Source organism: Nicotiana tomentosiformis, chromosome 8, assembly GCF_000390325.3.
Source record: "Nicotiana tomentosiformis chromosome 8, ASM39032v3, whole genome shotgun sequence".
NCBI lineage: Eukaryota > Viridiplantae > Streptophyta > Magnoliopsida > Solanales > Solanaceae > Nicotiana > Nicotiana tomentosiformis.
The window spans coordinates 15,172,121-15,244,209 of NC_090819.1; the positions used below are offsets into that span (position 1 = coordinate 15,172,121).

General features: G+C 36.2%; 2 protein-coding genes and 1 long non-coding RNA gene across 5 annotated transcripts; 1 reads left to right on the forward strand and 2 right to left on the reverse strand.

The window, feature by feature from the left end:
- Positions 1-5,623: 5,623 nt before the first annotated feature.
- Positions 5,624-6,016, forward strand: LOC138897101 (uncharacterized). Its single transcript, XM_070183057.1, has one exon. It carries the CDS (start codon positions 5,624-5,626, stop codon positions 6,014-6,016), a length of 393 nt encoding a protein of 130 aa, XP_070039158.1.
- A 1,416-nt stretch (positions 6,017-7,432) lies between these two features.
- LOC104089607 (uncharacterized) lies at positions 7,433-8,680 on the reverse strand. Its single transcript, XR_684780.4, has 2 exons — positions 8,508-8,680; positions 7,433-7,762 (listed from the first exon to the last, which is right to left on the reverse strand). It is a non-coding gene; the product is annotated as an uncharacterized lncRNA (long non-coding RNA).
- Positions 8,681-42,243: 33,563 nt separating this feature from the next.
- LOC104102077 (protein NUCLEAR FUSION DEFECTIVE 6, mitochondrial-like) lies at positions 42,244-51,963 on the reverse strand. 3 transcript variants are annotated; one of them, XR_011410214.1, is made up of 4 exons: positions 51,746-51,963; positions 51,180-51,304; positions 43,570-43,989; positions 42,518-42,791 (listed from the first exon to the last, which is right to left on the reverse strand). XR_011410214.1 is itself a non-coding variant. In XM_009609688.4 (3 exons), exons 1-3 carry the CDS (start codon positions 51,895-51,897, stop codon positions 42,772-42,774), a joined length of 297 nt encoding a protein of 98 aa, XP_009607983.1. In that variant the 5' UTR covers positions 51,898-51,961; the 3' UTR covers positions 42,244-42,771. The 3 variants fall into 3 exon arrangements, 2 of the variants coding, with proteins under 2 accessions (XP_009607983.1, XP_070038214.1); XM_009609688.4 differs by lacking the exon at positions 43,570-43,989 and having other exon boundaries at positions 42,244-42,791; positions 51,746-51,961; XM_070182113.1 differs by lacking the exon at positions 42,518-42,791 and having other exon boundaries at positions 43,726-44,133.
- Between the last annotated feature and the right edge of the window lie 20,126 nt (positions 51,964-72,089).

Genomic DNA, 72,089 nt, shown 5'->3' on the forward strand with positions numbered 1-72,089 from the left:
TGCCGGTCTCCAGTGGGTTGGTTCAAACCGGGCAAGGCTAGGCTATTGGGTACAGACTTGGTTCAGGATGCCCTGTAAAATGTTAAGTTGATTCAGGATCGACTTCGTACATCCCAATCTAGACAGAAGAGTTATGCGGATCGGAAGGTTCGTGATGTTGCATTCATGGTTGATGAGCGGGTCCTGCTCCGGGTTTCGCCTATGAAGGGAGTGATGAGGTTCAGGAAGAAGGGCAACTTGAGCCCTAGGTATATTGGACCTTTTGAGATTCTTGAGAGAGTTGGAGAGGTGGCTTACAAACTTGCACTACCACCTAGTCTCTCTGCAATTCATCCGGTATTTCATGTTTCTATGCTTCGGTAATATCACAGCGATCCGTCTCATGTGTTAGACTTCAGTTCAGTTCGGTTGGACAAGGATCTATCTTATGTTGAGGAACCAGTGGCTATTTTAGATAAGCAGGTTAGAAAGCTGAGGTCAACGAACATTGCTTCAGTAAAGGTTCAGTGGAGGCAACTTGGGAGACCGAACATGATATGTGCAACTGTTATCCACACTTATTCACCAGCTCAGGTACTTTTTTGAACTCCGTTCGAGGACGAACGTTTGTTTTAGACGTGGAGAATGTGATGACCCAAAATGTCATCTTTAAATTTAATAATTAATTATGTGTTCTAAGATCTCGAAAAATACTATTTATCATTCCTTGAATTGCGTGCGCAGTCCGTAAAATTTTCCAGAAAGTTTTTATGTGAAAAATGGATTAAATGTAAATTAGAGCTTTAAAACTCAACTAAGATGACTTTGGTCAACATTTTGAGCAAACGGAATCGGATCAGTATTTTGACAGTTCCGGTAGGTCCGTATCGTGATTTGGGACTTGGGGGTATGCCCGGAGTCAAATTCCGAGGTCCCTAGCCCGAGAAATAGAATTTTGATATAAAATTAAAAGTTTAAGTTCAAATAGTGATCGGATGTCAAATTATGTGCAAACGACCCCGGAATAGAATTTTGATGATTCCAACAGCTCTGTATGGTTATTTTAGACTTAGGAGCATGATCGAAATTTTATTTGGAAATCCGTAGTGAAATTAGACTTGAAATGGATAAAATAGGAATTTAAGTTTGGAAGTTTGACCGGGGAGTTGACTTTTTGATATCGGGGTCGAAATCCAGCTCCAAAACTTTTCATAGCTCCGTTATATTATTTATGACTTGTGTGCAAAATTTGAGGTCAATCGGACTTGATTTGATAGGTTTCGACATCGAATGTAGAAGTTGGAAATTTTAAGTTTCATTAAGCTTGAATTGGAGCATGATTCGTGATTTTAGCATCGTTTTATGTGATTTAAGGTATCAAATAAGTTCGTATGATGTTTTAGGACTTGTTGGTATAATTGGTTGAGGTCCTGAGGGCCTCAGGTGAGTTTCGGATGGTTAACGGATTGAAAATTGGACTTAAAAAGCTGCTGCAACTTTTCTCTTCTTCTGGATATTCTGGGTTGTGATCGAGCCTAGATATTGAGCCCGGGGTCGACGGCCAGGGTCGAAGCCAGAGACGAGGCTCAGGATCAATGCCATGATCGAGGCTATGATTGAAGGCTCAGACTCGATGCCATGATCGAGGCCATGATCGAAGGATGAGGCTCGATGCCATAATCGAGGCCATGACCGAGGTCCAAGCTCGAGCCTGTGATCGAAGCCACGATCGAGGCCTAGGCTCGAGGGCCATGATCGAAGCCACAATCGAGGCCCAGTTCCGAAGGCTGCCTGGGTAGATCTATAATAGAGGGCATTCGTCCCATTCGCCATTTTTAACAAACTGGAGCTTGTACATAAATATTTGATAGATTTTCAAGGAAATACATTGGGGTAAGTGATTCTAACTCGGATTTGGTCTATATACACAAATATATCATTATTTTCACCATTTAATTAGTGTTTTGAGATTGAAATTTGGAAAAAATTTGAAATCTCATAGAAACGAATTTTCGACATTTCGGTATCGATTCGGAGTCGGATTTGAGTAAAACTGGTATGGTTGGACTCGTAATTGAATGGATTATCGGATTTTGTGTGTTTCGCCGGATTCCGAGACGCATGTTTTGAGTTAATTTCGAATGTTATTGAAAAATATAGTATTTTCTTATGAAATGGATTCCTTTAATTTTTGTTGACTATATCGAATTAATTATGACTAGATTCGAGTCGATCGGAGTCAGAAAATCGAGGAAAAGGCATATTACTTGATTAAATTGGAGCAAGTCGAAGTAAGTGACTTCTCTAACCTTGTGTGGGGAAAACTTCCCCTAGGATTGATATTAATTATAATGTGGTGAAAGTCATGTACGCGAGGTGACGAGTGTGTACACGGGTTAAATGTGAAGGATTGTGTTTTAAAATTGTGTAGATCACTGTTGTATATTAATTAAATTATTAAATCTTGTTATATTCTCCATCATTGATTTGATTTATATACTTTAAATTTGCTTGGCCTTTTTTCTGCTAATTATTTTACCTGTTTAGGTGGAACTTGATTTCTTTTATTCTGTGCATTATTTGAAAGTTGATTTTCTTTAAAATAAATATTATTAATATGAAGTATTTGACATTTTAAATTTGGTATTGAAACAACATATTAAAGATTTTGAAATATTATTTTGCTGAATTATTTATTCCTGAATATATTTTTTAAGATTTTTGTACTCATTGTGATGGAGCCGTGAGCTCTTTATTGTGAAAAATATTATTGATATTTTATTTTGGCATGAGCCGTGAGCTCTTTATTGTGAAAAATATTGTTGTTGAATTATTTTGGCAAGTTAAATTATTTGAGCACTTAAGGTGCAAATTGTGATATATTGTGATATTGATACGCATGTGGTGGTATAAGGTCTGGGTATTGAAATGCATGCGGTGAGATAAGGGTGGCTTGATACGCGTGGCTAGTAGGAGGAACTGCTAGAAGTCATGTGGTGTGATAAGGATGGCTAAAACGCGGGATGCTATTTCAGAAAAAGTATTTTCTTTAAAATAAATTGTGAAGGCTCCCGCGGTGAGATAAGGAAATGAGATATTGTGAATCTATTTATGATTTGGGACTACGAGGCGGTACCTCGGGAGTGCCCTTGTTGATATTGATTTATGACCGCAGTTGCCTTGATTTATTGTTGTGATTTTATTAAAATTGAAAGGAAATTTTATTTTGTTTCCACAAGATATTATTTGCCATTATTTTATGTAATTAAATGGTGAAATGCTACTTGATTCATTTCCATTGTCATTTTATTTTATTATATTGTGAAACATTTTACCATGCCATTTATTATTTTTCAGTAGGGCCTGACCTGACCTCGTCACTACTTTACCGAGGTTAGGCTTGGCACTTACTGGGTACCGCTGTGGTGTACTCATACTACGGTTATGCACATATTTTTGTGCATATCCAGCTACTCCTTACCAGCCCCGACTTTAGTGAGTTACCTGTGCACGGAGACTTCGAGGTATATCTGCCAGCGTCTGCAGACTCCGAAGTCCCCTTCTATCATTATTATGTTACTTCCTTATTTTTCTTTAGACCTTGATATATAGAGACATTGAGGATAAATTCTTAGAAGCTTGTGACTTATTTTTACCGGATTTTGGGAGTTGAAATTGTTTGAATTGTAGTTTATTTATTTCAGATATTTATTATTATTCCGCATTGATAGGTTTACCTAGTCTTAGAGACTAGGTGTCATCACGACATCCTACGGAGGGAATTTGGGGTTGTGACAAATATTATGGCATTTGTTTTTCTTCACTAACTATCTATATTCTCTTTGAAATTTTCTTTAGTTTAGTTATCAATTACTAGCACTACATTAGGAATTAAATTTTATTTTTTTTACTTTCAAAATTTTAAGTAGTTTATGACCCACTCTTCTACAAAAGAGTTGGCTAATTACGATTCTGAAATTGAAAGATCTCTTCGATTGCGCAGGAAAGGACAAGCATTATCTTCTCAAAGCATAACTTGTGACAGAATGGAGCACCAACTAGAAGATGATAACAATCCACTGGAGATTCCACCACCAGTTCATGTAGAGGAGCAGTTTGATGAAGTAGCGCCAAGGCCAGCAAACAGAATCCTTAGGGATTATGTTAGACCTGATCGCTTCAACTGTGAATCTAGTGTCAGGAAGCCCCCGTTGGCAGCCAACAACTTTGAAATCAAGACCGGCTTGATTCAAACAATTCAACAATCTTGTATCTTCACTGGTGATACAGGTGAAGATCCACATAGGTATTTAATTGATTTTCTAGAACTTGTGAAAACTGCTAAGTATAATGGAGTACCTGCTGAAGCTATCAAGTTAAGGCTCTTTTCTTTTTCTTTAAAAGGAGATGCCAAGACTTGGTTGTAAAGTTTGCCTCAAGGGTCCATTACGACATGGGACCAGATGATTCAGAAGTATTTAAATAAATATCTTTCCACTGCTAAAACCACAAAGTTAAGACAAGACATATCTAATTTCTTGCAGACTGACACTGAGTCAGTTTATCAATCTTGGAAAATATTAAAAGCAATGTTAAGAAAATTCCCACACCATGACATTTCTGAACATATGTAATTGTACATTTTCTATCACGGGTTAAATCTCTCTGCTAGAAATGTGATAGATGCACCTGTAGGAGGTTCTGTAATGGGAAAAACCACAGAGGAAGCATTGCAATTGTTGAATGAAATTTTTGAGAACGCTATCCAATGGCCATCCGAGTGTGTAATCATTAAAAAGGCTGCTACGGTAAATCAGGTTGATGTCTTGAATACACTAACGCGGCAGATTGTTTCTTTGGCACAAAAGTTTGAATCTTTTTAGGTGAATACACAACAATCAAACCAATTTGAGGCTTGTGACATCTGTGGAGGAACCCACCAGAACCATGAATGTCAAGCAACCAATCAAACGGATGAATAGGTTAATGTCATCGGTCAAGCCATATCCTTTTGGGGGTCCAATGGCACAAAAGCATCCAGTATTTCAGTGGAGTAACCCAAATGGTGCAGAAAACTCTCAAAGCTTCCAGAAACAACAGGTGCAAGGCCCGTCGGGATACCAGAATCAAAATCATGGGCAACCGAATTACAGACCTTATCAGCAAGCAGGACCATTTCAACAAGCAGGGTCATACCAGCAGAGGCCCCAACAAGCTCATCCAAGTCTTTATGACCTTTTGTACAAGTATATTAAGGTCACTGATAAAAAGATGGAAAGCCAAAATTCATCCCTAAAAAATCTGAAAATTCAATTAAGCCAATTGGCGGCTCTTGTGTCATAAAAGCATCACTTTATGTTCAGGTAAGGAACTTGATGAACCTTATGCAGACAGACAAGAAATGAACCAGACAGAACAACATGTAGACAAAGGTAAAAATATTGAAAAACCATCTGAACCATCAAAAGAGAAAGAAATAAAGAATAAGAAAGAAACAATTTCTAAAAAAATGACTGCCCCACCTGTGATAATTCCTTTTCCACAAAAAATGAAACAAGAAAAACTTGATGGTCAATTTGCAAAGTTTTTGAAAATCTTAAAATAGATTCATATTAATATTCCTTTCGCTTATGCTTTGTTGCAAATGCCTTCATATGCTAAATTTTTAAAAGAAATTTTGTCAAGCAAAAGAAAATTGGAAGAAGTTTCTGTGGTAATGCTTACAGAAAAATGCAGTGCTATACTTCAAAATAATCTGCCACAAAAACTTGGTGATGCTGGCAGTTTTACCATTCCATGCACTTTGGGAGGAGTATATTTTGAAAAAGCACTTTGTGATTCTGGAGCTTCAATAAATTTGATGCCATTTTCTATCTTTAGAGAATTGGATCTTGGTGAAACGAAGGACATAGGTGTTTTACTTCAGTTTGCAGATCAAAGCACTAAGAAACCTAAGGGAATAATTAAAAATGTGCTTGTAAGAGTATATAAGTTTGTGTTCCTTGTAGATTTCTTGCTACAGGAAGAGCAATCATAGATGTTGTGATTTTATTTTTTTAACGAAAATTATTTAGAAGGAGCAAATGAAAAGTTTTGATTGGCACGATGTGCATATTACTTGTGATTCAGAACCGAGGACGAGATCCTCACCTTTTTAATATAAACTGATATGTTTAAACCGGGCTACGAGCTGTGGTGGAAGTTATACGAGATCCTTGTGAGGAAAAATTCTTGTGTTTAAGTTCTCCCTTGTGAATTTTAATTTGTACTATAGTACTAATAGGGAGTCATGCCTGTTAGGCTTATTTGAAAATTCTATATGAAATTCTCTGTGCATACTTGCCAATTTTGTGTTGTTATTATTGAGTTTTAACCTACGAGGTAGATTTTCGCCCAGGTGACGTTAAATGTGACTCATTAATTCGGGTAAATAATTATGAGGTCGTCATGCCTCGTATCTCGTTATCAGTATTGTGAAGGTTTAAAATGAGATTTTTGTTAACATGAAGTTAATTGACGATTTTGTAATTGATTATGAACAACTATTAAGACAAGATTGACCTAGAAGGGTGCTCCGTTCATATGGGCCGAGGAGTGTGAGGAGACCTTCCAAAAGCTCAAGACATCTTTGACTACAACCCCAATGTTGGTATTACCTACAGGTTCAGGGTCTTATATTGTGTATTGTGATGCGTCGCGTTTTGACCTCGGCGCAGTGTTGATGCAAGACGGTAGGGTGATTGCCTACGCGTCCAGATAGTTAAAGGTGCATGAGAAGAATTATCTTGTACACAACCTTGAGTTAGCAGCTATTGTTCACGCCTTAAAGATTTGGCAGCATTATTTGTACGGTGTCCACTGCGAGGTCTACACCGATCACCGAAGTCTACAACATCTGTTTAAACAGAAGGATCTTAATTTGCGGCAGCGGAGATGGTTGGAATTGCTTAAGGATTATGATATTACCATTCTCTATCATCTTGGGAAGGCCAATGTAGTGCACTACAATATTATGCATTTACAGCTACAAAATATATTGTAGCTGAATATGAAAAATTCTGTAGCTAAACACTTTAGCCACAATATTTTTTTCCGTAGCAAGAAGTAGCGTAACTAAAAGTTAGCTACAAACTTTATATGGTTCGTGGCTAAGGACTAATATTTATTGCTACGAATTTTTTTGGTATTGTAGCAATATTAACAGAACTTTTTTGCCACAAAATATATACCTATAGCAAAAACTCTTATTCTTTTGCCACGACAAATAAACTCTGTAGCAGTCTCTATGTTGTAGCCACAAGGTGTTTTATCGTGGCAATTGTTCTTTTATTTAGCTACGAGTTCAAAAATTTATAGCTATAATTGAAGTATTTGCCACAAACTTTTTGGTATGTAACTAAGAATTCATTCTTTTTGCCATAAAATATATAGAATTAACATTTGCTACGGAAAGTGAAAAAATTAACCATCAATTATATAAATGTGTAGCCCCGAATTCTAAATTTCTATTGCTATAATTGAAGAATTTGCTTCAAAATAATTGGTCACAAGAATTTTATCCTGCGGCTAAAATTTCAAATATTTTAGATTCCAAAATAGATACATATAAGAATTGTTACAATGTAGCTAAGAACACGATACGCAAGTCTTCTACAACACCATCTTGCTTGAGACACAAAGTAGCATCGTCTTCTCCTTTCTCTCTTCCCTAAGTAGCACCGACTTAACTGCACCTTAGCTTTAGTCTTAACTTGTCATTGCTGCTCTAACTTCACAAATCTGCCTGTCAACGATAAAGTATTTTAACACATCAAAGCAAAAAATAACTGATCATATATGCAAGAGGTAGCCACTACATTGCTTCAAAAATTAATGAAGCAAAAGACATATTGCTTGCAAAGACTAAGAAGGCGGTACTGCAATTTAATTAACCTTAACCGAGTCGCATTAGTGCTTTCTAAGTTACAAATCACTTTGTAATTGGAGGCGAATCATGCTATCTGGCACTAGACTAAAATTTTAACTGAAATGGATTAATTATTTTTGGCCAAAAGATGTATTTTAGTCGGAGAAGGCAACATTTGACAATTGTATGAGTTCACTGAATATTTAACAGGTACAATTGAGTTTCAACTTCAATACAAAGATGCAAGTTCGATTAGTAAAAATATTAATAGAATATCAATAAGACAAGAAATATTTCTTGATAATTCTTTTACAAGAATTTTTAACAGATAACAAAATAGAAAAGTACAAAGCAACAAAAGAATTAAAAAAACCTGTAGACTTTTTAAACTTCTTAAAGGATCTTCATCCCAATTTTCTAATGTTGCTTTGCTGTTACAGTCCATGAACTATGGCTCCTCCCAAAATTACCACTTTAAAATCTTCAAATTTTCACTCACTATATATCAAAAATAGGGCAGAATATTAAATTGCTGAATAATTCGCAAAATTAAAACCAAAAATTCATGTCAAGTAGGTATGAGAAAACTCACAAACCGTAAAATATAGAGATACGAGCTTACCTCTTCTGCTCAAGAATAGAGAAGTTATGGGGTTCTCTCTCACTCTTCTTCTCTGTCGTTCTCGCATTTTTTAGTCTAACCATGGTTGAAGAAAGAATTGGGAAAGTGGGGATGGGATTGGCGGCCGAAGAGATCAGAATGTAGTTTAGGTTTTGGTGATTTTGCTTTGGGCCAATTGCAATTGCTGTTTGTCATTCTTTTACTTGTTGTTATATATTCTCCGTTTCAATTTATGTGAACATATTTCTTTTTTAATCCGTGCCAAAAAAATTTTATCTTTATGCATTAATTTATAGCCATACAAAATATATGTACCTCATTTTACACCACAAATTTAAAAGTCTTCTTAAATTCTGTGTCAATTCACATAAATTGAAATGAAGGGAGTACTTATGTAATATATAAAATTTGCTTTCTTTTATTTTTTAATTAATACATCTTAATTCAGTAAATGCAAAGAAATGTAAGTGCTAACAATTATAAGTAAGAACACTACCTACGAAAATACAAAAAGAATAAATATATAATTTATGTCAAGTAACAAAGAAAAATAACTATTTGCATAAAATAAAGATATTCTAACTTAAGTTTTTCTTTAAAGTTTCTTTCATCCTATATGATATTGTTAGTAGTTTGTTATATACTCCTATTTTTATTATATTAGATTCGTATTTTAGTGTTTAATTAGATTTATAAAAAAGATTATGCTTATTCAAATTGAATATAATTAGTGATCAATGTAAATAATTACAAGCACAAAGTTACTGTATAATTACATTTTTTAAAATTATATTAGAAAATCACAAGTACTACTTAGTTTGATATGAATTATTATATACTAATTAATTATTTATAAACTCATTTATCAAGCAATATTAAATTCTCAAATTTTTGAAAGACAAGATCCTCTTTCTGTATACGAATTATATTAAATTCTTAATTCTTTGATTCAGTAATATAAATAATTTATTGTACAATGTAGTTAGTACAAGATTATAGTTGTTTAAATTTGATATAATTTGTCATGCACATAATTGTGGGATATAATTCCATTTTTTTTAATTATAATTGAAACTTATACCGTCAGACTTCTTTGTAATAACATCCTTATACAACAACCACTCACTATAAAAGTCAAGTTTTTCTCATATCCGATTTTTATGTTATGTTATAATATGTATCCTCTATAACGATGTTTCACTATAGCAACAAAAAAAATATTGGAACAAAAGAGGTCGTTATAGAGAGGTTTGAGTGTACGTAAGACTTATTTAATAATAATTATAATATAATCAATTTTTCTATGGACTTGGATGTCAACCACATTATATGAAACTCTTAATTCTTAGTGTAACTATATATAGTAAAATTAAATACTTATATCCCCTATATTATGAAAATCCTAAGTTTACACTTCCTCTAAGGTATATCCATAACTAAATGTATATTAAAATATACTTATTAAAAAAATTAAATTTTTAAATAAAAAGTTCTACGTATTATTTTTATAAAATTTAATAGAGAAGATAAATATTATTGTTGAAAATTTTTATTCACGCGTTTGATTAAATATAAATTGCTTAATAAGATATGCAACTATTAGTGAAAACTTTCTTAAATTTTAAACATGCAAGTTATCTGTATTTTTAATTAAATATAAAATTCTTATTACATATGAATAACTCAATTTTATTTTAGTTTGTTTATTTATTGAACCGCTGAAAAATTATCTTAAGTTTGTTGTATGCTATTTTATTTGTGTATGATTTTCATTATATGAGAGGCTTACATATTTTTAGAAGAAAAAAAAAGAATAGTTTCATTATAGTTAAAGACTTTTGGACGATAAAACTATTTTGTCAAATATATAACAATTCTGGTTATCTAATTAAGTATTTTGGGTTCATTTCATGTTTAAGAGTTAAGAAAGATGCATATTTCATAAAATATTTATTATCCTTTTTAATCAACTGCATGAATAAATATTTTCAACAAAAATGTTTACCCTCTTTTTAAAATTTTATAAAAATAAGTATATGAATAATGCTATAATTGTAATTTATTATTTAACAGTTTTATTTTAATAACGTAGTTATACATTTACCTCATAGAGGTGTAAGTGTATGATTTTTAAAATATAGGGGAAGTAAGTTTAATTTTAAAATAAAATAAATGTATCTAAAAATTGATTGATATTGCAATGATTAAACCTAAAAATTAAAATGAATAATAAAGTTAGCGATAGAAGTTTCATTTATAGATCTTCTGCTATATGTTAGTACAAAAACTAGCAACAATTTTTCGTCGCAAACCTGTCGCTATTTTACTATACTTTTTTTAGTTTAATTTTTATTCTATTTAAATTATATTTTAAGATTGAAGATATTTTTCATTTTAATCTTTTTTATTTAGAAGTTAATTAATTCTTCAAGTTATATACATTGTTGTTTTTCCAAATTTCTATATGAAATTATTTTTAGACTAACTCTTGTCATGACTTTCATAGTCGAAGTAAAAGAATTCTTCTACAAATTGTTTTGCAGCTAATTTATTATAGTTAACATATTATTACTTTAATGATAACCTCAAATGTATGACAATATATATAGTTATGGTCAATTATGAAAGGTAATTGTCTACTATTCATTTTGTCATGACAAATAATTGGAACTATTAAGCTAACTATTTGTATCGTTTTTTTTTAACTTGAAGCAAAAACATCAATTAACTACAAGATTGTGTTTTAACTGATTTAATATGACTAAAATGTTATTATTGCTACACGAAGCTTAGAGTCGTTGCAAAAACTTATGAATAGCTATAAAATTTCACCACAACAATAAATATGTGGCTATATTATTTATGACAAATAATTATAGTTATTAAGCCGATTATTGGCACGATTTATTTAAAAATTGAAGCAAAATTGTTTGCTCAACTACAACATTTTAATTTAAATAATTTATTGTGACAAAAAAATTTATTTTGCTACAGTAAGTTTCAGCATATGACAAAAACTATTGATTAGCTATTAAAGTTTATCATTCTATATTATTTTGTCATGACAAATAAGCGTAGCTATTAAGACAACTATTGCCACAATATTTTATAACTTGAAGCAAAAATATTTATTTAGCTACAATAATTTGTTTCAAAAAATTTATTGTGGCTAAAAGTATACTATTGCTACAGTAACATTTAAACCATGGCAAAACTTATGATTAGCTATGAAATTTTACTATAGCAATAAGTTTGTAGCTGTTTAGGTAGTTATTGCCACGAAAATTAGTAATTATAGGAAAAATAATGAATTAGCTTTGTAAATTTAGTTTTGTGGCTAAGAAATTTTAAGAATTTATAGATAGCCGCGAAATTCTAATTTTTGTGACTATTGTTAAGTAATAGCTATGAAATTTAGATTTGTAGCTTAGCTTTCGTAGCTACAAATACATTTTGTTGTAGTGGTGGCTGATGCCTTGAGTCATAAGGCGGAGAGTTTGGGCAGCTTAGCATATTTACCGGTAGCAGAGAGGCCTTTAGCCTTAGATGGTCAGGCCTTGGCCAACCAGTTTGTTAGACTGGATATTTTCGAGTCTAAACGAGTTTTGGCTTGTGTGGTTTCTCAGTCTTCTCTGTATGATTGTATCAGGGAACGTTAGTATGATGACCCTCATCTACTTGTCCTTAAGGACACAGTTCAGCACGGCGATACCAAGGAAGTCGCTATTGGAGATGAAGATGTATTACGGATGCAGAGCAGGCTATGTGTGCCAAATGTAGATGGTTTGCGCGACTTGATTTTTCAGGAGGCTCACAGCCCGCGGTACTATATTCATTCGGGTGCTGTGAAGATGTATCAGGACTTGAGACATCACTATTGGTGGAGGAAGATGAAGAAAGACATAGTGAAATATGTAGCTCGGTGTCTAAATTACCAACAAATGAAATGTGAGCATCAGCGACCGGGTGGATTGCTTCAGAAGTTGCAAATTCCATAATGAAAATGGGAGCGGATCACTATGGATTTCGTTGTTAGACTCCCACGAACTCGGAGGAAATTCAATGCAGTTTGGGTGATTGTGGATAGATTGACCAAGTCAGCTCATTTTATTCCTCTGAATACTACTTACTCTTCAGAGAAGCTGGCTCAGGTATATATTCGCGAGATTGTCACACTTCACGGTGTACCGATATCTATCATCTCTGGCCGGGGTACACAGTTTACCTCACAATTTTGGAGGATTGTACATTGAGAGTTGGGTACTCGTGTGGAGTTGAGTACAACATTTCACTCTCAGACGGACGGACAGTCCGAATGCACTATTCAGATACTGGAGGATATGCTTCGTGCGTGTGTGATAGATTTTTTTAGGGGGGGGGGAGGGGTGCTAGGGATCAGTTCTTACCACTTGCGGAGTTTGCTTACAACAACAGTTGCCAGTCAAGCATTTAGATGGCTCCGTATAAGGCCTTGTATGGTAGGCGGTGCCGGTCTCCAGTGGGTTGGTTCGAACCGGGCGGGGCTAGACTATTGGGTACAGACTTGGTTCAGGATGCCTCGGAAAAGGTTAATTTGATTCAGGATTGACTTTGTACAACCCAATTTAGACAGAAGAGTTATGCGAATAATAGGGTTAGTGATGTTGCATTCATGGTTGGTGAGAGGGTATTGCTCCGGGTTTCGCATATGAAGGGTGTGATGAGATTCTAGAAGAAGGGCAAGTTGAGCCCTAGGTATATTGGGCCTTTTGAGATTCTTGAGAGAGTTGGAGAGGTGGCTTACAAACTTGCACTACCACCTAGTCTCTCTGCGGTTCATCTGGTATTCCATGTTTCCATACTTCGAAAATATCACAGCGATCCATCTCATGTGTTAGACTTCAGTTCGGTTCAGTTGGACAATGATCTATATTATGTTGAGGAACAAGTGGCTATTTTGGATTGGCAGGTTCAAAAGCTGAGGTCAAAGAACATTGCTCCCGTGAAGGTTCAGTGGAGGGGTCATCCGGTCGAAGAGGCGACTTGGGAGACCGAGCATGATATGCGCAACTGTTATCTACACTTATTCACTAGCTTAGGTACTTTTTCTAACTTCGTTCGAGGACGAACGTTTGTTTTAGAGGTGGAGAATGTGATGACCCAAAATATCATCTTTAAATTTAATAATTAATTCTGTGTTCTAAGACCTTGAAAAGCACTATTTATCATTACTCGACTTGCGTGCACAGTCCGTAAAATTTTTCGGAAAGTTTTTATGCGAAAAATGAATTAAAATGTGAATTAGAACTTTAAAACTCAACTGAATTGATTTTGGTCAACATTTTCAGCAAACAGACTCAGATCAGTATTTTGACAGTTCCGGTAGGTCCGTTTCATGATTTGGGACTTAGGCGTATGCCCGGAATAAAATTCCGAGGTCCCTAGCACGAGATATGAAATTTTGATAAAAAATTAAAAAATTAAAATTTAAATAGTGACCGGATGTCGAATAATGTGCAAATAACCCTAGAATATAATTTTGATGATTCCAACAGCTCCGTATGGTGATTTTGGACTTAGGAGCGTGATCGAAATTTTATTTGGAAGTCCGTAGTAGAATTGGACTTGAAATGCGAAAGTTAAATTTTTGAAAAGTTTGACCGGAGGGTTGACTTTTTGATATCGAGGTCGGAATCTGATTCTGTAAATTTTAATAGCTTCGTTATATCATTTATGACTTGTGTGCAAAATTTAAAGTCATTCCGGATTGATTTGATGTATTTTGGCACAAGATATAGAATTTGAAAGTTCAAAGTTCATAGATTTTTATTTGAGGTGTGACTCGTCGTTTTGATATTGTTTGATATGATTTGAGGCCTCTAGTAGGTCCGTGTTATGTTATGAAACTTGTTGGTATGTTCGGACGGGGTCCCGAGGGCCTCGGGTGAGTTTCGGATGCTTAACGGATCGAATTTGGATTTGGAGGAGGAGCTGAAGCAGCTGGGCTGCTGGTGTGATCGCACCTGCGCGTAAAGGGGCCGCAGGTGCGAGCTCGCGGATGCAAGGAATGATTCGTAGAAGCGAAAATGCATAGGCTGTCCAGGCACCGCGGGTGCGAAGACCGCAGGTGCGAAGAAATCACCACGGATGCGAAGACCGCGGGTGCGAAGAAATCACCACGGTTGCGGAGACTGCAGGTGCAAAGAAATCACTGCGGATGCGAAGACCACATGTGCGAAGAAATCACTGCGGATGCGAAAATCCTAGACAGAATGTTAAAAACAGAGAGGGTTCCGAGTTTTGCCATTTGGACCTTCAAGCACGGATTTTGGGGCGATTTTGAGAGAGAATTCAAGGAAAACTTGAGGTAAGTCACATGTGATCATTGTTAGTCAATTATATTGGATTATCATTGAATATTTCGAATAGATTACACGTTTTTGAGGTGAAATTAGAGGATTTGGGCCTAGGGATTTCAAAATGAGAATTTAAGATTTATTGGTCAAGTTGATGTCGGATTTTTGTAAAAATGGTATGGTTGGACTCGTAGTTGAATGGACGTTCATATATTGTAACTTTCGCCGTATTCCGAGAGGCTCCACGGGCCATTTTTGAGTTAATTTCGGATTTTTATTGAAAAATATAGTATTTTCTTACAAAATTAATTCTATAATTTTTTTGACTGTATCGACTTAATTATGACTAGATACGAGTCGGCCGGAATCGGAAAATCGAGGAAAAATATACTACTTGGTTAAATTGGAGCAAGTCGAGGTAAGTGACTTATCTAACCTTGTGTGGGGGAAATTTTCCCTAGAATTAATTTTAATGTGATTATTGAAATGTGTTGAAAGTCGTGTACACGAGGTGACGAGTGTGTACACGGGCTAAATGTGAAAGAATATATTTTTTTAAAATTGTGAATATCACTGTTGCATATTAATTAATTTATTAAATCTTTTTATATTCTCCATTATTGATTTGATTTGTATACTTTAAATTTGCTTGACCCTTTCCTGCTAATTATTTTACCTGTTTGGTTGAAACTTGATTTTTTTTTATTCTATGCATTATTTGAAATTGATTTTCTTTAAATCAAATATATTTAATAAAAAGTATTTGATATTTTAAATTTGGTATTGAAGCAACATATTAAAGATTTTGAAATATTATTTTGCTAAATTATTTATTCCTTAATATTTTTGCAAGTTTTTTGTACTCATTGTGATGGAGTCGTGGGCTCTTTATTATGGAAAAATATTATTGATGATTATGTTGGCATGAGCCGGAATCTCTTTATTGTGGAAAATATCATTTATTTATTTTGACAAATTATAATATTTGGGCACATGAGGTGCAAATTGTGATATATTGTGATATTGATACGCATGCTGTGGTATAAGGTCTAGGTATTGAAACGCATGCAGTGATATAAGGGTGGCTTGATACGTGTGGCTAGTAGGAGAAAGTACTAGAAGTCGTGCGGTGTGATAAGGATGGCTAAAACACGGGATGCTATTTCGGAGAAAATATTTTCTTTCAAATAAATTGTGAAGGCTCACGCGGTGAGATAAGGAAATGAGATATTGTGAATTTATTTATGATTTGGGATTACGAGGCGGTACCTCGGTAGTGCCCTTGTTGATATTGATTTATGACCATAGTTGCCTTCGATTAATTGTTGTGATTTTCATAAAGTTGAAAGAAATTCTGTTTTGATTTCACGAGATATTATTTGAAATTATTTATTGTCATTAAATATGACATACTATTTGATTCATTTCCATAGCTATTTTATCAAAGTGTTTAAACATTTTTTATGTCATTATCTATTCTCCAGTAGGGCCTGACCTGACCTCGTCACTACTCTATCGAGGTTAGGCTTGGCACTTACTGGGTACCGCTGTGGTGTACTCATACTACGCTTCTACATATTTTTTTTGTGCAGATCCAGGTACATCTTACCAGCCTAGACGTTAATGAGTTACCTACGCACGGAGACTTCGAGGTACATCTGCCAGCGTCCGCAGACTCCGGAGTCCCCTTTATCATTTTATGTTGCTTCCTTATTTTTCTTTAGACCTTGATACATAGAAACATTGAGAATAATTTTTTAGAATCTTGTGACTTATTTATACCGGGTTTTGGGAGTTGTAATTATTGAATTGTAGTTTATTTATTTCAAATATTTATGATTATTCCGCATTGATAGGCTTACCTAGTCTTAGAGACTAGGTGCCATCACGACCTTAGAATGATCTCGTTCTTTCTTTAAAAGTTGTTATAAGGAAAGTTTCTCTTTTGTTAAGTTTTTTTGTTCTCCTTGAAAGAAAAAAAAATTCTATAATATTATAATAAATGTTTTTTCTTAATGATTGTGTCACTGTAGGTTTTTAATTAGTAAAATATTATTTCTATTATTCACAAATATTAAGTTTTTTCTTCATTATCATATCAGTTCCATGCCTATAACTTTAATTTTGTGAAGGCAAAACTAGTGTCTCCAACTCGCAAGATCAAAGGAATTGAGAAAAGTTATTATCACAATAAGGTGCTCAATAATATTTCTATAACTTGCTCTAAATGTTCTTCGAGTCGAAATAATGGATGACACTGATTCTTGAAAGAAGAAATTAGGCTTTCTTTGATACACCTTTTAGCCTCTTTTAGCTTATTCTCTCCAAGAAAAAAAATATTTTTACCTCTTAGAACCTATCTTTGAGCCTTTATCCTATTTTTTAAAAAATACCATGGTTATAACTCAAAAACAAAAAAATAAAAAAAAATGTATATTACTATTATAGTTATTATTTTTTCCAGCCATGATAAGTAATGTTTGTTAGAGTCACGACCCAAAAATCCTAACCTGTCGTGATGGTGCCTATCTTAGTACTAGGCAAGCCGACAACATCAATAACTCACGATTTTCTTTAAATTTAAAAACATAACATTTAATACAATACCAAAAATCTAGCAATTTCCGATACAACACTCCCAAAACCTGGTGTCACTGAGTACATGAGCATCTAATATGAGTACAATTCTGGGGAAAATTATCTAAAATAGTCTAAGACCAAATACAGTAAACAAGGAGATAGAGAAGGAGAGACAAAGTCTATGGAACACGGCAGCTACATCAAAATATCCTGAAAATCAACTGCGCGAAATGATCAGCACCCGCTATGTTTAGGAACACCTGGATCTACACACGAAGTGCAGGGTGTAGTATGAGTACAACCAACTCAGAAAATAACAATAATAACTAAAGAACTGAAGATAATGACGAGATACATAGTCATAGTTCACTTTCAGTAGTTTCAGCAAAGAATAGACATGCTTTCAAATCCAAAATTTTAAGTCAAATCAATTTATACAGTTCAATTTCAAGTAATCCGGATATAAATTCTTTCAGAGATTTCACAACAATGACAGATAGCAACCAAGTGCAACAACAAATGCAAAGCAAGTACAGCCTCTTAGCCAACAGTCACTCAGCTAGTCGCAACAGCTCAACCACTCGGCTCTCAGCCCTCAACACTCACACTCAATGGGTACTCGCGCTCACTGGGGATGTGTACAGACTCCGGAGGGGCTCCTACAGTCCAAGCGCCATAATCTGCACGGACAAATCACGTGCTGCATGGACAATTCATGTGCTATAATATCCTGCACGGACAACTCACGTGACATAATATCCTTACCTCACCGACAGGCCCTCGGCCTTACTCAGTTCTCAACCTCTCAAGTCTTTCGGGCTTTCAGAAATCACACATATCAGCCCAAACAAAGATAACATAGTATATCAATAAATATCCAAAAAGACTAAGGTTTAATACGCAAGAAAAATTATGACTGAGTACAAAACAACAATTAGCAAATAATTCAACAAGTACGCGACCTCTACGGGTCTCAACAGTACTATAACATAGCCTAAGCATGATTTCTAACATGATTTATAGTCAAATTTCTTCAACACATAGAGATCATATAGATAAACATAAATTATTCAACTTTACAGTTTCCCAGGACGGATCAAGTCACAATCCCCTCGTTGCACGCCCACACGCCCGCCACCTAGCATGTGCGCTACCTCCAAAATAATCACATGATACCAAAATCCAGGGTTTCATGCCCCCAGGACCAGATTTATAACTGTTACTTACCTCAACCCGTATAATTATTTATTCTGCTATTCCCTTGCCACGAGAATTGGTCTCCGAAAGCCTCGTATCTAGCCACAATTAATTCAAATTAGTCAATACAAATTATTGTAATTAATTCCATAAGAAAATACTAATATTTTTCAATAAAATCTGAAATTAACTCAAAAATCACCCGTAGGTCTCACGTCTTGGAACCCAACAAAAGCAGAAAATGAACGCCCATCCAACCACGAGTCCAACCATATAAATTTCACCAAAATCCGACATCAACTCGACCCTCAAATCTTCAATTAAAGTCTATGAAGATTTCTACCATTTTCAACCCAATCCTTACCCATTTGAACTTAACAATCCTTCCACAACCTTATTGGTATGTATAAATAATACTCTTACACCCAAGAATCATACTATAAATCACTCATTTTATTCCAAACCCGAAATTGAAGAATTGAGGAAAGCAATTCTTACCTCTTTAAAGCCCTAGCAAGATCCTTGTGAAATCTTCAACCTTGAACAAGAATTGATGGATAAATGACTAAGTCTTCACTTTCTCTCCCTAAAATTCTCTCACCTCTCTCTAAAATATCAGATTTTGGCTCAAAAATGAGCTTCAAGGGCTATAAATCAAAGTTGCGTCGGGTCAAAAATTAGAAAGAATGGAAGTTCTGACACAGTTATGTGGTCGCATATGCGATCGCCTAACAGGTATGCGGTCCGCATACCGACCGCATAATTTGGCCTCCAAAGCTGGGCGTTACTGGCCCAGTATGCGGTCATTATGCGGCCCGCATACTTGTTCTGCGGTCGCATAATGCACCGCAAAACAGGTCTGCGGTCGCATAGTGCACCGCAGATTTTCCTCAAATCTTGCCCTTCCCCTGATCCACTTTGCGACCATTATGCGGTCCGCAGAGTGATTCTGCGACCGCATAATGGTTGCAGAAATGACCATTTTCAGACAATTGTACTAATTGATCTACCTCGGCACCACCAAACCTTAATTTCCTTAGCAAAATTTCTCCGGGGTCGTTACGCATAAGTTAACATCCGATCAATCTTTTCAACTTAAATTCTAAACCTTGGAACTAAGCGCTCTAAATCATTTTAAAACCTCACCGAACCCAAACGAATTATCCCGGCAAGCCAAATAACAACTGTAATTTACAATTTGAGCAGTAAATAGGGGAATGGGATTGCAATAGTCAAAACGACTGACCGGATCATTACAGTTAGAATAAGGGAAGAAAGATTATGCAAGGCACGAAACAGAAAAGAAAAAAAAAGAGAAATCTAAAATATATAAGTGAGTGTATATTCTTATATCTCTTTATGTTGACGAAAGCATATATACAAAAAGACAAGAAAATGCAAAAATACTGGAAAAAGAAAAGATGGAATAATTAGTATGAAGGAACATTTGCTCCAAGCTGGAAGAAGAAAAGTCACTACAAAAATATCTTTATCCTACCAGCCTGAAGCTTGACATTATAAGCCAAGTAAAAGTCCTAAATAGATTTTAAAAATCAGTGTTGAATCTATATTAGCGGAGATTAACATGAAGAGCAAGCCTATAGATGAAGAATTGTGATATTCAAGATGTGTGATAATAAAGTTATCAATTCCAAAAGATTCAAGAGAAAAAGAATGCAAATTTTGTTTTTTCAAAAATGAAATCAGAAGCAAGGTAAAAAATTTGGTGAAGCTTAAAAGATTAATCATTTGGCATGATGGAGAAAATTATTTTGAATAAATTTTCTATCTTACAAAGACCAAAAGTTTTGAAAAAAATGTTACAAAATATTTTTAACATTAGAAATATTTTTTTCCTCGAGGACGAGCAAAGATTCAAGTGTGGGGGAATTTGATGGATATAATTTATTCATATATTTTTATATGTTAAATATTAAAGATTTTAAATAAAACATGAATAAATATATCATGTTCTCCCATATTTTCTAACATACTTCGCAGGAGGAAGAGCATCTAAAAATTAAAGAAAAGAAGCAAAAAAGTGGGAATTGCATAGCCAACTGGGAATGAAGAAGCAAATAGACTAAAGCACCAAAGTTGCGACGATAGCAATTGGAAATCATGAAGAAAATCACATAGTTGCAACTAGAGAACTATAGTTGAAACTATAGTCTTTCTCTGCAGAATAAAACTCAATTGGCAAGTTCATAGTTGCACCTACAATTTTCATAGTTGCAACTATGGAGAACTTTTGGCATAAAACTCTATAAATAGACATTGAGTCTTGCGGGAGAAAACTACTCTTTGGTCTCTCTCTCTTTTGTCTTTAGTATTTCCTACTAATTGTCTTTCTTTTAGAAGAATAATATTTCTTCATAAGTTCTTTGTTCCTAAATTAGTTTTTCTTACTTCGTAATGGAGTAACTTCTTTTGTTGGGAAATGTCACGACCCAAAATCCTACCACATGCATCGTGATGGCTCCTAGTCTCTAAGACTAGGTAAGCCGATTTCAATTATATTTTGAAGCCATTCTTTTTTTGATTTGAAACATTAAATAAGTAATCAAAACTAACAGCGAAACAAATATGAACATACAACCTCCCAAGACTGGTAGTACTGAGTCAAGAACTCTAACTGAATACATGGAATGATCACGAGGACCGAATATACAATATTGTTGGATTACAAATTAATAGTACAATGAAATGAAAAAGACTCCAAAGGACTACAACGACCAAGCAGCTCTATCTTGAATCCTTACGATCCCGCTTTAACTCTGCTCAAGTCCGATATCTCCAATACCTGGCTCTGCACAAAAATATACAGAAGTGTAGTATGAGTACACCATGTCGGTACCCATTAAGTATAAAGACTAACCTAAATGGAGTAGAGACGAGGTACAGTCAAAATACTCTCTAGTCTAATAACCTGTGCAATATAATATACAAAATATTAGGAAACAGATAGCAATAAGGGCAGGATAAAACAACCAGTGGTATGCGCAGCAAGACAACAATAATACCATAAATATCACTCAATAATTAATAAATATATGTACGCCCAATTAATTCAAGTTTTTCAAATAAATATCCTTCGCATATAATTCTTCCAAATAACTCTTTTTCAAATGTAATTTCCTCAAATAAATATCTTTCAAATACAATTCTTTCATATAATTCTTTTTGAATAAAAATCCTTCCAAATAAATATTTTGAATATAATTATTTCAATTAAAAAGTCAGCATGTGACACCTCATTTATTAATCATAAAAATACGACTCTCAGCCCATTTTCATATTTCCACGGCACCTCGTGCCCATAATTAAATCATCATATTTCTCCCTGGTACCTCATGCCCACTTTTCATATCACAGCTAAACGGACAGTTCATGTGCTAATATTATTATCATTTAATCACAGCACCTCGTGCCCCCATTTCATATCACAACTGCACGTACAATTCACGTGCCAATATCCTTATTAATTACTCACAGCACCTCATGCCCACATTTTATTTTATAATCCGCCTGGCAATAGCCACAGGCTCCCAATTTCAACATAAATCAGACTATTATCAATTTACCAATAACAAGATAAATTACACAAGGTATAAAAATAAACACAAGAAAATCACAACATCACACAAAAATTATCAACACCACAACCCCACATCATCACATATCATCCCTGACAATAGCCACCCTTATCGCTCTTATTGCCACCCTTTTCGCTGCTATTGCCACCCTTATCGCTCTGCCAAGACAATATCAATAGCCACCCTTATCGCTCATATTGCCACCCTTATCTCTCATATTGCCACCCTTATCGCTCCCACAACCACCCTTATCACTCCGCCCAGACAATATTCCAACAACACAACAACAGTAAAATGCCACCCTTATACCTACATAATATTAACAGTGAAATGCCACCCTTATCTCCTCAAAATAATAATTCGCACAACACAACAATTTACAAGACACATAACAAAAATCAATTCACATTACAGTTTGCCCAATGGCCACAACAAATTCTAAGGATATAACAAAATCAATTAAATTCACAACAAATAGCCAAAAGCTCCACAGAATGGGTATAACACCCAAAAACAACAAATAGAGATAAAAATTAATCAACATAAAGCAAAACCTTCATTAATACAAATTTAGATAATTATATTAATACTTATTCTTAAGCTCGCTTAAATTAATTATTTGTATAAGAAAATTTATATTGGAATTAATTTTCAAGAAATATTAAACCAAATATACTCACAAAATTTCATAAATATTTCAAGTAACAATCACTTCAAATTATCATATAAAAGCAAATTCAACAATAAGGATTTAGGCATGGCAAACAGATGATTTAATAATTTTTTACAATTTCTCAATTTACTACACAATAATGCCTAAGACTTTAATTCAATGAATTTTGCACGTATAATCCTGAGTACGTACTCGTCACCTCGCGTACACGGCTTTTCATATTTCACAAATGGCACATAAGACTCAATGTCTAAGGGGTAATTTCTCCACTCTGGGTTAAGCAAGACACTTACCTTTTGAAAGTTAGGCCGATATTCCAAAATAGCCTTCTTGCTTGAATTGACCTCCGGACCGCTCAAATCTAACCAAATTAATTGTATAACATCATTAAAATTAATCGAAAATAATTCCGGATAATAATACGTTGACTTAAAAATTTATTCCAAAAAATCAACAAAAGTCAACGCGGGGTCCGCCCCTCGGAACTCGACATAATTTTTATGAAATCCGAACACCCATTCCGATACGAGTTCAACCATACCAATTTTATCGAATTCCAATAACAACTCAACCTCCAAATCTTAAATTTTTATTTTTGGAAGATTTTACAAAAATCTTGATTTCTTCCATTTAAATCCGAATTAAATGATGAATATAATCATAGATTCATGAAATATAATCACTTTAGGAAATGGAACTATCACGACCCGAAATTTCCCACCAACGGGACCGTGATAGCGCCTAACATTTCACTTGTTAGGCAAGCCACATCTGCGGAAGTGCGCAGGTGCGGAAATAACAATAATTAAATGAAATATACCAATGAAATATACCTACATAATACCAATTCCTTATTTTCATTCAGTAAATAACAATAATTAACTAAAATAAAATATAATAAGTGCGCAGGTGCGGAAGGCTGTCCGCATCTGCGGCCTTCCTACAGCTCTGCCCAGCTCGCTTCTGCGACGAAATCCTTGCTTCTGCGAGGTCGCACCTGCGCCCAAAATTTCGCAGGTGCGATTCCAACAGCTGCTGCCATTTTTCAGCAGCTTCTTCCAAGTCTGAATTGCTCTGTTAACTTTTCGAAATCCACCCGAGGCCCCCGTGACCTCAACCAATTATACAAACAAGTCCCAAAATATAATACGAGCTTAGTCGAGACTTCAAACCACATCAAACAACGCCAAAATTATGAATCGCACATCGAATCGAATTATACGTTTTTAAATCCTCCAACTTCTATATTTTGCGTCGAAATGTATCAAATCAATCCGGAATGACTTTAAATTTTGCACACAAGTCATAATTGACGTAATGGATATTTTTCCATTTTCGAAATCTAAATCCTACCTCGTTATCAAAAATTCATCCTTCGGTAGGATTTTTCAAAATCTTCTATTTTCTAACTTTCGCCAAAATACGTCGAATTGCCCTGCGGACTTCTAAATAATTTTTCGAACACGCTCCTAAGTCCAAAATTACCGTACAGAGCTATTGACATCATCAAAATTTTATTCCGGAGTCATTTTCTCAAAAGTCAACTCTCTAGTCAACTCTTTCCATTTAAGCTTCAAAATGAGAATGTTTCTTTAAATTAAATTCCGAATCTTCCGAAAACCAAACTCAACCACACACGCTGGTCATAATACATATTGCGAAGCTTCTAGAGACCTTAAGTCACTGAACGGGGCGTAATTTCTTAAAACGACAAGTCGGGTCGTTACAGGATAGTTGATGAACCTTGATGTATATATTTATAGTACTATCTCAGTTTAATACATACTTGGCTTGAAACTTTCTTTTTATACTTTGTACTGTGCCGTAATAATAGTTTTAATTAATCATTATTATCACTTCTACATAGTTTATCTCTAAGTTATTCTTATATTGATTTTGTAATTCTCACGGAGCAAAATTGATATATAATAACCAATGAATAAATAGTGGAGTGAGAGTAATTTTTAGTAATCTATTATTCCAAATTCGTAATCTTGCTTGCCTCAGTTTTAATTCTCACGGGGTAATTGTTGTAGGCAAGATTATTGATTTGTTTTAGTAAAAATATTCTCACGAAGTTTTTACTACCTCTTAGCACAATTCAAGCAAGAAAAATATTTTGGTTTAATCGTCATTAGTTTTAACTCAATTAATCACATAACCTCACGGAGTGCTATTAATTGACTACTTCTTAGTGAGCTAAATATAATTGTATTAGCAATAAGCAATTATTCCTCCAAGAAATACATGTAAAAATTAAGATTTTATTGTAATATATTATCAAGTAAATTCAATGATTCCCAATCTCTTAAATTATAAATCTTCCGAAAGTTCTTGGTTTTTGTTTTAGTAATTAACAAGATTTAAATCTCACTCACTTTTCATCAAACTGATTCTCTCAAATAGTAGTTAAAATATTAAAAGCTTGTAGCATAGATGTTCCAATCTCTGTGGGACAATATCATAAACTATACTAGAATTTGACAAAGCACGAGCAGAGAAATCATATACACATTGGGCTCGTCATTCCTCCTTGAGACTAAGTGTCTCAATTCATTCTAAAACCTCGTCGGACCCGAACTAATTACCCCGGCAAGTCACATAACAATTGCAAAGTACAAATTGAGTAATAAATGGGGGAAACGGGACTGTAATATTCAAAACGACCAGCCGGATCATTACAACCTTAGGGTTTGATATGATTTGGTGAAAAGGTTATTGTTTATGGAATTGACTACTGTTAATTGTTTAATTTATTGGAGGAGCTTTAATATTGGTTTTGATTTTATTCTTTATAGTGTTTAAGTGAAAGAGGAACATCTTATTGAATATTATTGCAGCGTATGCCTTAGTTTATTTTGGTGATTTTTTGAAGTAATCGAGAGAGTTTTTTGAGTTACCGTTTAAATTAAGATTGAGAAATATTCGGGAGTTCATTCCTACCAATAGATTCTTCCAAGCTTCACCGAACTTCACATTAGTATATTTGAAAGGTTTAGATTTAATCGAGAGAGAAATCTGAATCGAAAGTATAAGCTAATCACTTATTGAATTCGTGAGAATCGATATAACTTTAAGAGTGAAATATAACAATGTCAATTTCAGGATAGCAGTCTTACTCCTATCATGTCAAAACCCTTATTCTTCGTATTGATAATAACCCATTGCTCTACTTTCTAGTTCTCTGTGACTAATTTTACTTGCTTTAATTTTAGTTAGTTAGTTGTAGTATTAATCATCCAAATCAAAGTGTTGAATATTTTGAATAGCATTTAACCTAGAAATTACTTGAATATTGTTTAAATCCAGTCCTTGTGGAGACACTATTTTATATACTATCTTTGTCTAGTGAGTATTAATTTTCGTGTTGTGTTTTACGCTAGTCAAATTTTGGCGCCAATGCGGGATATTGGCAATCAATAATGTTTAAAATAATTTTCGGTGCTAATTTGGTAATTAATTTTTTTCTATTTATTTATTTTATTAGTTAACTTGTCTTCAAGATTTCTTTTGTAGTACCTAGCAAGTGCTAGGGAGAACACTTGAAGAAAATATTCTTATTATTAAACTCTAATTATTGTTGAAAGATGGAGTATAACCAGCCTAAGAAAACGGTTGAAGAGTTAGCAGTTGAACATTATCACAACTCTACTATTTGTTTTAAATATAGTAAAAATTATCTATGAGTTGAATGCCAAGCAGGTAAGTATAAGTTCATCTTTTGAATAGTCTCATTCTATTTTTAGTCCGTACAGATATGACGTTTCATATGGCATAATTTTTACTCTGGTTGGGATGAATACCCTTATTATAACTGGAATGAAAGCGAAGTTAGACAACCAACTCAAGAGGAGAATGGTAGTTTAGAAGAGCTTATGTATAAGTTCATAAATAGTGTTGAAGAAATATGTGATGACCCAAAATATCATCTTTAAATTTAATAAGTAATTATGTGTTCTAAAACCTCAAAAAGTACCATTTATCATTCCTCGACTTGCGTGCACAGTCCGTACAATTTTTCGAAAAGTTTTTATGTGAAAATGGATTAAAATGTGAAATAGAGCTTTAAAACTCAACTAAATTGACTTTGGTCAATATTTTGAGAAAACAGACTCGGGTCAGTGTTTTGATAATTTCGATAGGTCCGTATCATAATTTGGGACTTGGTCATATGCCCGGAATCGAATTCCAAGGTCCCTAGCCCGAGATATGGAATTTTGATGAAAAATTAAAAGCTTGAAAGCTAAATGATTTCTAAGAAATTACTGATGTTGGATTTATTGACCTCGAGTCCGTATTTTAGTTTCGGAGCCCGGTATAGGTCCACTTTAATATTTATGACTTGTCTGCCGAATTTGGTGAGAATGAGAGTTAATTTGACGTGATTCGGACGTCCGGTTGTAAAAATATAAGTTTTAAAGTTTTCTTGAAAACTTCCTTTAATTTGGTGTCCGATTCGTAGTTGTAGGTGTTATTTTGGTGATTTGATCACGCGAGCAAGTTTGTATGATGTTTTAGGACTTGTGTGCATGTTTGGTTTGGAGCCCCGAGGGCTCGGGTGAGTTTCGGATAGGCTATGGGATGTTTTGGACTTTGAAGATATGGTATTTTACTGCAACAGGTGTTCTGGCATGTCCTTCTTTGCGTTCGCGAAGGTACTCTCGCGAACGCGAAGAGTAAACTGGGCAGCTGATATTTTCTTCTTCGCGAAGGCGAAGCGATGGGGGCATTACACATCACGAACGCAACCAGCTCCTCGTGAACTCGTAGTGTTAGGCACACCTGGGGGAGGGTTGATCATTCCTTCATCGCGAACGCGGGCAATGCCTCGCGAACGCGAAAGCCGGGGGGAAGACTTCGCGAACGCGAAGGAGGACTCACGAACGCGAAAGCCACGGGCTGCTACTCATCGCGAACGCGACAGGCCCTTCGCGAACGTGAAGAAGGCCTGACCCCTGTGACTTAAAACAGAACCAAAACGGGATTTTTCCCATTTGTCACAAACCCCCAATTATAACTCGGCTTAGGGGCGATTTCAAAGGAGTTTTTTACGATTTCGAACTGGGTAAGTGTCTTTATCATATAGTGATTGTATTTCATAAATCTAAGCCTATATTCATCATTTATTTCGGATTTAGATGGAAGAAATTGGAATTTTTGTAAAACTTTCCAAAAATGAAAAATTAAGATTTGAAGTTCCATTTGATATCGGAATTGGACAAATTTTGTATGGTTGAACTCGTAGGGCATTCGTATTTCGCAATTTTTTTCCGGGATTTGAGACGTGGGTCCCACTGCCGAATATTTTAATAAATTTTGGATTTTTATCCAAAAAATTTATAAATTCATATGGAATTAATTCCTATGATTCGTATTGAATATATCGAATTATTTGTGAATAGATTTGAAGCTTTCAGAGGCAAATTTAAATGGAAAAGTTGTGGTTGAATAATTGATTGGAATTTGCAAAGCGAGGTAAGTATCGTGGTTAACCTCGACTTGAGGGAATAGAACCCTTAAATTATTTGTTATGTGAAATGCATGTGAACGATGTATAGGCGAGGTGACGAGTGTCTATACGTCGTCAAATTAATTGTTTGCATAATTACTTGAAAAATCATAAATTGTTTTAAATCATGAATTAATTATTATAATAATTGTTTCTCTCTTATTCTTTGCCAAATATTAATTCTTGAATTCCTGCATTAATTGTTACATGCTACATGAATTATATGTCTTAATTGTTATTTGACATTTAGCATATTAAATATTAAACTGCCTATTTTCTCCCTAATTTCTATGATAATTTGCTATTTGACATTGTCTGTTTCATGAATAAAGCATAATTATTGTATGCTTGTTGTCTTATAATTTCATATTAATTGTTGTATTTATTGGGGGATCGGATTATCATAATTATTATATGCACGCCGCAATAGACTTAATGAAAAGTCAATATTAGGGGATCGGATTGCACGCCGCAATAGACTTATTTAAAAGTCTATATATATACTTGATTGAAATAAATATATAACAGACTTGAATAAAATGAATATATTGGAGGAGCGGGTTGCACGCCGCAATACAACCGAATGTGAATATATATGAGAGCCGGTTATACGCTGCAACAGAATTGAATGTGAATATATTGTGAGAGCGGGTTGCACGCTGCAACAGAATTGATGGAAATAATAATTGGTTATGACTGCTGAGTTGACTTCAATTATTATAAATGAGTTATCTGATTTATTTCTATTATTGTTGTTGTTACTAATATTGCATACAGGTAATGTAAGTGACTCGCCTTAGCCTCGTCACTACTTCGTCGAGGTTAGGCTCAGAACTTACCAGTACATGGGGTCAGTTGTACTGATACTACACTCTGCACTTCTTATGCAGATTTTGGAGTTGGTCCTAGCGACGTACCGTAGACTTGCTCGGATTTTAACTACTAGAGGAGACTTGAGGTATAACTGCATGGCGTCCGCAGTTTTGAAGTACCCTTCTATTTTACTTTAGCTGTGTGTTTATTTTCAGACAGCTTTATTTTATTCAGACCTTTATTTGTATTATTCTAGAAGCTCGTGCACTTGTGACACCAATTCTGGAATGGTATTTAGACACCGTTGCATTTATGGATTATTTCATTATATTTCAAACTTTACTTCTGATATTGTTTCCTTGATTATTAATAATGTAAAGAGTGTATAAAAATTGATTAATATTATTCTAACGTTGGCTTGCCTAGCAAGTGAAATGTTAGGCTCCATCACGGTTCGAAGGTGGGAATTTTGGGTCGTGACAGTTGGTATCAGATCAATAGGTTACATGGGTCTCACGAGTCACGAGCAAGACTAGTAAAGTCTAAAGGATCGGTATGAAGACGTCTGTACTTATTTCTTAGAGGCTATGAAATTTAGGAACAATATCACTTCTTTCTTATTCTGTCGTGCGATTTTATTTTATCATCGATGATTGAACCATTCTACTCTTTTTCTCTCGCAGATGGTGAGAACACGTAATACCTCTACCGATGGATAGGGACCAGAACACACGATGGCAACTATAGCCAAGGGTAGAGGTTGAGGCCGAGATCATGCTAGAGGTCGAGGTAGAGCTCAGTCCAGAGTTCGAGCAGCTGCACTTGTTGTAGAACCTCAGGTGGACCTTCAGGAGGAGGATCCAGTTCAGAATGTACCAGTTGGACCAGTTCATGTCCTGGAAAGATTCATAGCCGCTCCAGTACTTCAGGACGCTCTAGTCCGTTTGGTAAGTCTTATGGAGGGCGTGGCCCATAATGGTAGATTTCCAGTGGCACCAGCCATCTCACAGGCTGGTGGAGGAGCACAAACTCCCACTACTCCCGCTCTGGAGCAGATGGCTCCCCAGAATCAGGCTCCAGCATCCCCGCCAGTTGGGATAGTTCAGCCGGTTGTTGCAGTACACACCGGTGATAGGCCCGCCATGTCTTTTGAGGCCTTATTGAGACTAGATAAGTTCACTAAGCTCTTTCCAGTTCACTTTAGTGGTACACCTTCTGAGGACCAATAAGATTATCTTGAATACTGCCATGAGGTACTGCGGGACATGGGTATAGTTGAGACCAATGGAGTAGATTTTGTTGTATTCCAGATGACGGGTTCCGCCAAGAGATGGTGGAGAGATTACACATTGACCCGACCAATCGGATCACCTGCACTTACCTGGGAGCAGTTCTCTCAGCTATTTCTGGAGAAGTTCCTCCCTATCACACTGAGAGAGGAATTCCGCAAGCAATTTGAGTGTCTACAGTAGGACAGTATGACTGTTACTCAGTATGAGTCCAGTTTTGTGGATTTGGCCCATCATGCTCTCCTTTTACTACCTACGGAGGGAGGGAGAGTGAGGAGGTCTATTGAGGGACTCACTCACCCTATCAGACTTCAGATGGCCAAAGAGACCGGAAATGAGATTTCTTTTCAGGCGGCTGCTAATGTCGCAAAGAGGATCGAGATGGCTCTTGCACAGGAAAGAGGGCAGAGGTCCGATAAGAGGCCTTGTCAGTTCGGTGGTTTCGGTGGTGCCTCGTCTGGAAGCAGGGATAATTTTGATAGGGGTCATCCTCCCAGATCGTTTCATTCAGCACTTCATATATCTCCCAGTGCTTTAGGGAGTCACAGTCCTATTATGCCTTACTTTAGGCAGCTAGTATTCAGTGTACATTTAGCTTCTATCAGTGCACCACCACTCCAGAGTTACTACAGTGGTTATCCGGCCCATTTGGGTCAGCTTCAGCTTCAGCAGCCACGGCATCAGGATGGGTGTTATGAGTATGGGAACATTGGTCACATCAGGAGGTATTGCCCTAGATTGATGAGTAACAGATCTCGGCAAGATTCTTGTGCCATCATACCAGCACCGGTTACTTCACCGCGTTCTCAGCTAGCTAGAGGTAGGGGTCAAGCAACTAGAGTTGGAGGTCAGGCCATTAGAGGTGGAGTTCAGGCCATTAGAGGTGGAGGTCAGACCGTTAGAGGTGGAGGCCAGCCAGTTAGAGGCCATCCTAGAGATGCAGTTCGAAGTGGTGGGGCCCAGCCCCGATTTTATGCTTTTCTAGCTAGACCTGAGGCCGAGTCATTTGATGTTGTGATCACAGGTATTATTCCACTTTTCCATAGAGATGCTTCAGTTCTATTTGATCCAGGATCTACTTATTCCTATGTGTCCTCCTATTTTGCTTCATATTTGGTTGTGCCTTGTGATTCTCTGAGTGCTTCTGTGTGTATATCTACACTGGTGGGAGACTCTGTTGTAGTAGATCATGTCTATCACTCATGTGTGGTTACTATTGGTAATCTTGAGACTAGTATGGATCTTCTACTTCTTGATATGGTAGATTTTGATGTCGTCTTGGGTATGGGTTGGTTGTCTCCTTATCATGCTATATTGGACCGTCATGCCAAGACAGTGACCCTAGCTATGCCGGGGTTACCTTGGTTAGAGTGGAAAGGAACTCCTGGCCATTCTGCCAGCAGGGTTATTTCTTATATGAAATCTCGGCGTATGGTAGAGAAAGAGTGTCTAGCCTATTTGGATTATATTCGCGATCCCAATGCGGATGTCCCTTATATGGACTCAGTACCAGTTGTTCGTGAATTTTCAAAAGTATTTCCTGCAGATCTGTCAGGGATGCCACCTGACAGAGATATTGACTTCTGTATTGATTTGGCTCCGGGCATTCAGTCCATTTCTATTCTACCATACCGTATGACCCCGCTAGAGTTGAAAGAATTGAAAGAGAAGTTACAAGACTTGCTTGATCAGGGATTCATTAGTCCCAGTGTCTCGCCTTGGGGTGCACCAGTATTATTTGTAAATAAGAAAGATGGCTCGATGCGGATGTGTATAGACTATCGGTAGTTGAACAAGGCCACTATCAAAAACAAATATCCGCTGCCAAGAATTGATGACTTATTTGATCAGCTTTAGGGTGTCAAGGTATTTTTGAAGATTGATTTGAGATCTGGTTACCATCAGTTGAAGATTAGGGCATATGATGTCCCTAAGACAGCTTTTCGGACTCGGTATGGGCATTACGAGTTCCTAGTGATGTCATTTGGGTTGACAAATGCTCCAGCAGCATTTATGGATTTGATGAATCAGGTGTTCAAGCCTTATTTGGATTCTTTTGTGGTTGTATTCATTGATAATATCTTGATTTACTCCAGCAGTCGAGAAGAGCATGAGCAGCATCTTCGAAGTGTGCTTCCAACCTTGAAGAATAATCAGTTATATGCCAAATTTTCAAAATGTGAGTTTTGGTTCGACTTAGTTGCCTTTTTGGTACATGTTGTATCGGCATACGGGATAAAGGTGGATCCTAAGAAGATTGAGGTTGTTCAGAATTGGCCTAGACCTACTTCGGTTACAGAGATCCGGAGTTTCCTGGATTTAGCAGGTTATTATCGTCGGTTCGTGGAAGGGTTTTCATCTATAGTAGGCCCATTGACCAGACTAACCCAGAATGGTGTCCCACTCATATGGTCAGACGAATGTGAGTTGAGCTTTCAGAAGCTCAAGACCGCTTTGACTACGGCACCAGTGTTGGTATTACCCACAGGTTCAGGATCGTATATGGTATATTATGATGCATCTCACATTGGTCTTGGTGCAGTATTAATGCAAGATGGCAAGGTAATTGCATATGCGTCACGACAGTTGAAAGTTCACGAGAAGAATTATCTTGTTCATGACTTAGAATCGGCAGCCATTGTTCATGCGCTGAAGATTTGGATGCATTACCTCTACGGTGTCTCGTGTGAGGTATTTACTGATCATCGCAGCCTTCAATATCTGTTCAAACAAAAAGATCTTAATTTGAGGCACAGAAGATGGTTGGAGTTATTGAAAGACTATGATATCACCATTTTGTATCACCCCAGAAAGGCCAATGTGGTGGCCGATGCATTGAGTAGAAAGGTTGTGAGTATGGGCAGTCTTGCGTGTATTTCGGTTGGTGAGAGCCCATTAGTTACAGATGTTCGGACTTTGGCTAATCATTTCGTGAGTTTAGATGTTTCAGAACTCAGTCAGGTTCTAGCTTGGACAGTCGCTCGATCTTCTTTATGTGAGCGCATCAGAGAGAGGTAGTATGATAATCCTCACCTACTTGTCCTTAAGGGCACTGTATGGCCCGGCGATGCCAAACAGGTAGCTGTGGGGGAAGATGGGGTTATGCTAATGCAGGGTCGTATTTGTGTGCCTAATATGGATGAACTTCGTGAATTAATTCTTGAAGAAGCACACAGTTCCAAGTATTCTATTCATCCAGGTACCGCCAAAATGTATCAAGATTTGCGGCAACATTATTGATGGAGGAGAATGAAAAAGGATATAGTTGCACATGTAGCTCGGTGTCTGAATTGTCAGCAAGTTAAGTACGAGCATCAGAGACTTGGTGGTTTGCTTCAGAAGTTAGAAATTCCTGAGTGAAAGTGGGAGCGTATCACTATGGATTTTATTATTGGGCTCCCACAGACTCAGAGAAAATTTGACGCAGTTTGGGTCATTGTGGACAGGTTGACCAAGTCAACCCATTTTATTCCAGTGGCGGTTACCTATTCTTCAAAGAGGTTAGCTGAAATTTACATTCGTGAGATTGTCCGCCTTCACGGTATGCCCGTGTCTATTATTTCAGATCAAGGTACGCAGTTTACCTCATATTTATGGAGGGCTATACAACGTGAGTTAGGCACGCGGGTGGAGTTGAGTACAATATTTCATCCACAGACAGACGGACAGTCAGAGCGCACTATTCAGATATTGGAAGATATGTTTGGCGCTTGTGTTATAGACTTTGAAGGTTCTTGGGATCATTTCTTACCACTTGCGGAATTTGCTTATAATAATAGCTACCAGTCGAGCATTCAGATGGCTCCATATGAGGCATTATACGGAAAGCGATGTCGATCACCAGTTGGTTGGTTTGAACCGGGAGAGGCTCGGTTGTTGGGTACCGATTTAGTACAGGATGCCTTGGATAAGGTCAAGATTCTTCAGGATCGACTTCGCACAGCTCAGTCTAGGCAAAAGAGTTATGCCGACCGAAAAGTTCGTGATATTGCATTCATGGTTGGAGAACGAATATTGCTCCGGGTTTCAGCTATGAAAGGTGTAATGAGGTTCGGAAAGAAGGGCAAGTTGAGCCTTAGGTATATTGGACCCTTTGAATTTCTTGAAAGGGTGGGTGAAGTAGCCTACAAGCTTGCATTACCACCTAGTTTATTAGCGGTTCATCCGGTGTTCCATGTGTCTATGCTCCGAAAATATCATGGTGATCCGTCGCACGTGTTATATTTCAGCTCACTCCAATTGGACAAAGATTTGACTTACGAGGAGGAGTCGGTGGCTATTCTAGCCCGGCAGGTCTGACAATTGAGGTCAAAGAGTTATCCTTCAGTTCGGGTGAAATGAAGAGGTCAACGGTAGAGGAATTTACCTGGGAGTCCGAGCCGGACATGCGGAGCAAATATCTACACTTATTCACCAGCTCAGGTATTTCTTTTCTAACTCCGTTTGAGGACGAACGGTTGTTTTAGAGGTGGAGAATGTGATGACACAAAATGTCATCTTTAAATTTAATAAGTAATTTTGTGTTCTAAGACCTCAAAAAGCACCATTTATCATTCCTCGACTTGCGTGCGCAGTCCGTACAATTATCCGGAAAGTTTTTATGTGAAAAATGGATTAAAATGTGAAATAGAGCTTTAAAACTCAACTAAATTGACTTTGGTCAATATTTTGAGCAAATGGACCCGGATCAATATTTTGACAATTCCGGTAGGTCCATATCGTAATTTGCGACTTGGGCGTATGCCCGGAATCGAATTTCGAGGTCTCTAGCCCGAGATATGGAATTTTGATGAAAAATTAAAAGCTTGAAATCTTAATAATTTTTAAGAAATTACTAATGTTGGATTTATTGACCTCGGGTCCGTATTTTAGTTTCGGATCCCGGTATAGGTACACTATGATATTTATGACTTGTCTGCCGAATTTGGTGAGAATCGGAGTTGATTTGACGTGATTCAGACTTCCGATTGTAAAAATATAAGTTTTAAAGTTTTCTTGAAAACTTCCTTTGATTTGGTGTCCGATTCGTAGTTCTTGGTGTTATTTTGGCGATTTGATCACGCGAACAAGTTCGTATGATGTTTTAGGACTTGTGTGCATATTTGGTTTGGAGCCCCGAGGGCTCGGGTGAGTTTCGGATAGGCTACGGGATGTTTTGGACTTTGAAAATCTAGTATTTTGCTGCGGCAGGTGTTCTGGCATGTCCTTCTTCGCGTTCGCGAAGGTACTCTCGCGAACGCAAAGAGTAGAATGGGCAGCTGAAGTTTTCTTCTTCGCGAACGCTAAGCGATGGGGGCATTACCCTTCGCAAACGCGACCAGCTCCTCGCGAACGCATAGTGTTAGGCACACCTTGGGGAGGGTTGATCATTCTTTCATCGCGAACGCGAGTAATGCCCCGCGAACGCAAAAGCCAGGGGGAAACCTTCGCGAACGCGAAGGAGGACTCGCTAACGTGAAAGCCACGGGCTGCTACTTATCGCGAACGCTACAGGCCCTTCGCGAACGCAAAGAAGGCCTGACCCCTGTGACTTAAAACAGAACCAAAACGGGATTTTTCCCATTTTTCACAAATCCTCAATTATAACTCGGCTTAGGGGAGATTTCAAAGGAGTTTTTCACGATTTTGGATTGGGTAAGTGTTCATTATCATATAGTGATTGTATTTCATAAATCTAAGCCTATATTCATCATTTATTTCGGATTTAGATGGAAGAAATTAGAATTTTTGTAAAACTTTCCAAAAACGAAAAATTAAGATTTGAAGGTCCATTTGATATCGGAATTGGCCAAATTTTATGGGGTTGAACTCGTATCGAAACGAGTGTTCGTATTTCGCGAAGTTTTTCGAGATTTGAGATGTGGGTCCCACTGTCGAATATTTTAATGAATTTCGGATTTTTATCCGAAAAATTTATAAATTCATATGGAATTAATTCCTATGATTCGTATTGAATATATCGAATTATTTGTGAATAGATTTGAAGCTTTAGGAGGCAAATTTAAAAGAAAAAGTTGTGGTTGAATAATTGATTGGAATTTACAAAGCGAGGTAAGTGTCGTGGTTAACCTCGACTTGAGAAAATAGAACCCTTAAATTATTTTTTATGTGAAATGCATGTGAACGACGTATAGGCGAGGTGACGAGTGTTTATATGTCGTCAAATTAATTGTTTGCATAATTACTTAAAAAATCATAAATTGTTTTAAATCATGAATTAATTATTATAATAATTATTTCTCTCCTATTCTTTGCCAAATATTAATTCTTGAATTTCTGCATTAATTGTTACATGCTACTTGAATTATGTGTCTTAATTATTATTTGACATTTAGCATATTAAACTGCCTATTTTCTCCCTGATTTCTATGATAATTTGCTATTTGACGTTGTCTGTTTCATGAATAAATCATAATTATTGTATGCTTGTTGTCTTATAATTTCATATTAATTGTTGCATTTATTGAAAAAATTTCTTCTATAAGTATTGGTAAATGAATGTGTTGGAGGAGCGGGTTACACGCCGCAACAGAATTGATTATAATGAATATATTGGAGGATCGGGTTGCACGCCGCAACAGACTTATTAAAAGTCTATATTGGAGGATCGGGTTACACGCCACAATAGACTTATTAAAAGTCTATATTGGAGGATTGGGTTACACGCCGCAACATACTTATTAAGAGTCAATATTGGGGGATCAGATTGCACGCCGCAATATACTTAATGAAAAGTCAATATTGGGGGATCGGATTGCACGCCGCAACAGACTTATTTAAAAGTCTATATATATACTTGATTGAAATAAATATATAATAGACTTGATTAAAATAAATATATTGGAGGAGCGGGTTGCACGCCGTAACAGAACCGAATGTGAATATATTGTGAGTCGGTTGCACGCTGCAACAGAATTGAATGTGAATATATTGTGAGAGCGGGTTTCACGCTGCAACAGAATTGATGGAAATGATAATTGGTTATGACTGCGGAGTTGGCTTCAATTATTATAAATGAGTTATCTGATTTATTTATATTATTGTTGTTGTTACTAATATTGCGTACAGATAATATAAATGACCCGCCTTAGCCTCGTCACTACTTTGTCGAGGTTAGGCTCAGCACATACCAGTACATGGGGTCGGTTGTACTGATACTACACTCTGCACTTCTTGTGCAGATTTTGGAGTTGGTCCCAGCGACGTACCGTAGACGTGCTCGGATTTTAGCTACCAGAGGAGACTTGAGGTATAACTGCATGGCGTCTGCAGTTATGAAGTCCCCGTCTATTTTACTTTAGCTGTGTATTTATTTTCAGACAGCTTTATTTTATTCAGACTTTTATTTGTATTATTCTAGAAGCTCGTGCACTTGTGACACCAATTCTGGGATGGTATTTAGACACCGTTGCATTTATGGATTATTTCACTATATTTTAAACTTTACTTCCGCTTTTGTTTCCTTGATTATTAATAATGTAAAGAGTGTTTAAAAATTGGTTAATATTTTTCTAACGTTTGCTTGCCTAGCAAGTAAAATGTTAGGCGCCATCACGGTCCGAAGGTGGCTTTCGGGTCGTGACAAAAGATTTATAGAAAATCAAGAAGGACTTATACAAAATGATGAAACCATTAAGAACCTAACAAAGCAAGTGACTTAATTAGTAAATATACTCTTAGAAAGCTCATTTTATTATAATGGTGAATATACGGAGGAGATACCCTATGAGAATGAGTTGACCCAAGAGGATGAACATCTACAAAGAGAAGTTGTTACTCTACAAGAGGACTCTGATTCAACTGAGATGATTGAAAATAAGGTTTTGGTTGAGTGTGAAGCAATGGAAGAAGAGTTCAAACCCTCGTCCACCTTTTCACATTTACAACCTTTAGTAGAAGGGAATGAGAAACAAATGGTCTTAGACATGACATACTACAAGAATATTCACATGACCTTTCTTCTTTGTTTCTTAAGAAAACATTGATCATGATAATTTTATTTTTAGGGATTTACAGGAATATGCATGGATTGATCCTGTGAAAGAATACAGAACAAGCTGTAGATCTTCATGAACGAACAATTCACCGCTCAAAATGAGGCCAAGCAAGAAAGAAAAGAGTGGGTCTTATAAATATCCTTAGATGAATTTGGCCTAAAGAGCTCTATGAAGAATTCTGAGGAGTAGAAATGAGGAATGAATTCAGAATTAAGGGTGAAGTTCATACGTTCTTGAAAAAGAAAAAATTCAGGGGAGTTTCTTTACCTATTGTTGTTACTTATGTGTCATGGGGACATGCCACAATTTAAAGTATGGAGTGCGGGATTTAAATATGTGTGTATATTTTTGTTTGTGTTTTTCGTCATTACTTAAGAACATTTTTTTTTAAAAATTGACTCTTCCCGATGATGGATTTCCTCGACTGTCTTCTTGAGGGATTTAAAGTCGGAAAAAATCAAATATGTTGAAATCCAAAAATATGTCTTTTTTTTAGGAAGTGTAACAATTCCCCCTTGATTTTTCTTTGTGTCGCGATTCTTTTTTAAGGATTTTTACTTGAACCGGGTGTAGTTAGTTTTTTTATAGGAATAAAGAGAATCTTGTGTTGTTGTACTTATTAGAGACAATCTTTCTTAACTTTGTTGTGCCTTGAGAGGAGGGACTTAGTTGTGACGCCTAGGCTCAGTTTTTGACTCATCTATAAGTGTCTTAATTTATTTGATCTTGACTTTGCTTAACTGCTTTGACTAGAGAGTCGGGATAGATCTGGTCCTGAGTGAGTTATATGCCATGGTGCGTGTGAAGTTATTGTTGATATTCTATGCATGTCATGTGGTGTCTAGAATTTGTCCCGCATGTTTGCAAAGCAAAATGGTAGTCTTGTTCAGTCTAGGAAGTGATAAAGGCGTTTCTTTGTTGAGCCAGATATATGCCTTGACCTACCTAATTATTGTGTATCCTAGTTAGCTCTCTTGAGCCTGTAATCCTATTCATTTGGCAATCGCATTACAAGCCCGACCGTTTTATTGGAACTGACCATTTGTTTGAACATTTTACCTCTCTCGAGCATTTGAAATTGTTATGAGCTTGTTAAAACCTAAGTAGAGGTATGGTTGTATTTCTGAGTGAAACTAAAAAAATGGAGAAAGGTGCAATGTTTGAAAATTTTTGAAAGTCACGTGTAGGGAATTGAAAAATAAAAGTGAATTGGATTTGAGAAAAAAAAACATAGAACCTTGAAAAGAAACAAAAGAGAGAGAATATGTGCATGTATTAGAAAAAGATTTGATTCCTTGCTAGTGATAGTTCTCATCTTGTGCTTAAGAAAATTGGGAGCTTGATGATATTATGTTGTGAAGGTTGGGATTTGGTTCAAGATAAGTGTGGGGTTTAGGTTGTGAATTGTATGTATTAAAGTGCTCAGGGAAGTGTAGTCACTATATCCAAATGTATCCTACCCTCCCGCAATCTATATTATAACCAAATAAAGTCCTACTTGATCTTTGACTTAATAAGCTCAATTAGTAGAGTATTATACTATGGGCAAGCCTATGATACATCTTCTGTGGCATATGAATTTTATTTCTGAGAGTGAGTGAACTCTTTCTATATTGAGTTCCTATTTGTTCTTGAATTTTATTGTGTGTGGAACTAATCTCTATTTTTTGTGTGAGGGCACATGATTTGTAAAGGAAAGATAATGTCTTTGGCCTTTATGTTTGATCAAGTTAGTAGGTTTTGAAAAATACGTAGTGCTTGTGAGTTGAGCCTTGAGGCTAGGATGTTACGGTATGGTGCTTAGTCTGATTTAAATATTCTTAGCATGATAAGTTAGAAAAGTTGTTTGATGAAAAGGTCGTCTCTATGTGAAGTGTAGTTTGATTGCTCGAGGATGAGCAATGGTTAAGTATGGGGTATTGATGGTAGGCTAGAAACCCGTATTTTAGTCGTATTTTTGCACTCTAGTTACTACACTTTATTCGTGTGTGAGCTTAAATGATGATGATTTGCGCTTATTACGTAGTTTATGCCTTGTAGGAGATGATTCCAAGTTAAAATAATATTTTTGAGCTAAATTGAGTGATTTGGAGCTTTGAAATCTGAGTAAAAGCCCAAGGAATTAAATTAGGATCGCATTCGGGAGTCGAGGACCAAGTCTGGATATCAAAAAGTGAGAAAAAAAGATTACTCTGTGATTTTTACACATGCGGCGTGGCGCGACAGTGCTTGGCAGCATGTCCGACAGAAAATCAACTCTCTGAAAATTTCCACTAGCGCGACGCTGGGTGCGACACAGTGAGCGATGCGGTTGTGTATTTTTGTTGTTCATCTTTTCCCACTTCGGCTCAGAGAGGGTAGTTTTTCCGGGCATGCTCCTACTTGGTATAAATACCCATTGCTCTACTTTCTAGTTCTCTGTGACTAATTTTTACTTGCTTCAATTTTAGTTTATTAGTTGTAGTATTAATCATCCCAAATTAAAGTGTTGAATATCCTTAATAGCATTTAACCCAGAAATTATTTGAACATTGTTTAAATCCAATCCCTATGGAGATCATATTTTACTATACTATCTTTGGTTAGCGAGCATTAATTTTTGGTGTTGTGTTTTGCGCTCGTCACCAGTATAAACCATAAGTGAGGTCTAGGTAGGGTAATTTGTACGTAGATCTTACCCCTACTTTGTGGAGGTAGAAAGATTGTTTCCGAAGACTCTCAGCTTAAGGAAAAAATGATAAGAAGCAGTAGCAACAAGCAATAACAATAACGATATAATAAGATAACTGAAGCGAAAAAAATAACAGGTATAAATATAACTCTATGAACAAGAAAACAAGATTAATACTAATGCAACTGGTATGGCAAAGAAATATACTCAACTATCCAATAACCTTCTGCCATAATTCTCAACCTCCACACTCTTCTATCAAGTGTCATGTACTCAGTAACAATTTCTTTCTTCCCTTCTCTAGTTTGTGTTCAATTCTAATTTTAAGCCTTCTATTTTCAGGTTTAATTTTTATATACAGACGGCTTAAAGAATTTTGCTATTACCATACTTGATTGCCATACAAGATGATAACTATCTACTATAACCCGTTAAACTAAACAATGTAAAGGTGATAAATAGCCTTAATACTGTCAAATATATAAGTTGGTTCATTGCATTATATATGTTACTAACCTTGCTAGTTTTAATCATTACCTATGTGGTTAAAGGAGAGCGGTATATGGTTGAAATATGAGATAATTAGGAATGTACTATGGGAGTAAAATATTAGATATATGGCCATCTCGCCAACTGCCCATCTTTTTCTCCTATTTGTCATAAATTAACTAATTTTACGCTAGTTATTAACTTACCATAACTTCCATCTTTATTTGAATTTGAAACTGGCAATTTGAGCAAGCTTACACATGGTGAGTTATCGTTTACCCTTATAAAGGATTTCTAAAGAGAAATGTCATGTCTCGTTACTAATTCCATATTTATGGAGTAAATATTCTCTAATAGTGGAAATGAAATGCTTGAATATCTAAAACTAAGCATCATTCTTTCCGGGAAAAGAAAGGAGTAACTGAGAAAATTACCCCATAAGAAATAGCTGCCAACAGTATAAAAATAAAAATAGGGGGGGGGGGGGGGGTGATTTTAACAGCTAATTCCGCAGTCTTACTGAAGTTCATAGCATACAGAACAAATAAAAGCACTTGGAACAATTTGCAAAATTGTCAAAGCCAATGTGCAGTAATCACAGCCTTAAACAAGGAAAGGCCAAAGTCAAACTACTATGTAATAACTCTTTCAATAAAATTGAAACATTGTGCAATCAAGATTTTGGATGCTAAGCAGATTTTAGCATCAAAACATTGCTCTTTTAGCAACATAAGCATAAGCATCATTAAAACGCAACAAAATGCGTAAGCATACACAGACACGCGCACCCGCGCACCCACGCACACACATCTGATTTTCCATGCTCATGGAGAAACCTTAGAACTGTATCCAGCAACAAAATTGTAGACAAGGTCAGATACTTTTGTTCTCATAGTCCAAGTACAATGAGCTCAAAAGTTGTCCAACAAACATATACTAGGAGTAATTAAGAACACTCAATTACGATCCAGAATTCACTGAAGGGGGTCAAAATCACAGTTACAGACTTACAGTAGAAGATATATTTTTCTTCTTTGGAGCTCCTATTGTACCCTACTTTCAGACAATCTCTTAGACTGGCATTGTGAAACTTTGCTTGAACCTTCTGATATTCATCATAAATCATCATTGCAATCTGATTGAATACCAAGTATTAGAATGAACCAAAGCATGATTTAATCAGCACGAACTACAATGACAAAAGGCAAATAATACATGCTAAGGATCAGTTCCTCACACTATCCTATTCAGTTAAGCTTATCTAAGGAATTAATTCTTCAGCAATCATATAGCTAATTGATTCACACAAATCAACAGGAAGTAGTACATTCCGATCAATCTATAATCAGACAAGTACAGCAAATCACAACAAAAGCATCACGCAAAGTCTGCAGTTAATCTGAAAATGCAAAAATATGTTGTTTAAGGATGATATTGTTCCATACTGGTGGAAGTCCCTGTGTTGGAATTGTTCCCATTTCATCAGGTTCACAGTTTACTAAAGTTTCAAACTCTAGTTCTCAGCAGAAGTTCAATTCTTATGTTATCTTGGCCCTCTTTTATGGTCACTGTAAGTTGATATACTAGGACTTCAACTTGTACAAGAACTTTCTTTTTAACTTCAGTTATCCAAAAGCAAACAAGAGAACAAGCATACAATGTTAAGACAATATCAAATGAAATCATCTCCCCTCCATTCCCAGGAAAAGAGAAAAGGCAATTGAGATAGCAGAAAACTTTTGTGCCTTTGGGGATCATCTTTCATTTCAGTGCCACTGAAATGTGTCTCTCAGTCCAGTGGATTAAAAGATTTTAGACGGATACAAGAGACAAAGACGCAACAATCAAGTGGTTTACGAATACTATAAAAAACACGCAACTAAATATCTTTACTAGCAAATATATACTCTTACCAAAGTTTTATTCTTGAGGCTTGTTTAAGAACAATCTAGATCACCCAAAGACATGAATACTTGTGGTTGTCCACACGACGCCCGTCTAAGTTACTCATGATACAATCTTTTCAGAAGCAACTTGGCAATATACAAATGATAGAAGACATCAATAGATTCTCTAGAACAATTCAAGGAAACTAAAATCTGGTAATTATATTGCTATATCTAACATCATAACCGTAAAGAAATGCAATAAAATTCTGGAGTCAATTCATGCTTTGACCATTACATATCTATAATTACAATGAGCTAACTCACGACTTCAAGATGTAAATACCCATGTTCTCATTCAGTACTCTACTATTTATTCTTTTAGACCGCTTGGACATAAAGCTTCACTTGAACTCTCTGACATTCATCATACATCATCCTCGCAATCTGATTAAATACAAGTATTAGACTGTCACTTACATCTTAACAACTACAATTGAGAAGGCAACATTTATATGCTAAGCAACTTTCAGCCCGACATTTATGGACTTAACTCATCAACATTCAATATCAGCTGCATGATTCACAAATCTGCAAGAAATACGTATTTCTGCATCAAGCTACAATCAGACAGGCACAGCAAATGCATATTTCAAGGCTCGATGCCATATATTGATACCTTGGTGAAGTGCATATCACTCTTGTTGTAAGCTGAACCCATAAGCATTTAAAGAGTTCTGATTGCGAGTTATATTACAATAATTTCAACCAATAGGAGTTTTTGTTGTAGACTAAAAGGACAAACAGAATAAAAGGCCACAAAACAACAAGTCTACAATCTCAAATCAAACTGACTCGTCTCCCGACAAAACTCTAATACTAGACAAACGTCACTGTATTTTTAATATAGATAGTAGAGCGCATCTTGTGCCAAAACAACCATGTGACATGGTTGTTTTCTTTGTAAACACATTAATCTAATGTGAAATATCAGGTTAACAAGTTACCTACTAGGTATGTGTATTAGCAGAAGGTGACCTAGTTTATGGTGAACTCCGTATATGTGCTTGGATAAATGATTAGTTGTGTACACAGTATATGGATGAATTACGTTACATTGACCAAAGTTAAGTAACTAATCAACTACATTGATAAATCATACATGAGTCCATTACGGAAATGTAACGATTAGCTAAATTCAGGATTCAGCATGAATCCTTCAAGATTTATTCATGAATTTTTAGTATATCGATGAATGTTTTCTTATATACTAGGTATATACACATGAAAAATATAAATACATGGAATAATTTTGTATTTGGATGATAGTTCCTTTAATCAAGAGGAAAAATCCATTCACATATTTATATGGCCACTGATGGGTTAGCCATATCAAATGACTTTCCAAACATATATAATGGGGTCTTGGTCCCGCTCTACACTCCCACCTAAGTTTGTAGTATCTCATCATAACATATAAAGATAAAGAGATGAGGAGAATGAAAATTGAGACTTTACGTAGAACCTAAGTACTACCATCAACTAACAAGACAAGTTAATCTCAAATTTGCACCAACATTTAGAAATATTATGGCTCAAGATTCATACTATTATTCTTATTATTTTGTGTTTATAAATTGTTAAGCCTAAGATCCTACTTGGCATTTTAACATGTGGTACCAGAGCATTAGGTTGCTGGTTTATGAACTTATAAAGTATTTAGCGTGTTAGCATTATTTAGGGTTATATATACACTCTGCATTATGATGACTAGCTTAGGTGATATAAATGTTTGTTTCACCAAAATACTCTTCTAACCTGTTTCATATAGTTATTAAAATAATTCAATAATATATGTACTGGTTATATGCCATACTCCCTCCGACCCATTTATGTGGCACTATTTCCTTTTTAGTCAGTCCCAAAAAATGACACATTTCTATATGGAGTAACAATTCAACTTAAAATTTTCGTTTTTACCCTTATTGAGATGATTTCTAGCCACACAAATTCGTATAGATTGGTTTAGACCACAAGTTTCAAAAGTCATCCTTTATTTCTTAAACTACGTGCCCAAACAAAACACCTTCACATAAATTGGGACGGAGAAAGTACAAAAAAGGGTAAATTTGTTTCCTTAACTATTATTATTTGAACTCACTTTGACAGTTGTCAAAGTGACGTACAGTCAAAAAAGGTTAGATAAACATACTGCTTTTGCAACTATAGAAATTTAAATTACCGAAAGGTGTTTGTGATTCTATAATTAGAGGTGTTTTATATCCAAAGATGTAAAATGTCTCATTATGCTTTTAAAGGGGTTAATTACACTAACCTCACTTGTAATCGATAACATGTCTAAATCTTTACACAAAATAAGACTAGATGATGCAATGGAAATATACACTTATAGCATAATTGTTACTCCCTCCATTCCATTTATGTGAAAGTGTTACTATTGAGAAATCAAAAAGTGTTTTCTTTGACCACAATTTTCTTAAACTCTTTTTGAGTATTTTTAATCATTAACTATGTTAGCTTAAAGTATTTTTCATGTAACTTTTAAATATTGAATTATTATTTTTAAGAGCTTGAAGAATTTATGTCGAATTCACACTGAAAATTACTCCCTCCATCCTAAATTATGAGCACCATTTGACTAGGCACAACATTTATGAAAGAAAGAAAGACTTTTAAACTTCGTGGTCCAAACCAAAACAATCCTTAGACATGTGTGGCTATAATTTATCTCATTAAGGGTAAAATGAAAGTTTTAAAGTTAATTTGTTTCTAAATATAGAAAAGTAACATTCTTTAGGGGCATACTAAAAAGGAAAGTGTGCCACATAAATTGGGATAAGAGTAGATGCTTTGACCCTTGTACTCCTAATCCATTCACATAAATAGGAACAAAGGGAGTATCATTTTGCAATTGTTATCCCAGCTGCACTAAGGGAAATATGCCGAACATCCCTAAGTTACATGGTTCTAATTATGTTGATTGGCATGAGCAACTCTTTATTGCTTTAGATGTTTGGATCTTGATTTTTGCTTCCGTATTGATGAGCCTAGGGATTTGATGACACAAGTTCACGAAGTCTCAATCTTCATACTCCTTTCTTTATATATTACTCCATCTGTCCTAATTTAGGTGGCACCATTTGACCAGGCATGGAGTTTAAGAAAGAACGGAAATTTTTTCAAACTTGTGGTTTAAAACAATCCTTAGACATTAGTGTGACTATAAATCATCTCATTAAGGGAAAATAGGATATTATGAAGTTAACTTATTTCTAATATAAAACGGTGATATGTTTTTTGGAATAGACTAAAAAAGAAAAGATGCCACATAAATTGGGACAGGCTGGAGTATACATTATCCTGCAATATTAAAAACATAGGCTGGAGTATTGAGAGGGACGAAGATCCCTTTTTATGATGTTTATAATGTCTTTTGAAATGGCTAACCCAGCTATGGCCATAATATATAGGAAATTGAATCTTTTCTCTTGACTAAAGGAACTAACATCCAAATACATAATTCCTTCATGTGTTTATACTTTTCATATGTTTGTACTTAGTATCTAGGAAGACATTCATTAACTTAAAAGATATATGAAGAATCCATGAATGTATCTATAGTTACATTAACTTGACGGATTCATGAATGATTTTTCAACGTATTTGAATAGTTACTTGACTTTGGCCAATGAAACTCAATTCATCCTTCTACACGTTTTTTAGGAAGGTTATAAATAATTCATCCACATACTATGTACACAACTAATGATTCCTCTAAGCACATGAATGGACAAACGACCACATGAAAATAAGTTAATTCAAGAAGCGGCCACAATGTATCACATTACTTATCCTACCAAAATTACCAATATGGACCATGATGGGCTTGTACTAATAATTTGAGTACAATTTCAACATGTCCAATACTATCAGTAATTTCAGTGTAGATAGGTTATAAGAGGAAACACAAGCAGTCAGTGATCCAAATATCATTGCAAGTCATGTAGATTCATAAAACGTGCACATAAGATACAAGAACACAACATGGTTGATGTGTCTGAGCAAAGGAACATTGTACATCACTAGGACACATGTAGTAGACATGTTCACTAAGTTGTTTTCGCACCAATGCTTTCGTCAAACGTCTGCTATCATCATCTTGGTACTAACGTGTTTAGTGAACACTTTTTTCGGTTGAACTCTCTCTCGCACAACATGACACTCTAGTTCAATATATTTGGACTTACTAGAGCACTTATTATTTAGACACCAAATGGCTCGTGACGTTGCCTCATAACATGCAACAAATTCAGCTTCTATACTTGAAGCTATTCGAGTTCCTTTACGCTCTTCCAAGAAATGGTTCAACCCTAATGTTGATTTAGTACTCTCAACATATCCTATGAAATCAGAATCTGAATAGCCTAACACTTGAAGATGTTTGCTCCATCAATATGTGAGTGTTAAATCTTTGGTACCTTGGAAATATCACATTGCCTTTTAACCTTTTCTCAAAGTACTTTTCCCTAATTACTTTGATATTTCCCAAAACATACCTATCGCAAAACTAATATCAGGCCATGTACAAATATGAGCATACATAAGGCTTCCAGCAACAGATGAATCCAGAACTCTTTGCATTCTTGCTCATTCAACTTCATGTTAAGGGCATGGACTTTGACATAGTTTATCACCTTTGATGGGGGTGCTAGACTTGGTGAACGACTTTGCAATTGAAGCCTCACTAGAACTTTGTTAATATAAGTCTTCCGAGACATGCCAAGTTAATACTTGGACCTAATTCAATACATCTCAATCTCAAGAACCAAGGAGCTTCATTTATATTCGTCCAAAACTTGGTTTGCCTTCATAGGTGACATCTCATCTTTCATTGCATCTAAAACGATTGTGGTATCGTCATTATTTTCCTGCAAGTACACTAAATAGTAGCTTGGAATTGCAGATTTTGTGATTGATGCAAATTCTAGTGATTCTTCACATGATCATGTGTTCTAGAGTTAATAGGATTCGCCGGAATTTCATTTCAAGACTTCAAGTTGTGGAATCTATTTCAAGACCACTTAAGTTATACTTGTGACAACTCCGTTGTTGTATTCTTCTCATTTTGTGTTTGTAAATAGTTAAGCCTAAGATCCTATTTGGCATTCTAACAATGTGAATATCTGGGAATGATGCCCTATTTGAATAGTCAAAAGCAAAGAAAAAAGTAATTAATTCCTAAAAATGTGTATTAACGGCCTCATAAGGAACTTTTGCTTCAACCATTCAAGGCTCAAAGAAGTGCACACATTGCATACTGATAATAGTGGCCTATGTAATCAACTTATGTAATATAGCAGTGCACTCAAAGGTTAAAGTATAAGATAATAAGTGTACTCTTTTCTTTTGATAAAGTAATATAAAGTAATAAATATTATTAATGCGGGCAAAAAAATCCCGAATACAATTAGTTGATCAAAAAGTAGAAAACCTACAAAAAAGACACTATTTTCTAAGAGCGACAACCAAATACCAATCTTCAATACACAAAGGAATCTCATGAGTGTACCAAAAGGAATCTCATGAGTGCACCAAGTGAAAATGTACATCGTACAATCTTTTAGAAATTTAGAACAAATGGCAGATAGCGCTAGGGACTACAAGCTCACACATTAAACACAACACTAACAATAGTATACAGATTTGGAGACATGAGAATTATTGATGAACCACATCTCATCTAAAAGCTTATACTATTAGAGAGCGCACACTTTATTTTACTTAACTATATTCTAAACACGCACCCACAAGTGTGGGAGAAATTCTTTTTTATGGGCCAAACACGTAAAAAAAAAATTGTTGATAATGGGTGATAATGAGACTCGAACACATGACCTCTGTCTATTCTGATACCACATAAAAGTGTGTGGTCATCCCATCTAAAAGTTAAAGCTGCTGGAGAGAGCAACTTTTATTTACTTAATTATGAGCCCATTTGGATTAGCTTAATTTAAGCACGTGCTAAAGCGCACTTTTTACGTACTGGAACTGATTTTATAAATAAAATGTATGATGAATATTCCTCAAGTCGAAAGTTAACTTTCTAGAAACAAACTAGTTCCTGTGTGTCATCTAGGTGATGAAGTGCAACTGAGTCAAAAAGCTAGGCATTTGCTTCGCGGAAATGTTAAAATGCAAATCTCATGAGGTTTCCAAGAAAAGTTCCTAATCACTAACTTTCGTTTTAATATTTGCAAGTTTTCTCCAAGTTATTGTTGCAATCAAGAGATGGAAATCAACAAAGGAAAGAAGGAAGACAAGGAATAAAATTATAATTTACTTGGTCAAACCCCAAGTGTTTCTAAGCCAAAAAGTCATAAGTTTGGGATAGACCAACTTATAGCTTTTGGCTTGTTTTAGGTTATTTTAACTTAAAAACACTTGGTTCAAAAACACTTTTTAAGTTTGTCAAATACCAAACAAGCCAAAAAGTGCTTTTAAGCTGGTTTGACCAACTTTTAAGCCAATCCAAACACCTATTAAGCCAATTCAAACACTATGGGTGTTCGGATTGTCTTAAAAGCTGGTCAAACAAACTTAAAAGCAGTTTTTAAATTGTTTTGATATTTGGGAAGTCTAAAAAATGCTTTTAAGCCAAGTACTTTTAGACCAAAATAACTTAAAACAAGCGAAAAATTATAAGTTGGTCTGCCCACATACTTATGACTTTTTTATTTAAAAGTACTTAGGCTTTGACCAAAGTAAATCACAATTTTATCTCTTGTCTTTCTACTTCTTTCGTTGACTTTCATATCTGCCTTTCACTGTTGCCTTTTCGTCTAGCAGTTTCCAATCGTTGGATTGTGGCAAATAGCAATAACCTAGAGAAAACTTGCAAAGATAAAAAAGAACGCAAGCAATTGGAACTTTCCCCAGAAACGTCAACATATTTGCATTTTAACAATACTGCAAAGCAAGTGATTTGCTTTTTCACTCATTGCAGTTGGCCACCTAAAAGCTAATTTTCTTTCTAGAAAGCTATGTTTCGACTTTAAGATCTATTCCTCGTACTGTCAAGCATCAACAATATGTTTCAATATTGAAATTTCTATTACAATTAAATATTTCTTTATTTACTTTTTGGGTAGTTTCTATATGAATTGTCTATTACTTTCAAACTTTGGTCAATAAAATTAATTAATATATGCTATTTAAATAAATAATAATTTATATTCATTAGAAAAATCTTATATAACTTGAAGTAAATTGATACACAAATTTAACTTGTATTTGAATTAGTATAAAATCAAAAATGTTGCACCAATAAACTTATTTCTGGTGTTACAAGCTTTAAGGGTGATTATCAGTTGTTTTTACCAAACACATCAACAATTTATTTTCAGCTTCAACACTTCTATTCATATACATAACTGCTTAATCATAAATTCAGCTCTATCACTTAAAAAGTGTTTTTCAGCATGTGACGCTTAAAAGCTACTTAAATTCAGCTTATCCAAATGGGATCTATATCTTCAACACATATGCATAAAATCAAGCACCCAACAAACTAATCTTCATATGGATCCATACGATAATATAAAAAGATGTAAGTATACCTTCAAGACTCCAACCATAGCATCGAGGAGTGCCAGATAACATGGAATTCAGCAATGCAGAAGCAGTAGCACTGTGATATGGAAACATCGTTTCCACTCTTATACAGCTCATTTCAACAGGTGACCTACAAAATATAAAGAAAAATTGCATCTTATTCAATATTATACAGAAATAATTAATGGTAAATACTCTTGGTGAAAATTTATACTCCCTCCGTCCCAATTTATGCGGGGCATTTAATAAGAAAGACAGACTTCTAAAATTTATGGTCTAAAATAAGTCATACACATGTGTGGATATAAATTATTTCGATAATAGTAAAATGGGAATTTTTAGAGTTAAAATTGTTTCTAATATTTATTAAATGTGTTATTCTTTTTTTAATATATTAAAAGTAAAATGTGCCACATAAAATGAAACGAGAGAATATATATATATATATATATATATATATATATGTTGTGTGTGTACAGAGTTTATCTGGATCAATAGCATGTATATATAACTAAGGGTAAATACTGAAATAATTGGTGAAATGCAAAAAGTTTAAAAAATGTTTAATGACCTGAAAATGCGAGCGGTAAGTGGTTTCTGTGATGGGATACGAAAGGTAGAGGCAGAGGCCTTGGGCTTGGAACCACCGGAAAGTCTAACGGCGGCTTTTCGGCCGGAGGTAGTGGCGGAGCGGAGGAGGGACCTGACGGTGAAAGACGCCATGTCTGTTGAGGCTACTAAGCAGATGCAAATAGGGCTTTGTTGGGGTTTTTTTATAGGTTCTTAAATTTGGGGCGTAAGCATTTAAATTTTATTGGATTTAAATTACTAAAATAGTTTGGACCATATTAAATTTAAGATATTAGTCCAAATAAATATTGTGGCTAGTAAATTGGGCTAATTATTTAAATTCACTATACATGTGTTGGGCTAGTCCATTTAAAATGATAGGCCCACTTCATTAGCCCACGGTCCAAATGGATATAGCCCATCTAAAAGCCAGGCTCATTTCACGTATCAAGTGATGTAGTAATCCAAGTCAAAAGAACGAGTCAATAAAACTACGTCACGTGTCAAATGATGTGGCAAATAAATGAGCCAATGAAATTATGTCATGTGTCAAGAAAAGCTGGCATACTAAGCCAAATCAACAACCAATAGAGTTGTGCCAAGTGTCTAGATGCCATTGGTCAGTTCAGAGGGACCAATCAAATCACAGAGCCACACCACTCCCTACAACTACAAATAGAGGTCTTTATAAGCTAGAAAATACCAGAAGTGATAACAAGAAGCAAGCAGAGATCTCGTGGATCAAACACCGGAGATTTCTCTACAAGCTACAAGTTCAAGCACTTAAACACTCAAGCTACAAGTTCAAGTTCAAGATCAAGAACATCAAATACCAAGGCATTCAAGATCAAATTACTTGTTCGTGATCAAATCTAAATTCAAGTTCAAGAAGGAGATTCAAGACCAAGCTTTACAAGCCCTTGAATCAAATCAAAGTTAAGCTCATTAAGATGTTTTACCTTCTTAAAGAACCAGAGGAATACTATAGAGATTGTAACACTCATCATTTATTGAAACCAAATACTACATTTGTTACGCAATTTTCTAGTCTTGATTATTTATTTTTCTTGACGCGAAAATTTGTTGTTACAAATTTCTGGCACGCCCATGAGACAATCTCTATCTCTCATCTCTTCAATTACCAAATTTTTAGAGCACTGAAATGGCTCCTAAGAAGATCAATTTCAAATCCAGTGCTGCTAAGGCTATGGATTCCAAGTTTTTCTCTGATGTTGAAAACTTATTGGATGTTACTATGGAAAGGGTAGGACCGGTCACTAAAAACAAAGCAAACTTGCTGGGACAACAAGCATTTCAAATGTCATCTGCATCAGTTCCTATCATTGATTTTCGATCCTCAAAGGGGGCAAGATCATTTTCAATTGAATTGGAAGAAGGAGCAACCATTGCTGAAATTGTTAAAAAGATATTGACTCTACTTAGCCCATCTAGATCTAAGAATCTCATCACACAATATGTTGATGATGATGTCTTGATCACTCAATGTGAGTTGTTCCACTCAAAGTATGGTGTAAGAAAAAATACATACTTTGCTCCATCATCCATGACGATTATCCAAGCAATGGTTTGTTACGCAATTTTCTAGTCTTGATTATTTATTTTTCTTGACGCGAAAATCTATTGTTACAAATTTCCGGCACGCTCATGGGACAATCACTACCTCTCATCTCTTCAATTACCAAATTTCAAGAGCACTAAAATGGCTCCTAAGAAGATCAATTTCAAATCGAGTGCTGCTAAGGCTACGGATTCCAAGTTTTCCTCTAATGTTGAAAACTTGTGGGATGTTATTATGGAAAGCATAGGACAGGTCACTAGGAACAAATCAAACTTGCTGGGACAACAAGTATTTCAAATGTCGTCTGCATTAGTTCCTATCATTGATTTTCGATCCTCAAAGGGGGCAAGATCATTTTCAACTGAATTGGAAGAAGGAGAAAACATTGCTAAAATTATTGAAAAGACATTTGCTCTACTTAGCCCGTCTAGATCTAAGAATCTCATCATACAAGATGATGATGATGATGATGATGATGATGATGATGTCTTGATCACTGGATCTGCTCCAATCACTCAACGTGAGTTGTTCCACTCAAAGTATGGTGTAAGAAAAAATCCATGCTTTGTTCCACCATCCATGACGATTATCCAAGCAATGGTGACTAACACTTCAACTGTTGAAGAACAACTCGCAAATTTAACAAAGGCAACTGAGGGGTTAACGAAGCATATGCAAGATCAAGGTAATCAAATCGTCAAGCTGACATATAGAGTCGAAAGCATGATGGAGGGAGATTCAAGTCATGCACCTGGAAAGCTCCCTATGATGCAAAATGAAGGAGACTCGTCTGCAAGGCAGACAACGACTCCTAAGGAACTTCAAATTTCGTTTGACTGGGTAATTCACATTGACCAGTTGATAGACTTCATTATATAAACCATCAAAGACAAGTATGATGTTGCTACTAAGTCGTCTCTCACATTTGCGAATCCATACACTGCGAGAATTGATAGTTTGAAGATTCCTGTAGGTTATCAACCCCCAAAGTTTCAACAATTTGGTGGCAAAGGAAATCCAAAGCAACACATTGCACATTTCATCGAAACTTGTAATAATGCTGGAACCTATGGAGATTATCTTGTCAAGTAGTTTATCCGCTCCTTAAAAGGAAATGCTTTTGAATGGTACACTGATCTTGAGGCTGGTTCCATCGATAGTTGGGAGCAACTTGAACATGAATTTCTCAATCACTTCTATAACATAAGGTGAACTGTAAGTATGGTTGAATTCACAAACATGCATCAATGAAAGGATGAGCCAGTTGTTGATTTCATCAATCGATGGAGGAATGCGAGCCTCAACTATAAAGACTGACTTAATGAAGCTTCTCGAATAGAAATGTGTATCCAAGGAATGCATTGGAGACTTTGCTACATCCTATAAGGTATCGAGCCTAAGTCTTTTAAATAATTGGCTACGCATGCACATGATATGGAGTTAAACATGTCTTCAAGTGAAAATCAAGGGCCACCTGTTATGAACCTTACAAAGGGAAGGATAAACAAGAAATAAGGAAATGAGGCAAGTTTGTGCCAAAGTCTGAGAGCAAGGAATCAATGAACTTTAATGCCTCGCATTAAAGGTCACTACAAAAGTGAGTAAGAAGCAAAGTGTGAAGACAGTGTCCTTACAAGATAAAGCTGGAAGAAAGTTAACTCTGAAGGAAATGCAAGCGAAATAATATTCGTTCTTGGACTCTGATGTTCCAGCAATTTTTGAAGAACTCCTTGAGTTGAAACTCATTGAGTTACCTGAAATGAAGCGGCCAAACGAAGTTGGAAGGACTAATGATCCAAATTATTGCAAGTACCATCGGTTGATTGGACACCTTATTGAAAAGTGCTTTATCTTCAAGGATACAGTCATGGACTTGGACGCTGAACGAAAAATCTTGCTTGAGGATGAGAAAGAAAGGAATCAAGTCTCTGTCATTTTTGGTTCACTTGATCCTATTGTCCTTTGAAACTTTGTCGAAGTACATGAATGTGATGGCATCGAAACTGCATCATCACCAAATATGATTAAATTTGGTGACTTTGAACCTATTGATATGAGCAAAACATTGCTTCTCCCTATAGTGAATAAAGTAATAGTGGAGGAAAGTGAATTACGTGATGGTCAAACTGATGATGAAGGTTGGATTCTTGTTACTCGGCGGAGACGTTGCAAGACAAATTCACAAAGGGAGTTAAGTAAGAAATTGACTAGGGGGAAATGGTGAAAAGACCCAAGAAGAAAATGATAAAGAAGAATTGAAAAAAAAATAGAGGAGAATCGCTATCAAAGGCTACGTCGTCTAGTGACGTTGGATGAATTCCTGCCAGCTAGTTATGCATGCAAACTTCCAGTGAAGATATTAAGGCCTCAGATTATAAGGTAGATGAAGAAGAGATAAATAAGGAAGATCCATCATTGCTGCCACCTCCCTTGTCTAAAAAACTCACTGAGCATCTCTCTGAAGAAGTACTTGTGAGGCAAAAATCACATTTACTAATGATGATCTTTTGCTTGGTGAAACAAACCATAATTGTCCCCTGTTTTTGGTTGGATTTGTGCGTGATTTGAGAATAAGTAGAATTTTAATTAATGATGGATCCGGAATCAATATTCTCCCAATTCGTACTGTCAAAGAGCTTGGCATGCCGATGGATAAACTATGTGAAAGTCATTTAATGATTCAAGGGTTCAATCAAGGAGGCAAAGAGCTATAAGGGCTATCAAATTGGAAATAGATATGGGAGATATGCGTTCGAGCGCATGGATGCATGTGATTGACACAAAGACCTCATATAATATCTTTTTAGGAAAGCCATGGATACACGAGAACAAAGTGGTTTCATCCACCTACCATCAATGCTTGAAGTACCGTGAAGATGGGATCGAAAAGAAGATAGTTGTTGATGATAAACCTTTTATCGAGGCTGAATCATACTTTGCCGATACAAAATTCTACTTAAAGAATTATGTCTCAAAGGAGGTTAAGGTTGATGACGTGACGCTGACCAAAAGTATTGCAAAGAAGGCTGATGTAACAACTGGTAAGGCAAATATTACGGTTGAAAAGGATCAAGTGCTTTATGATAGGAACAAGACAGATGAGGCATCCTCAAGTAAGAGAGTGGCCCCTAATCTTCGCTATGTCCCAAAGGCAACAAAGACTGAAGATCCATCTTCTGAACTACAAGGGAATGTGTTAGGAGGCTTAAACCTTCCTATCAAGCTAATTGATGCAATTAGGTCTTCCACAAAGTTGCTTAAAAGGTTTGTCTGATGGTAGGCTAGAAATCAGTGTTTTAGTCATAGTTTGTATTTTACTTATTTTTGAGCTTAAATGATAGTGAATTGCACTAATTATGTGTTTTATTCATAGTTTGTATTATGTGCTTAAACCTTGTGTTTTATTCACAAGGAATTAAACTGGGATCGCGTTCGGATGTCAGGGACCAAGTCTGGATGTCAAAAAGTGAGAAAAAAGATTACTCTGAGAAACATGCACTACCGCACCGTGGGGCACTAGTGCAAAATTTCTGCATAATGGAAAAAATCAACTCTCTGAAAATAACTGATAGGGTGCATGGCGCACCGCGCTAGTGTATTTTTGCGGATTCGACTTGAAAAAGGTAGTTTCGTACGGACCCGTTCCTACATGGTATAAATACATCAAAAATATGATTTTTAGAGGACTTTTGACTCGGAAAGCTTTTGGAGAGCATTGGAGGCTATAAGACTCGGAATTTCATCATTTTTCCATCAATTCAATACATGAATTTGGATTGTAATGTTAGATTGATGTTTTCTTACTCTTTAATTATATTTGTGATGACTTCCTCCATGATTATGGAGTATTTTCCCTTAGGGTTTGACGGATATAGTGTTTGACTGATATTTGTAAATTTTAACTTTCGTTCTTTGCTTGAATTCGTTTGCGGAGTGTTGAATTGCTTGCAACTTTATTTACCAGTTTATTTAATCAAAAGAGGAATATTGTGGTGATTATCTTGCATTATTTTGTTTGGTTTAATTTAGTGAATCTCTTAAGTAATCGAATGAGCTTATTGAATTGTTGATTAAATCAAGTTAGGAGAATATTCGAGAGACATTTTCCTGAAGACTAATCCATTAACACATGCTTGCATAGTTTCACAGTGCTTACATTAGTTTACCTTGTAGAGTTAAGATTTAACGAGAGGGGAGTCTTGACTACAAATTTAAACTAATAATCGAGTGAATTCGTGAGAATCTTTAGAACATTAGGGTGAATTGAACTAGAGTTATCGCGACCCTTATTTCTCCCATTGATATTTCAGTGTTGCTCAACTCTTGTCTTTCAGTGATCAATTGTTAATTATTTATTTTCATAGTTAATTTTAGTTATGTAACGACACGGCCGGTCGTTTTGAGTGTTTTAGTCTCGTTCCCCCATTTACTGCTTATTTTATGCTCAATTGTCGTTATGTGACTTGCTGGGGTAGTTGATTCGGTTCTGGGGATGTTCCGGAATGAGTTGAGACACTTAGTCTCAAGGTTGGAAGGTTAAGTTGAAGGTTGACCGGATATTTACTTATGTGTAAATAGCTCCAAAATGGAGTTTTGATGGTTCTGATGGGTTATATTTGACCTAGGAATGTGCCCGGATACTATTTTGGAGGTTCATAGTTGATTTAGTCTTGAAATGGGGAAAGTTAAAAAATTAAAAATTTTGAAAGTTGAGAAGTTTGACCGAGAGTTGACTTTGCGGTTACCGGGCTCTGATTTTGGTTCTGGAAGTTGGAATAGGTTCGTTGTGTCATTTATGACTTGTGTGCAAAATTTGAGGTCAATCAGACTTATTTGATAGGTTTCGGCATCGAATGTAGAAGTTAGGAGTTCATAAGTTCATTAGGCTTGAATTGGGGTGCGATTCATATTTTTGATATTGTTTGATGTGATTTGAGGTCTCGACTAAGTTCATATGATATTTTAGGACTTGTTGATATGTTTGGTTGGGTCCCGAGGGCCTTGGGTGGATTTCGGATGGTTTATAGAGTGAAATGGGACTTTGAAGATTGCTAAAGTTTTTCTGGTGTACAGGTCTGGTTTCCTTCTATGCCATCGTGTGGATAGGTCCGCAATCGTGAAGGCTTGTCTGGGAAGTTGGGATTTTTACTCTATGCATTCGTGAGAAAGAGTCTGTGATCGTATAGGTTGGTCAGGCAGTGAATCTGAATGCGCGGGCTAAGCCGCGTTCGTGAAGAGGGTCGCGATTGCGTAGGTCTGAGGAGGCAGTGCTCCGCGTTCACGTGGAGATTGTCACGTTCACGTAAAGTTAATTCTAGGGTAGCTTAGTGTTGTGCTTCATGATCGCGATGCATTTTTTGCGATTGCGATTGAGGGATATTTGGGCAAAATTTAAGTCTAAAAAATGATGGTTTGAGTTTAATTCACAATTTGATTTTGGGAGCTCGAATTGAGGCGACTCTTGGAGAGATTTTCAAGGGAGTGATTGAGGTAAGTGATTCTTACTTGGTTTTGGTTAAATCACATGAATATATCTTTGATTTCATCATTTAATTAGTCATTTGGGGTGAAAAATATGGGAAAAAATGGAGAAAACTTCTTAGACCGAATTTTGGGGAATTGAGCGGGATTTTGGTATCAGATTTGAGTAATTTTGGTATGGTTGGACTCATGGTTGAACGGGTGTTCGGATTTTGTAACTTTTATTGAATTCCGAGACATGGGCCTGGGGTTGACTTTTGAGTTGACTTTTTGACTTTTGATTAAGAACTTAGCATTTTCATATGGAATTGTTTCCTATAGCTTGAGTTGATTGTATCGAATTGTTTGTGGCTAGATTTGAGGCATTTGGAGGGCGATTCGCGAGGCAAGGGCTTGTTGGAGTAGAGATTTGCACGGTTTGAGGTAAGCAACACTTCTAAACTTGGTTCTGAGGGTATGAATCCCTGAATTACGTGCTATGTTATTGGTGTTAAGGTGACGCGTATGCTAGGTGACGGGCGTGTGGGCATGCACCGTAGAAATTGTGATTTAGTCGATTCATGTGTAGCTATCTTATCCGAATATTATTACTGTACTCTATGTGTTATAGCACTTAAGTTGTGATTTATGCAAGGAATCATGTTTAGTATATGTGCTAGTACTATTGGGACCCACAATGGTCGTTCCTTGCTGTAGAGTTATTTGCTTAATTACAATTATGTACTTAGTTGCATTCATCATTGCATATCATATCTCAGTCTATGTTATCGTATATTGTTACATCATATATCATTGATTTGGGCTGCTTAGCATAAGTGTTGTGAGCCCGAGAGACTGGAGAGATTGATGACTGAGTGAGGCCGAGGTCCTGTTTGTGAGTGATATTTATGGGATTGGGTTGCACGCCCCAGCATGCTTTATTGATTCATGCTATGATTAGCTTATTATAGTGCTTAGGCTGGATCTGCCCTTCTGAAGTCTGCACATCCATAATGAGCGCAGTTACTATTGATTCATGATAGGATCGGGCTACGCGCCGCAGCAGGACTTATTAGCATTTGGGCTAGATCTGCCCTGTACAGTGCCGAGTGATTGAGTGTGATGAGTGAGAATTGAGGCAGTCAGGTTGAGTACTATAAAAGTATGAGTACGCGGGGCTTCCATTGCATTACATCACATACGATGTGCATATTGGCATGTAGATATAAATATGTCATATTCCTCATATCATTCAAACTTGATATATTTTTATCTGTTTGAGTTTAACTGTTAAACCTGGAAGCATGTCTACATTCATGTACTGGTACCTGCAAATTATGAGTTTTTCTAAAATATTATTGCCATTTGTTCTGTAAATTTCCGTACTGTATAATTTTGGACTTGGACAGGGTTATTCGGACTCGTCATTGCTTTCAGTCCAAAGGTTAGACTTGTTACTTGTTGAGTTGGTTGTACTCAAGCTACACCCTGCACTTCATGTGCAGATCTAGGTATTTTCAGGCATGGTAGTTGCTGATCTCGGAGTTTCAGCCATTCGGAGATTATCGAGGTAGCTGCCTTGGCGTCCGCAGACCTTGACTCTCCTCCCCTATATCTCGATTTTACTTATTCTGTTCTATTTTCTTAGATAGTGTATCAGACTATGTTATTCTATAGATGCTCATGTACTTAGTGACACTCGGATTTTGGGAAATTCTATAGTGAGCTGTGACGTTTTCATTCAGTTTTATGAGATTTTTACTTACTTAAGCTTATTTTCGTATATTTTAAATTTTAAGATGTTGGTATATGTGGGTTGTCGGCTTGCCTAGTATCATGATAGGCGCTATCACGGCACTTGAGAATTTGGGTCGTGAAACGTTATTAATTATCCCAACCAACGTGTTAATCATCCTGAATAGCGTTAAGCTAGAGATTACTTGAACATTATTTAGTATAATCGTAACTATACTATATTTGGCTAGTGAGCATAAATTTTGTGTTGTGTTTGCGCTCGTCAAATTTTGGCGCCGTTGCTAGGGATTGGCAATCAATAGTGTTCAAAATGATTTTTTGTGCTAATTTGAGAATTGTTTTTTTCTTTTTAATTTTTTTATTTGTTAACTTGTTTTCAACATTTTGTTTGTAGCACCTGACAAGTGCTAGGAAGAAAGATTGAAGAAATAGTCCTGATGTTGAACCCAAGTGTTGTGAAGATGGAGCACAACTAACCTAAGAAAACGGTTGTAGAGTTAGCAACTGAAAATTATGAAAAGTCTGCTATTTGTTTTAAATGTAGAGGAAATCACCTAATGATTGACTGTCAAGCAGGTAAGTATTCTTTCTATGGTTCATTTTTTGAAAAGTCTCACTCTGTTTCTAGTCCTTAAAGGTATGAGGTTTCATATGACAACAATCTTAACTCTGAATGGAATGAATACTCTGATTATGATTGGAACAAAAGTGAAGTGAGACAACCACCTCAAGAGGAGAATGGTAGTTTAGAAGAGCTTATGTATAAGTTCATGAATAGTGTTTAAGAGAGATTTATACAAAATGATGAAGCCATTAAGAACCTAACAATGCAAGTTAGTCAAACAGTAAGTATACTTTCAGAAAGCTCATTGCATTGTAATGGTGAATATATGGAGGAGATACCCTGTGAGAATAAGCCTATCCAAGAGGATGAGCATCTACAAAGAAAAGTTATCACTCTGTAAGAACACTCTGATTCAATTGAGATGATTACAGATGAAGCTTTGGTTGAAGTAATAAAAGAAGAGTTCAAAACCCCATCCACCTTTTCACATTTACGACCTTTAGTAGAAGAGAATGGAAAACAAATGGTCTGGGACATACCACAGTAATATTCACATGACATGACAAAACTATCCTTTCCAAGCCGAAACAGGAAAAACTCTAAGATTATTGCACTGGCACGCCGTACCCTGCACTGCGTGTGTGGGGATTTTCAAAGAGAATGCAAAACGCTTGTCAGACCCATTTTACACTGCCGCGCCGCACCTAACGGCGCCCCATGCGGCGTGGTAGTGTAGTTTTTATAGAGTAAATTGTTTCTTTCATTGTTTGACATCCGGACATGGTCCTTGATCCTTGAGCATGATACCAACTTAATTTTTTGGTCTTTTACTCAGACTTCAAAGCTCCAAATTGTTCGGTTTAGCTCCAATTCATATCGTAACATCCTAGCCTCAAGACTCGACTCAAAGCACCACACATCTTTCACAACCAACTCACTTACTCTAACACAGAACTCACTTACTCTAACACAGAGGTCCACGTCATTACTTTTCCTTCACAAGTCATGTGCCCTCATACCAAAAATAGAGAGTAGTTCTACACACAATAAAATTCAAGAACAGATAGGAACTCAAGATAGACAGAATTTACTCACTCTCATAATCAAAATTCATGTGCCACAGAAGACATACCATAGGCTTGCCCGTTGTGTAATACTCTACTAATTGAGCTTATTCAGTCAAAGATTAAGTAGGACTTTAATTTGGTTGTAATGTAGGCTACGGGATGGGTAGGATACAATTTGGATAATAGTGACTACACCTCCCTAAGCACTTTAATACATACAATTTCATAATTTAAACCCCACACTAATGTTGAACCAAACCCCAACCTTCACATCATATTAGCACCAAGCTCCCGATTTCTTTAAGCACAGACAAAGCAAGATTTACCACAAGCAAGGAATAATTTTCTTTATAATATGTGCAAACACCAACTTTTTTTTCTTTTTCTCTTTTTTCTTTCTAAGTTCTGAATTTCTTTTCTCTTGTTTTGTTTTCAATTCCCTACAAGTGGCTCTCACAATTTTTTTCAAACAATGTACCTTTCTCCGTTTTCAATAGTTCCACTCAAAAATCCGATCATACCTCAACTTAGCTTTTACAATCTCATAAATATATCAAGTGCTCAAGAGAGGTAAAAGGTTCAAACAGATAGTCAATTCAAAAAAGGGGCCAGGCTTGTAGTGTGATTGCCAAAGAAATTAGGATTACATGCTCAAAAGGGCTAACTAGGATGCACAACAATTAGGCGGGTCACAGACATATAATTGGCTCGACAAAGAAATACCTATGTCACTTCCTAGACTTAATAAGACTACTACTTCATTTTACAAACACACGGGGCAAGTTCTAGATATAAACATAAGCCTCACTCACATAGTGGCACATAACTCACAGGATCAGATCTATCCTGACTCTCTAGTCAAAGCAGTTAAGCAAAGTCACAATCAACCAATTTAAGGTACTTATCTAAGAGTCAAGAACTGAGCCTGGGCATCACAACTAAGGCACTCACCACTCTCAAGGCAAATGTAGTCAAGGAAAATTGCTTCAAATTAGCACTGTGACTTAAGATTATGTATTCCTATAAAACTAAAAAATTAACTACACCCGGTTCAAGTAAAACCCTTGAAAAAGAACTGCGACACAAAGAAAAATCAAAGGAAAATTATTACACTACCTAAGAAAGTAAAATAATAAATAAATAAAAAAAAAGACATATTTTTGGATTTACAAATTTTTTGATTTTTTTTTGTATTTTTCTCATTCGACTTCAAATCCTTCAAGAAGCCAGTCGACGAAATCCATCGTCGGGAGGAGTCGAAACTAAACAATTATGGTTACTAACTATTACAGGCTGATAGAATTTAGAGTTATAATTACATACCATATTGTTTAAGAAAGCAAGAACGATTCAAACAAAGCCAATTGGCAAACAGAAAACAAATACAAATACAAGCAAATAAGAGAACCCCACCCCATACTTAAGAAATTGCATTATTCCCAATGCAAAACAGTAAAACAAGAGTGAAAAGGTCACTCCATGAGGCCCTTAGCCTAATCCTCATCAACACACTCAAAGGTGCGTAGGTATTCCTCATCATCGGAGGGAACAAAGTTTACGTCCTCATCAGGTGGCATCTGTGCTCCCTCTGCGAAGCCCAACTACTGCTGAGTGACCACGGAGAGGGGATGATCCTACTGCAGCTCTTCCAAGTCAGCCTCCCCCTGAGCAGCGCGAAGGCACATATCAGCAAATAGCAGTTGTAGTGTTTCCTCGACACGAAGCAATCTCTGATCCACGGGAACAACAACAGTAGGGGGTCTATCACAACTGTAACATCAAAAGCCTGAATAGGATGCGACACTTGAATCGTCTGCTCATAATGATATTCCTCCTCCATGTGGTGCATCCGCAGAAGCCGAGTGATCATGCTCGGTTAATAAAGACGGCGGGCCCCATGGTTGAATGCGAGCCATGTGCTTAAGCATAATCTTACCAAGATCGAACTTTATTCGGGTCAAGATGGCATAAATGAGACACACCTTCACCCTAGAGACATCAGTGTCGCTCTAGGGAGGCATAATCTTTGTGTTAATCAACCAGAGAAGAACCGAGGCGGGACACTGGAAATTGTTCTTCTTCATGTCTTTGTGTTACTCATTAGCATCCCACGTCCATGTGGCAAGAGAATCAGCACCACACAGCTGGCGCCTAATATCAGAATAGGGGGCCGATGCAGTAACCTCTGGAACAACTTATAAGAGTACTCCGTGAACCCCATAATCTGATTTATCACCTGTTAGGAAAAGGGGATCATCTTGCCTCTCACCTGCACCTCAAACACATCGTCCAAACTAGCATGAGGCTCCTAGTTGGAATAAAATTCCTTTACCATGTTCACGTTCACAGACTTACCAGGACCGAACAAGCTTTCAAAACCTAGATGTTTGATGTTGTTGTATATCCCCGATTACTTCCTGGCTAACTTGCCATCATCAATACCAACTTTTGGGTCAGGGCTCACCACAGAAACAAAGGTCATGTACCAATTTCTAGCATGAGCTGGCACAACTCAAATGTCATGCTTGCAGCCCGGAACCACTAGGGCAGGGGAAGGTGCCCTCATACCTCCTGTACGACTACTAGAGGCAACCTCGGAGGAACCTGTGGTAGAACGTTTGCTAGGACAGCGAGATATTGTATATGCACAAGACAAACACAATTAGCCACAATACTTCAAACAAAAAGCAAGACCACACAGGGTAACCACCCCACACTTATGTTATTGGCATATTTTCAAGTACAATGTATATCGAGGACTCAGACTACCCCATTGAAAGCACGCCATAAGTAATCAACAACCCACCTAACTGCCAACATAACATTACAACAACATAACCACGGACTATACTAGTGCAAAATACAAAATCAAGAAGCTAAACTAGTAACTAAGAAAGGAAAAATAAGAAGTTATACTAATTTACTACTAACAAAATTAAGAAGTTACAATACAACACTACACAAGTACTTAGCATGAACCGAACACCCCAATTAGCAACTAGCAATACATTAACATGGGGTGGTCAATCGATTAGCACTCGGGTCTAACACGTTAAAGTGTCACAACCTAAGAATATGACCGCCCACCCACACTTATCATCGAGAATCAAATTATCTCCTAACAATTATCCTCCAATTAAGCAATAACTTCACCTTCTATGTCACTGAGGTATTTTACCAAACACATGTTAGTCACCAAATTTAACTTATAATTTCAACTTCAATTGGTCTAAGATCACTACACAAACATACCAATCAACCACCCAACAACAACCAAAATACCACCACATTGTAACAATAGCACAAAGTGCTCCAATTTGCAAAAAATAACCATGAAATTTCGGCCATATATGCACCCCCCCAAACTTCATCACAAAATTATTCCAACACTATCAAAATACTCCAAAATCATCCACAAGAATAATAAAAATAAAAATACCACAACTTTAAGTATAAATTTGGCCATAATAAGCAAAGTAACTAATTTTTTTTTTATCAAAACTACAACTACCTAGGGTTACTCTGAACTAAACTACCTAAATACTATAATTAAATACTAAAAAAAGAGAAGAGATGAGAGGAAGAACTTACCTTGAAGGTGGATGGGAGTGATAGGAGGTGGGTGTGGAAGAAATTGGAGAAGAAGAAAGAGTTTGGGAGTTGAGTTAGAGAGTAATGAGGGAAGAGAGTAAAAGAATAAGGGGAAAAGAGGGGTGAGATGGGAATAGAGTGAACATGGCATCCATTTTTTTTTAATTTTTCAAATTTTTTAAATTCTGGCCGACAAAAATTGCACAGCCGCGTCGCAGGGTGCGGCACGGCAATAGTGCGACTCCGCAGTGACTATTCTTATTGGGATCAATTCGTTATCTTCATTCTTCACCACTGTCATGTCCCCCTTCTTAGGTACAACTTGCACTTGACTAATCCACTGGCTATCAGAGATGGGGAAAATCACTCCCAAATTTAACAATTTAATGATCTCCTTGTGCATTACCTCCTCCGGATTTTTGTTCAACTTGTGTTGGGGTTGCACCACTAGCTTACTATTTTCTTGCAGCAGAATTTTGTACATGCATATGGCTGGACTGATTCCTTGAATATCAGCTATAGTCCAACAAATGGCTTTTTTTTGTACTTTTTCAGCAGTTCCACTAGCTTTTGCTCCTGTGTACCTGTCAAGTAAGCAGAAATAATCACAGAAAATTTGTTTGTTTCAAGAAAAGCATATTTCAAGTGAGTAAGGAGGACTTCCAATTCTGCGCTAGGCTTAGAAGCCTCCTTTTTTTCAGTTCCTCCTCGTCAACCACTTGATCCGTAGTCTCAAGAGCTTCGGCTTCTTTCTTTATTTTGGGATCTTCATCCTCTACGGTGCTAGACTGAATAGTATACCTTTCAAAAGTATCCCCCGCAAGCTTGTTAAACTTATATTTTTCGGCCAATTCCCCAACAACATCTAGCTTGAAGCATGAGTACGAATACGCCTCATCACTGGGGTATTTCATCATCCTATTCATCTGAAACACCATTTTCTCATTGCCCGCTCTGAGCATAAGCTGCCCCTCATAGATATCAAGAATAACTTTGCATGTACATAAAAATGGCCTCCCTATAATTAGAGGTACCTCCTTATTCACTTCCATATCCACCATAATAAAGTCTACGGGAAACACAAACTTGTCCACCCGTACAATAATATCCTCAATGATTTTTTCAGGAAAAATGGTGGTCTGGTTAGCCAGTTGTAGGGACATTGGTATTGATTTGATCACTCCAAGCTCACCTTTCAGTTTCCTTAACACAGACAAAGGCATTAGATTTATAGAAGCACCAGAATCACAGAGGACCTTGTCGAATTTCTCACTCCCCAACGAGCATGGTATGGTGAAGCTTCCTGGGTCCCCACACTTTTAAAGAATTTTATTTTGCAATATGGAACTGCAATGGGCATTCAGCTTGACCACTGTTGTCTCCTCTAATTTTCTCTTGCTGGACAAGATTTCCTTTAAGAACTTTGCATAAGCAGGCATCTTAGTGAGTACCTCTGTCAAGGGAATATTCACATAAAGTTGCTTGATCATCTCCATAAACCGCCAAAATATTTTTCAATTTTTCCCGCTTCATCTTTTAAAGGAATGGTAGACCTGGTATGTGTCTACTTTCTTCAATCTCATTTTGTACCCAATTACTCTGGCCTTTCCGCTCTTCACTCTTTTTCTCTTCTAATGTCTCAGTCTTCTTGTTCACCACCTCAGGTCTAGATTTCACAACTGGGTCAGCCAATGTTTTGCCACTTCTCAGAGATACAACTTTGATTGTTTTTTCTCGGGTTCTTTTCAGTGACATAGGTTAGAGTCCCAGGAGCCCTCTCAGATAATAAATTTGCAATCTGTCCTATTTGTCTTTCTAAATTCTGAATGCTTGTGCCCCGAGTCTCAATTTTTCATCTATTTTGTTGATGAACGCCTTCATGAGATCTTCTATACTAGAGTGATTTGACTGTTGTGGATAGTACTGTTGCCTCTACTGGTTCTGAAAATCTGGTGGTCCTTGACCCTGGGGTCTAGGATTATTTTGCTGCCATGAGTTCAAACTCCCACTAGGTGAACTCCACGAAGAACCTGTATGTCTTTGTCCCATAGCATTATAGTTGTTCCCACTCTGGTAGTTTCCTTTATTATAGTTCCCCATAACGTTAACTTCCTCAACTGAAGCTTGACACTCATGTGTAGGGTGTCATATTCCACAAAAGTCACATACTGCTTGCGGCTCACTCTGTACCTTGGCCAATGTTAACTTTCTTATCTCTTTGGCCATGGTGTCTAGTTGGGCTTGCACTGATGTATTAGAGTCCACCTGGTGAACCCAGCTGATTTTCGTTTGTCATTACTTTCAGCAGGCCACTGGTTAGCATCCTCAAACAATTCATCAAGGATTGAGACAACCTCCTCTGGAGTTTTCTTCATTAGTGGACCTCCACATGTAGTACTCAGAGTTTGTTGTGAGGAAAGTGTCAGTCAATCCCAGAAATCTTGGAGTTCTATCCACAAATCAATTCTGTTGTGTAGATACTTTTTAACTATCTCCTTGAATCTTTACCAAGCTTCAAAAACCGTTTCTATCTCCTTCTGGCAGAAATTGTGGATTTCCCTTATGATTTCCCTATTTTTGCAGCTGAGAAGTACTTGTCAAGAAATATTTTGGTCATATCTTCCCATGTCCTAATCAACCCTGTGGATAAGCTACAAAGCCAATGCTTCGCGTCATCCTTCAATGAAAAGGGTAATGCCTTTAAGTAGACTGCATCTTTTGATACTCCATTGTACTGGAAGGTGTTCATAATTTCCTCAAAGTCCATCAAGTGAGTGCTAGAATCTTCATTCACTTTCCCTCTTAGGATACAAATGTTTTGGATGGTTTGAAGCAATCTTTGCTTCAACTCGAAGTTGTTTGCTGCTATGGGTGGTGGTCTGATACTTGACAGTCCCTAATTGTAGACTGGTCTGGCATAATCACTTAATGATCTCCCCGGCCTAGGTGCTGCATTCTCGAACTAATCTTCAATCAAGGGTTGATTTAGATTGAATCTTCGACCCCCACCATCTTCGATAGTGTCCTCAGTAGCTCTAAGGCTGCCTTAGCTACTATCTGTGCAACTTCTTGTTATGCTACCTTTCTTGCAGCTAAGTCTACTCCATCAATCTCTTTATTTGCCATGTTATCTTGAGTCGAAATATGACCCAAGAAATTTTCTGTTAATTCTCTTTCTTTTCTCAGTTGTCGTAGGTGTTTCTCCAACTCTGGTTTGTAGGGTATCACTTCCTTTGAAGAAGATCGAGTCATACACCAGAGAATTTAAACATGTATCCTGCACAAAAGTGATAAAACGTGAATACAATAAAGTAAAATTAGTTCCTAAATTAGTACTAAAAACTATTTTAAACATTATTGATTTCCAATCCCCGGTAGCGGTGCCAAAATTTGACGAGCGCAAAACACAACACAAAATTATTGCTCGCTAGTCAAATGTAGTATAGTTAAATTATCGCATCCACAAGGATTGAATTTAAAAAAGTGTTCGAATAATACTTAGTTAATTACTATCCAGGAGAATTAATACTTGATTTGATGATTATCAACTACGGTTACTACTAAAAATTAAGCAAGTAACAATTGATCACAAAAGACAACAGATGAGCAACGAAGAAATATCAATGAGAGAAATAAGGGTAATTGACTAGATAGGTGCAAGATACTTGACTCGGGATCTAATTCTTGAGTTAGTTCACTCTATAATACTGTTGATTCTCACGAATTCGATGAATAATTAGATTACACTTGAAGTTAATGTCCCCCTTTTGATTAAACGTTAATTTCAGTAATTAATCCAATTGAAGCATGATAAATAATTGTAACGAATAAAATGATGGTTATGGTCTAAAGGGTAACTTCTCACGAATATTGCCATATTTTCTAGATCGATTCACTATTCAAGAGGCTCTTTCGATTACCTATTTGAATCACGAATTTAAACTAGAGCATAAGATGTAAAGAAATTCAATATCAAGCTCCTCATTCGATTAAGCAAAATAAGAAATAACTTCACAATACGAATTAAAACACCATCAATTAATTTCAACAATTATTAAGAATCGAATCCCTAATCAAATTATCAATATACCATATCTGTCAACACCGTAATGGAATTTACTCCATAGCAATGGAAAAAGTCATCTCAATAAGGCTTAAAAACATAGAAAACATCAATTCTAATGATTCGTTACAAACTCCCGTATTGCACCGATCGTTGGTTGAAATCTTGATGAATTCTTATTTTTTCTTGCCTTAGTTGCTTCTCCAATATTTCGTAGGTCAAAAGTCCCTTCAAAAATGTGATTTTGGTGTATTTATACCGTGTAGATGTGGGTCCGGATTAAACCACCCTTTCCAAAATGAACCATAAAAAACTCTAAGAATATTGCACTGGCGCGTCGTGCCTAGCACTGTATCCTGCACCGCGTGTGTGGGGATTTTTAGAGAGCATACAAAACGCTTGTCAGACCCATTTTACACTGCCGCGCTACTCCTCGCGGCACCCCATGCAGCGTGGCAGTGTGCTTTTTTCAGAGTAAATTATTTCTTTCACTGTTTGACATCCGGACTTGGTCCTCGACCCCTAAGCATGATCCCGACTTAATTTTATGAGTTTTTTGTTAGACTTCAAAGCTCCAAATTATTCGATTTATCTCCAATTCATCTTTTTAACTCGGTATCAAGTCGTACAAGGTATAAAACATGTAATAAGTATAATTTATTATCATTTAAGCTCAAATACACGTAAAAAGCACTAATTAGAGTGTAAACTACTGCTAAATCACGAGTTTCTAGCCTACCATCAGAGTTGAAACTGTCCTTCCGCTCGAGCATCAAATCCCATCACTGCAGCTTGCCATTCAAGAAGGACTCACTAATGAAGAAAATTCTCGGTTATGCCTTGAAGAATTGGAATTTCTTGATGAAAAGATGCTAGAAGATCAACAAATCCTTGAATGTTATCATGCTTGCTTATTTCAATCTTTTAACAAAAGGGCACGCCTTAGATTTTTCCAAGTGGGCGACCAAGTTCTTATGGTCAAAAGGTCTATTATTACCTCTCGCCGATCTGGAGGAAAATTCTCTACTAAGTGGGATAGGCCATATGTTGTACAAGAGGTATACTCAAGTGGCGCTTACAAGATAGTTGACTCAGAAGATTTGTGGATTGGCCCCATCAATGGAAAATTCATGAAGAGATACTATCCTTGAAGAAAACAAATACGCTCCTTAATGCACAAGCATACACTATATGTTACTCATAGTCCCCAAGAGTATAAACTGTGTACGACCCAAAAAAAAAGTCTGCTAGGTTGAAAACCTCGAAAGAGGCGGTCTAGGCAAAAGTTAGGACATTAAAAAAAAAGTCCGCTACGTTAAAAAACTCGAAAGAGGCGACCTAGGAAAAAGTTAGGATATTAAAAGAAAACTCACCCATTTCGAACTACGGTATGACTTGATCCTCTTCACCGAGGTACGTAAGCAGCTTAGAATTTCATTCTAAGTTCAGTCATTGAGTTCAAAAAATACATATTACCCAAGGCATTATTCGAATGAAGTATGATGGAATATAATTCACTTGATTGACACTTAAAAATTAGGTATAAATGTATTCTTTCGTTGAACTCTCTGTCTTATCAGATATTAATGGCTCAATGGGGGCAAGCCCTCCATGTCAAATTGAGGTCTCTGATGCAATGATTGTAGTCTTTAGTAAGAGGCTAAATCTTCAAGTTGAAGTCTCCGATTCTAAGTCAAATTGATTTTATCAAGTCTGTTACATTATCAATTTGAAGTATTCAAGCCCGCTAGGTTTTAATGTTACAATCTTCAAGTACGCCAATTCTTAAAATCCATAAAGTATTAAAAACATCTCACTTGTTATGAAGTACGTAACGACTTGATCCTCTTCACCGAGGTACGTAGGAAACTTAGAATTTTGTTCTAAGTTCAGTCACCTTAGAAAAAAGAAAGTGAGGGTTTTCTTTAGAATACATGATAGACTACCAAGTCCTGATCATTGAAGCACATAAGAAAAGCAAGAACAGAAGGAAAATTAATGAGAATGCGCAATATAAAGTGAAACGAAAGAAGTTTTATTGTTGATGAGAATATCTACTAAATAATAAAATGAAAGAAGAAAGGAAGAAAAACATAAAACAATTTTTATAGCCTAATCTAAACACAAGTTGTAGTTTGCCAAATCCTTGAGCATAGCTTCCAAGTTCTTCTTCTTCTCCAAATCGGCAAAGTCATCAGTAGTCAACACGGCAACATTACAGCATGCTTCATACTCCTTTCTAGCAGTTGAGGCTTCTAACTTGGC

Excerpts from the sequence above, each read along its gene's own strand:
- LOC138897101 (XM_070183057.1), top strand. The coding sequence starts at position 5,624 with ATGCCTTCATATGCTAAATTTTTAAAAGAAATTTTGTCAAGCAAAAGA.
- LOC104102077 (XM_009609688.4), bottom strand. The coding sequence starts at position 51,897 with ATGGCGTCTTTCACCGTCAGGTCCCTCCTCCGCTCCGCCACTACCTCC. Across the intron at positions 51,305-51,745 it reads CTTACCGCTCGCATTTTCAG|GTCACCTGTTGAAATGAGCT; the intron begins GTCATTAAACAT and ends TATATTTTGTAG. Across the intron at positions 42,792-51,179 it reads CTATGGTTGGAGTCTTGAAG|ATTGCAATGATGATTTATGA; the intron begins GTATACTTACAT and ends GTATTCAATCAG.